Here is a 72,089-nt window from a genome sequence, read left to right on the forward strand (position 1 = left end):
GCTTCATCTGCAGACAACCTAAGACGGTTGCTCAAATTGTCTCCCAGCTCGTTCATTTAGATAAGGAATGGCAGAGGGCCCATGACACCACCTTGGGGACGCTAGAAATCACTTCTGTTTTACTCGATTACATTCCTTCAGTTACTACTAACTGTGACCTCTCTGATAAGAAATCATGAATCCAGTCGAATAACTGAAAATATATTCCATAAGCATGCAATATGATTACAAGCCGCTTGTGAGGTTCGGTGTCAAAAGCGTTCTGGAAATCTAGAAATACGGAATCAATTTGAAATACCTTGTCGATGGCACTAAACACTTCGTGTGAGTAAAGAGCTAGCTGTGTTGCACAAGAATCATATTTTTTAAATCCATGTCGACTATGTCTCAATGCATCGTTCTCTTCGAGGTAATTCAGAATGTTCGAACACAACTTATGTCCCAAAATCCTGCTACAAATCGACGTTAATGTTATGGACCTGGTAGATTACGCGTTCTGTCTTTTTTAAATATTAGTATGCCCTGTGCAGCTTTCCAGTCTTTGGGTACGGATCTTTCTTCGATCGAAAGATTGTATATGACTGAAGTATGGAGCGATTGCATGAGCACCCTCTAAAAGGAACCTAACTGGTATACAATCTTGACCGAAGTCTTGCTATTACTAAGTGATTTAAGTTGCTTCACTACTCTAAGGACATCTAGTTCTAAGGTATTCATGCTGGTAGCTGTTCGTTATTCAATCCTGGAATATTTCACTGAAATCCTGGAATATTTACTTCGTCTGAGTTTAGTTACCCTGCTTTAGCAGAACTGTCATCGACAGTACCTCCTTTATTATCGTGCAGCGAAGGTACTGATTGCGTCTTGTCGATAGCATACCCTACATACGACTTGAATCTCTCTAGATTTTCTGTCAGGTTTCGAGAAAAAGTTTCGTTGTGGAAACTTTATAAGCATTTTTCTGTTCGTTTAAATTAGGCATGCTTTTTCCCTTGTTTCTGTAACAGTGTTGGGGGGATGAGCTAAGTTGTTTCATAATTTATTTTATATAAATCTCTCAATTGTCTTTACTATCTCTTTGAATTCAAGCCACATCTGGTCTACACTTACCCTGTTAATTTGGAAGGAGTGAAGATTGTCTCTCAGTAAGGCGTCAAGCGAACTTTTATCTACTTTCTTGAATACATGTATTTTTCGTTTGTTTTTGGTGGCTTTAAGAGTTACGGTAGTCAGCCTGGCTATGACAACGCAGTGTTCACTAATCTCTGTACCGTTTTGATGCTTGTTAGTTGCTCAGGGTTATTTGTTGCTAAGAGATGAAGTGTGTTTTCATAATCAGATGGCTCTGAGCACTATGGGACTTAACTGCTGAGGTCATCAGTCCACTAGAACATAGAACTACTTAAACCTAACTAACCTAAGGACATCACACACATCCATACCCGAGGCAGGATTCGAACCTGCGACCGTAGCGGTCGCGCGGTTCGAGACTATAGCGCCTAGAACCGCTCGGCCACTCCGGCCGGCGTTTTCACAATAGTTTACTATTCGAATGAGGTCATGAACTAGTTGTTCAAAATAATTTTCAGAGAATTGGAATTGCCCAATTTAGGATGATGTTTTATGCCTACCTCCGGATTTAAACGTGTAAATTTCCCACATATAGAGGGTAAATGGAGGTCACCACCAACTATAACTGCATGAGTTGGGCCAATGTTTGAAACACACTCAAGTGTTCTTTGAACCTTTCAGCAATTGTATCATCTGATTTGGGAGGTCGATAAAAGGGTCCAATTATTATTTTATTCCGGTTGCCAAGAATGATCTTTACCCACACTAACTCACAGGAACTATTTACTTCAATTTCGGTACAAGACACACTACTTCTAACAGCAATAAAAAGGCCACCATCACCTGTGTGTAACCTATCGTAGCTGAACTTACCCGGCTTTGAACGTCTGTGGTTTCTATTAGCGCTTGGACCTCTGGTACTATTTACAGCTGTTATGGCAATGGTTCAAAACTGTTCAGATGTATGGGAAATCTTATGGGACTTAACTGCTTAGATCATCAGTCTCTAAGCTTACACGCTACTTAACCTAAATTATCCTAAGGACAAACACACACACCCATGCCCGAGGGAGGACTCGAACCTCCGCCGGCGATGGTTCCTAGATATACATTCTTCCTGGGTTTGACCTGCACCCTTTGAGACGGAAGCGTTATCTATGTTTCCCTAAGGCTCTCCGATTAAGAAGCTGCCCAGTCCACTCCATACAGCCCTCGAAGCGCCGCTACCCGCGTAGCCGCTTTCTGCGTGTCATGGTCTCCTAACCTGTTTAACAGAACCTGAAACCTCAACACACTATGGCGCAAGTCTGGGAATCTGCAGCCCGCACGGTCGCAGAACCGTCTGAGCCTCTGATTCAGACCATCATCTCGTCTCTGTACCATAGGTCCGCAATCGGTCCTGTCGGCAACGCTGCAAATGGTGAGCTCTGCCTTCACCACCCAAGCAAGCCCTTACCACTTCTGAGAGCCGCTTGAAACCAAACAGAATATCTTCCGATCCAAAGTGAAACACATCATTGGTACCGACGTGGGCATCACCTGCAGCTGGCTTGACCCTGTGCTCTTCATGGCATCCAGGAGGACCCGTTCACGTCTGGAACAACTCCACCAGGTATGGACACGGAGTGCACATTGTCTTTCTTCCCTCCTCGGCACCCACGTCCCTATGGGGCACCGTAAGGCGCCTAACACTGGAGCTTTCAGCTACCCACTCTGGCCGGCCGCCGCGGCCGAGCGGTTCTGGGCGCTTCCGTCCGGTACCTCGCTGCTGCTACAGTCGCAGGTTCGAATCCTGCCTCGGGCATGGATGTGTGTGATGTCCTTAGGTTAGTTAGGTTTAAGTAGTTCAAAGTCTAGGGGACTCATGACCTCAGATGTTAAGTCCCTTAGTGCTTACAGCCATTTTTGAATCCCCACTATGTTACTGCCCGGATCTTGCAGGCTGAGAGGTTTCCTCTGAAACAGGACAGGCGACTGCATCTGGCTGAAGGACATTGTCAGCCACAGATAGCACCTGGAATTTGTTCTTCAGACTAATAGTCTTACGTTTGGCGCCCGGGAAGTTTTTCGCAGCCTGTCGTGCCTCGAGGCTACCTCCATCTCGACCACGGGTGTGGGATCAACGCCAGTGAGAGCAGTGACTGGGCTGGCCATCGGTGCGGACCGATGGGCGGACTCGTGGGTCGTACTGGACGTCCGTTGTATCCCCGCGACCAGTCCGCAACAGTGACGCCCATCCACTGCCGCTTCAAACTGTGTACGTGAAGCCTGTAGCTGAGAGCGAAGTGTCACCCTCTCAGCTCTTATTCTCACACAGCAATATTCGTTAAGAGCACAGAGATTTTTAGAGAAAATTTTGCAAGCCTTTCACTCGAAGACCGGGGTTGTCTAAGAAATAGAAGTCATAACTGAGGCTTTTTTCCTTGAGTTTAATTTTGGTGTTCTCTTGCAAAAATTTCAAAGGAATAAGAAATTATTTTTGTTGACTACAAATACTTAAAATGGTACAGCTGCAGTTCTGTACTTGTAATATCACAGATAAAACGTGCCGCCTCCGTGTTAATGGCACTTGAAACAAAAACGTTTTTATTGGCACTTAGCAGCAGTTAGCTTCTTTATGGCATTAGAATATTCTTAATAAATTATTAATTATCTACACTGAAGAGCTGGTACACCTGCCTAATATCATGTAGGGCCTCCTCGAGCGCGCAGAAGTGCCGCAACACGACGGGGCATGGACTTGGCTAATGTCTGAAGTAGCGCTGGAGGGAACTGACAGCATGAATCCTGCAGAGCTGTCCATAAATACGTAAGAGTACGAAGAGGTGGAGATCTCTTCTGAAAAGCACCTTGCAAGGCATCGCAGATATGCTCAATAATGTTCATGTCTGTGGAGTCTGGTGGCCAGCAGAAGTATTTAAACTCAGAAGAGGGTTCCTGGAGACACTCTGTAGCTATTCTGGATGTGTGGGATGCCGCATTGTCCTGCTGGAATTGTCCAAGTCCGACGGAATGCACAATGGACATGACTGGATGCAGGCGATCAGCAGGGTGTTTACAAAAGTGTCACCAGTCAGAGTCGTATCTAGACGTATCAGCGGTTCCACGTCACTCCACTGTCACACGTCCTACACTATTACACAGCCTCCACCAGTTTGAACAGTTCCCTGCTGACATGCAGGGTCCATGGATTCATGAGGTTGTCTCCACACATGTACACGTCCATCCACTCGATACAATTTGAAAGGAGACTCGTCCGACCAGGCAGCATGTTTCGAGTCATCAACAGTCCAATGGGGTATGACGGCCCTGGCGAGACGTACATCTTTGTGTCGTGCAGTCATCAATGGTACACGATTGGGCCTTCGGCTCCGAAAGCCCATATCGATAATGTTTCGTTGAATGGTTCGCACGCTGACGCTTATCGATGGCCCAGGATTGAAATCTGCACCAACTTACGGAAGTGTTGTACTTCTGTCACGTTGAACGATCCTCTTCAGTCGTCGTTCGTCCTATTCTTGCAGGATCTTTTTCCAGCCTCATCGATGTCGGAGATTTGATGTTTTACCGGATTCCTGATATTCCCGTACACTAGTGAAATGGTTGTACAGGAAAATCCCCACTTCATCGCTACCTCGTAGGTGCTTTGTCTCACCGTTCGTGCGCCGAGTGTAACACCACTTACAAACTCACTGAAACCTTGATAATCTGCTATTTTACCAACATTAACCGATCCAACAACTGCGCCAGACACTTATTGTCTTATATAGGTGTCGCCGACCACAGCGCCGTAGGCTGCCTGTAGACGTATCTCTGTACTTCAAAACGCATGCCTATACCAGTTCGTTTGGCTCTTCAGTGTATATACGAGACAGGAACGCATACAGGACGCTTTTGATTTTGACGACTTCCACGAAAAGTGTTATAGTCAAGCGTTAGCATCATGAAACATTAAATGACTTCTTGCTGCCCAGTTCAAGCAGATACGATCTCTGAATATTTCCTATAAGCAAGCTCAATTGTTCTCTCCTAAATACAAAGCGCATCCTCCTATCTATAAAATATAGCCCATAAGAATTTTTTGAGAATTTTTGTTCATGGTTTATGTGAGATCCTTCAAAAATTCCTATGCCCCGTGGCATCGGTCTTAAGGACTGGGCGCAGCTTCCTCATTTGAATGGTCATGCGCAATTCCACTAATAATTTGCCCCCGACCACATTTGAGACTAGTTAATCTGCAACTGTGAAACAAAAAAATAGAAATAAACACGAATAACTCAAAAACTATTACTCTCATAGCAAGTTGAATATACTGTATAACTATAGTCTCATTACAGATTTCAGATTTGTTGTGTTAATGTTTAGAGGATCTCAATTTCAAACACCTATGAAATGCTCATAACTCTCCAACTATTGCTCACAAGAGCATGTATTTCTGGCCCTTGAGGTGTTTATACAATGTGAACACAAATCCTTCATCGAAATAATGGCTCGTCATAGAAAGCAGCTTCAGTAATTGGAATATTTTTAACAGTGGGGTCGTGAGTACCTGCTAGCTGCTCGGGGGTGGCTGCCAGACAGTCTGTACTAATGGTCAAAATAATCTCATATCCCCACAAGCAGCTGGACTATATGTGGTGGTTGGGAGTAGCTGGGGCATGTATTTACATCTATCTACATGTGGCGCAGTAGTGTAGTGCTCTGTAATAGCTCTCATAGCTTTCTGCATAATTTCCTATGGGCGAAACCGACCATATAATTTTCACTCAGGTTTTTTTCTCTTTAATCGAAGTATTTGTTAGCACCTTTCACTGCAGTTGAATGATCCACCCTCAACCTGAATAATTAATTACAATTGGCAGAATGAATTGATATTACATGCATTGTCAGTTTCCGTAGTAATCTAGAATGGACTTGCAGTAAACTGAAAATAAGGGAATGTTTTGAAAGCACACTGGACGACACGGGTGTAGAGGCAATTGAAGCAACAGTCAGGGACGCTGCTGAGTCCCTTTTAGGCCAGTGAGAGGAGGTGGTCGCTGCCACAGCCTGGTCCAGCAAACACTTTGTGACACTCCACAGCACCACCGTCCAGATGATCAACAGTTAGGATATCCCGTAGCGATCACTCACTCAAATATTTTATGAGGTGGTGGAGTGAGTAGGAATTTTTAGCAGAAGATGCTGTTGTGAGCACAAACACAGAAAGCCGACTTCTGCTGGAGACTGCTGTCCACAAGGTACCCTCTGAAAAGCACAGGATGCCACAGAGCACGTAGCTATTATAAAAATCTTTCTTTAAGGACGTAAGACCTACAGGAATTGGTTCATCTAAACTTTTTATAGAGTAACAGAGAGGGACGACGTTGCCTGAGGGAAACTGTCTCATTGGCTGAGGAGAGAGATAGGACTCACCAGGACTGACTTTTTTCAGAGGAGAATGGTAGAAAGGAAATTTTTCGTTAACCAAGTAAAACATAGACTGAAGAAAGGGATCCGCACTCTCTGAAGAGCATTTTGATCGGTCAGAGCCCGGGAGATTCGGAGTCAAACCAATCAAATTCATGTATCGAGAAACACGGCAAGGCGAGGCTTCCTTTTCATATGCTCTCACACTGGAATCGCATCCCCTTGTAAGTCAGTTCTTAGCTTCAGATCGCTCTGCATCGCAGTGTAGATTGCTCGCCAGGTTTCGTGAGGGTGCGTTTCTGGATGAGGTATCGAATATATTGCTTACCCTGCTTATACCTCCCGAGGAGATCACGAATGTAAAATTAGAGAGATTAGAGCGCGCAAGGAGGCTTTCAGACAGTCGTTCTTCCGCGAACCATACGCGACTGGAACAGGAAAGGGAGGTAATGATAGTGGCACGTAAAGTGCCCTCCGCCACACAACGTTGAGTGGCTTGCGGAGTATAAATGTAGATGTAAATGTAGATGTAGATCCTGTCATCTCACCTCTCATCGTGCGGCACTGTTGGCAGTCCGCAGTCTTCATCATCTTCAGTCACCAGCTGATGCATTTGGGGGACTTAGAAAAATTTCATGCCATCCAACACTTAACCATAGGAGAGGTCCATCGGCACGGTCACAGATTGAGGTTGCAGTACATCAGTTATCGCCACCTACACCATGGTGAGACCGAGCCGCTACACCATGACATGTTGGGAATTTCAAATCAAGTGATAAATTTACAATCTCAGCGCTTCACTCTGAAGATCTACCTTGCAAAGTCGTTAGCAGTTTGCTTCCATCCACATCAGGTGTGCTGTATTACCTTCAATAATTCTATGTAATATCTTCAATAATTCTCTGTATTACCTTCCGTAGCTCTGCTTATAAATTTTTGTAGGTCATTTATATGCTAACCGGTCACACAACAATCAGTCAGAACGTGCACGATTTACTCTCAGTTTTCTCCCTGATCCTCATGTTCGAGTCGTGAGATTTGTGTTCACACAGGTTGCCATATTACATGTTATTAAGAAGTTGTCACAGGTTCCCATTAGTATGTATGAAGAATTAAATATCAGTGGGAGTAGTGAATATCATGTTGTCTTAACTGTTAATTGTCTAACTCTTTATCTGCAGATAAATGCAAATAATTAAAATATGCGTATCAATTAATATTTTTGTTGTTTCCCAACAAGGACCTTACAAGAGTGCTTTTTATTTTCTCTCATATCTGCAGACTCCAGTGTTTTCCATGTCCTTTCAATGGTCTACAGTGATGGGCTGTAACCTCTTAACCTTCAGACAACAACATGCTGTAGATGGCCACACCTTCCATCCTACACGCAAGAGCTCGGGACTAATGACGAGAGTGCCTGCATACGGCATTATACAGGAACTTTCCCTTTCTTTCTGTCTGTTGCTTCAGGCAGCTTAGTGACCCTTGAAAAAAATGTTACAACGTGTAATTATTGTAACTGTAATTCATTGCAGTCTTCCAACGTAGAATATATGAGAGCACAATACATCGTAAAGGCCAATTACTTTTTTTTCCATCTCCGCTCGGTTATTGCTGTCAGGAATTTTCAACTGCTAGACAACGATAGTGACACAGAAGTGGAATCTGCAGCCGCTCAGTTGATGATGTCATCAGTACATCAACGCAGTGACAAAAAGTGTCGGCCGTGGCTTGTGACGGAGGTCATGCTACTAGAGTAGTCCAGCAGGTAACTCGGTGGCCTCATTTTGATGCTACACTAATTACGCCATGCACCGAATCTCGTTTTGGCGCACTATACTTAACATGAGTTTATTTTTTGACCTCTTCTGGCTACTCTGTCGTTCGCTGGTGATGTCTGTTCACTGCTGCACTGGACTAATTATCGCTGCCTCTCACTTCAGTGAAGTATAGCAGAGTTTACATACGAAAGTATATAATAGCGTAAGCTGCTGTGTAAATGGATCTTTATTAAGAGATCGGTTTTGGTCAACAACTGTTATCCAGAACCAGTTCAACAATTATCATGAGTCCAGAAAATTTTCTGATGATAAGGAGAGTTCAAAACTTTAGTAAAAATACAACAATGCTGGCAGTTCGTGTTCACAGCAAGAGATACATAGACAGGGGGTGTTTCAACATCTTTGCGGATAACTTATGGGGGCGATGGATCACGTCATGGGAAACAACTTCTCTTAGAGGCAAAATGTCCTCTGATGCTTCCCAGGGGCGCTAGAAGTCCTTTAGTATTCACCCCAAGAGACGATGAGATTTCACAGAACTAGCAAGTTCTACTAACAACGTGCTTAGCGTACTACCTACCCGCGCAGTAAACTGACAGGGCGATTATCAACAACAAAACAACAAGAATGATTGTCTCTAAGCGGAGAAAAATATTTTAGAAGCGACTCAATTTTGCTGGGCCTACCGTCATTCACACAGAGCAGATGCCTGGATGGTGGGCAACATGTATTGCATATAAACACTGCAGAAAGCCTACAGCCTCCCATCTCTCAGCAGCATAACGAGTCTTAAACGACACCTAGCATCACGGAAAATTTTCAGCGATCATTTTCTCTCTGAGAAAAATTGTTCGCAATGAGATGATCCATCACCCCTAGAAGTTTGTCGCAAAGACTTTCAGTCGCTCTCTACACGTCATAAAAATAATTTTTTATAGATTGTATTTAGCCATGTAGAGCTAGATGCATGGAGTGCCAACAATCCAAGAAACACAAATAACTGAAGGCGAAAGAAAAATGAATAGACGTTAGCTCAGAACAATAACTTGTAACGCTGTAGACCTAGTTTCAATAAAGTGAACCTCGTGACTAGCATTACTTCTGTAACAGTATATCCTGAAAATTTTCATTGTATTTCTTAGTTCAGTTTGTTTATGCAGAATGTAAAATGTTCAAATGTGTGTGAAATCTTATGGGACTTAACTGCTAAGGTCATCAGTCTCTAAGCTGACACACTACTTAACCTAAATTATCATAAGAACAAACACTTACACCCATACCCGAGGGAGGACTCGAACCTCCGCCGCAACCAGCCGCACAGTCCATGACTGCAGCGCCTTACACCGCTGCAGAATGTAAATTGGTTGTTCGACATATTTTCCTTTTTCTGCCTAACGTAAAACAGTAATACTATTTTCAGTTCCTTCCCATACATGCTTTTCACCCTGTAAATGCGTATAAAAATCAGCATTTTGCTTCTTTCGGTGTGACAATGTTCTTTGTACCGTTTCCACATTTCTCTACCGGGTAGTTCAATGCAATATTCGATGCTAGCATTGCTCTACACTTTATATGTGATCGGTTGGTTGTAGTATGCTGTATATAGGACTGAAGTGTATTTTCATCAACAGAAGAAATTTTCATTCATGTTTTATGAAATGTATAGCTAATATTGTCGGATATTTGTCCAATATGTGGTAAGAAGGCCTATTTTGTTTCTTTTTTCCTTTTCGTTTATTTACTTTATTTCCCTCTTAATTATCTTACAGTTCTTATTTTTCTTAACTCCATAGATCTCACTATTTCAAGACTGTATGCACCTTCCGTGGTTATTTCTCTTAATGTATTCAGTTCTATTTCCGTGTTCTTACCGTACAGTGATAAAAGGATTAACTTACCTGTCATGGCACGGAAGAAGGACTTTTCATGTGTCGTCGTATGACGTGAGGTATAGTGAATTATACCATCAGACGTGATCGAGGTTCAGGGAAACATTAAATAGGAGTGTTCCAGTCTAATTACGGATGGCAACGTCTTTACAGTTTATACTTTTCTCATGTTTATAGCATTCTTATCCGAACTCTGGAAATTCAGTTCCTTCTGTATTTATACTATGGACAACTGACTATTTGTGTTCAGTAGGCAGCTAGGCATTTACAGAATTAACAACAAAGTAATTGTATACGTAGAGCTCGAGATATTTCACAATGGTTGAATAATTGTTGTTCAGACATTTCGGTTTCATATAAGATACCCATTGGTTTCCCCAGTTTCTCTTCCGTAAACCAAACTCCATGATGACCATCCGAGGATCAACGTCGATAAGAAGAGTCAAAAAAGGCTCCAACACGAACAAAATTCTCCAGACTGCGACCGCACAAGATTCTGGAAAGAAGCCGCTTACCCTATTTGGATCTGTGGAATTATTACGTAATAGGATTGGCAAATTCTCTTCACAAGGACAGGTGTCAGCAAGTAATGGAGGTCGACTAAACTCTACGAAATGTGTGTGCGTCACCGACGACTTACAAAAAATATGGGGTCAGTGAGGGGACGATGCTTTAAAACCGGTATGGGCTGCATCCAGGATAGGCTGTAGTAAAAATCCACTACAGCTAACGGCCGCCGCATGACATCCAAAGTAAATCACCGGCCTGCCTACCGTGGTCGTACTTATCTCTTATTAAATTCAAGGCTAACAGAAACATTTCTCCTTCAAGGCGAGAGTAATGTAGATCAGTGCTCGGCACAACGGAAAATTTTCTCCTGTACGTCGTGATGTATGAAACACAGTGCGAGGTTCTCGTCCTTCATATTTACGGTCTAGTAACGTATGCATTTTACCGTTAGGGAACTTCAAAGCAAACTGATGATCTCCGTTAAACTCGCATTGTGGGTTTGTGACTGTATGCTGCTATTATCCGTAACGAACTGATAGAAGTAACTAGTGTTCCTGGTATGTTACTTTCCCAATGAAACAGGCGACAATTCTGCTGGTTGTTGTAGGAACGGTCGAATAGACTTTTGTTTTCACAGATAAACAGTCAAACTGCAATTGCTTAAAAATAACTAAAGTTCGTGATTTTCCTATTTCCTTGTATTTTATTGACACTCTCTTGCAAAAAAGGGCAAAGTATTAACTCAAGCCGAAGAAAAGGAAAGCGCGAGTATTAAGCAATGTTCTGGTAACCGTTACAATTGTTTATTGGAAACAATGAACAGATAAGCTGTCTGGTTGTTGGGATTATAGCACACAATCAGCTGCTAACGGGCGTAGACTTATATCAACGGGGACAGATGAAAACGTGTACCCAGACCGGGACTCGAACCCGGGATCTCCTGCTTACATGGCAGACGCTCTATCCATTCTTTTTTATCGTTGTGTTTGGTCGTTGCGGACATCACATGACATCCGTTCAAGTTCGTTGTTGATCCTGTCACTCAGTTTTTTATTACAGAGGCCAACCAGCTCTATCACCGAACACGCTGAGCTGCCATGCCGGCATCCATCTGAGCCACCAAGGGCACAGAGGATAGGGCGACTGCAGGGACTACCTCGCGCACGCCTCCCGCGAGCCCCACGTTCTCACTTTGTCTAGGGGTAGCGTCTTTGTTTCACAATCAAAAACGTCTTAGGTCCCGGGTTCGATCCCCGCCACAGCCCAAATTTTGATAAATAATCAGCATTGGCGGCCGAAGACTTCCGGCATAAGAAGTCAGCCTCATTCTGCCAACGGCCTTGTCAAAGAGGGCGGAGGAGCGGATAGAGGTTCAGGGCACTCTCTTGTCCTAGGGGTGGGAAATTGCCCCTAAAGGCGGAAGAATCAGCAATGGTCAACGACATGAGGATGCAGAAGGCAATGGAAACCACGGCATTAAAGACACGTAACGTGTATCCACAGGACATGTGGCCTGTAATTGAAGAAGTGTCATGATGATCTCTCCATTGGCAAAAGATTCCGGAATAGTCCCCCATTCGGATATCCGGGAGGGGACTACCAAGGGGGAGGTTACCATGAGAAAAAGATTGAATAATCAACGAAAGGATAACGTTCTAGGAGTCGGGGCGTGGAATGTCAGAAGCTTGAACGTGGTAGGGAAACTAGAAAATCTGAAAAGGGAAATGCAAAGGCTCAATCTAGATATTGTAGTGGTCAGTGAAGTGAAGTGGAAGGAAGACAAGGATTTCTGGTCAGATGAGTATCGGGTAATATCAACAGCAGCAGAAAATGGTTTAACAGGTGTAGGATTCGTTATGAATAGGAAGGTAGGGCAGAGGGTGTGTTACTGTGAACAGTTCAGTGACCGGGTTGTTGTAATCAGAATCGACAGCAGACCAACACCGACAACGATAGTTCAGGTATACATGCCGACGTCGCAAGCTAAAGATGAACAGATAGAGAAAGTGTATGAGGATATTGAAAGGGTAATGCAGTATGTAAAGGGGGACGAAAATCTAATAGTCATGAGCGACTGGAATGCAGTTGTAGGGGAAGGAGTAGAAGAAAAGGTTACAGGAGAATATGGGCTTGGGACAAGGAATGAAAGAGGAGAAAGACTAATTGAGTTCTGTAACAAGTTTCAGCTAGTAATAGCGAATACCCTGTTCAAGAATCACAAGAGGAGGAGGTATACTTGGAAAAGGCCGGGAGATACGGGAAGATTACAATTAGATTACATCATGGTCAGACAGAGATTCGGAAATCAGATACTAGATTGTAAGGCGTACCCAAGAGCAGATATAGACTCAGATCACAATATAGTAGTGATGAAGAGTAGGCTGAAGTTCAAGACATTAGTCAGGAAGAATCAATACGCAAAGAAGTAGGATACGGAAGTACTAAGCAATGACGAGATACGTTTGTAGTTCTCTAACGTTATAGATACAGCAATAAGGAATAGCGCATTAGACAGTACGGTTGAAGAGGAATGGACATCTCTAAAAAGGGCCATCACAGAAGTTGGGAAGGAAAACATAGGTACAAAGAAGGTAGCTGCGAAGAAACTATGGGTAACAGAAGAAATACTTCAGTTGATTGATGAAAGGAGGAAGTACAAACATGTTCCGGGAAAATCAGGAATACAGAAATACAAGTCGCTGAGGAATGAAATAAATAGGAAGTGCAGGGAAGCTAAGACGAAATGGCTGCAGGAAAAATGTGAAGACATCGAAAAAGATTTGATTGTCGGAAGGACAGACTCAGCATACAGGAAAGTTGAAACAACCTTTGGTGACATTAAAAGCAACGGTGGTAACATTAAGAGTGCAACGGGAATACCACTGTTAAATGCAGAGGAGAGAGCAGATAGATGGAAAGAATACATTGAAATCCTCTATGAGGGTGAGGATTTGTCTGATGTGATAGCAGAAGAAACAGGAGTCGATTTAGAAGAGATAGGGGATCCAGTATTAGAATCGTAATTTAAAAGAGCTTTGGATGACTTACGGTCAAATAAGGCAGAAGGGGTAGATAACATTCCATCATAATTTCTAAAATCATGGGGGGAAGTGGCAACAAAACAACTATTCACGTTGGTGTGTAGAATATATGAGTCTGGCGATATACCATCTGACTTTCGGAAAAGCATCATCCACACAATTCCGAAGACGGTAAGAGCTGACAAGTGCGAGAATTATCGCACAATCAGCTTAACAGCTTATGCATCGAAGCTGCTTACAAGAATAATATACAGAAGAATGGAAAAGAAAATTGAGAATGCGCTAGGTGACGATGAGTTTGGCTTTAGGAAAAGTAAAGGGACGAGAGAGGCAATTCTGACGTTACGGCTAATAATGGAAGCAAGGCTAAAGAAAAATCAAGACACTTTCATAGTATCTGTCGACCTGGAAAAAGCGTTCGACAATATAAAATGGTGCAAGCTGTTCGAGATTCTGAAAAAAGTAGGGGTTAGCTATAAGGAGAGACGGGTCATATACAATATGTACAACAACCAAGAGGGAATAATAAGAGTGGACAATCAAGAACGAAGTGCTCGTATTAAGAAGGGTGTAAGACAAGGCTGTAGCCTTTCGCCCCTACTCTTCAATCTGTACATCGAGGAAGCAATGATGGAAATAAAAGAAAGGTTCAGGAGTGGAATTAAGGATATCAATGATACGATTCGCTGATGACATTGCTATCCTGAGTTAAAGTGAAGAAGATTTATTAAATGATCTGCTGAACGGAATGAACAGTCTAATGAGTACGCAGTATGGTTTGAGAGTAAATCGGAGAAAGATGAAGGTAATGAGAAGTACTAGAAATGAGAACAGCGAGAAACTTAACATCAGGATTGATGGTCACGAAGTCAATGAAGTTAAGGAATTCTGCTACCTAGGCAGTAAAATAACCAATGACGGACGAAGCAAGGAGGACATCAAAAGCAGACTCGCTATGGCAAAAAAGGCATTTCTGGGCAAGAGAAGTCTACTAATATCAAATATCGGCCTTAATTTGAGGAAGAAATTTCTGAGGATGTACGTCTGGAGTACAGCATTGTATGGTAGTGAAACATGGACTGTGGGAAAACCGGAACAGAAGAGAATCGAAGCATTTGAGATGTGTTGCTATAGACGAATGTTGAAAATTAGGTGGATTGATAAGGTAAAGAAAGAGGAGGTTCTACGCAGAATCGGAGAGGAAAGGAATATGTGGAAAACACTGATAAGGAGAAGGGACAGGATGATAAGACATCTGCTAAGACATGAGGGAATGACTTCCATGGTACTAGAGGGAGCTGTAGAGGGCAAAAACTGTAGAGGAAGGCAGAGATTGGAATACGTCAAGCAAATAATTGAGGACGTATGTTGCAAGTACTACTCTGAGATGAAGAGGTTAGCACAGGAAAGGAATTCGTGGCGGGCCGCATCAAACCAGTCAGTAGACTGATGACCAAAAAATAAATAAATAAATAAATAAATAAATAAATAAATAAAATAAAATAAACTAAAAAATCCACACACTACGTTCATCGAGTCCCACCCCAACACACTCTTTACTCGTGGAAGACATTCTTACCAAGTCCCGTAAGAGTTCGGGTATATGTGTGCATCCGCACAGAAGAAGAAGGTCATGGCCGGTGTTGCCAGAGCTATATACTTATATGGATATAATACCAACAATACACAATGTCGTGCTCATCAACGTCCTGTGAACATAGAAGTAAAATCATCTTATTCGACAGGTTGTATGAAATGGAAGAGTTACCGTACTAGTAACCGCACGTTATTTCTTGTTTACATCGAATAGACAAACTGTTTTATGAAATGAAAGCTTATTGCTGGATTTTAAGTTTTAATATTTAATTTTGTTTTGCCTTGGATAAAGTATCTGTCCCATAGTTCACAGCGCTAAGTTGTTACGGAAAAATGTTTAATACTGATGACAAGCCATTACAGATTACAGTTAAAAAGTAATAGTAGACTTTAAGCCTAGTTGTATGTAGTGACGTTGCAATATTAAAAACATTTACTCTGATGTAAAGCCTAATGAGCCGACCAACTTTATCTACAGGACATATGTGCATTTAATTACACCATAGCGGTGTTCCAGAGAGCAAGTGACCGCAGATACCAACAGCTTACACAGTTGTTGAGTCACTAACTCTTACAAGAAATGCACAGAATATTGTCAAGCAGTAGGTTCATAGGCCGCATGATGCACGAAGTTTTAATCACTACTAAGACCTTCCTCCAGTCAGGTCCACTTAAGGCAACCCATGACACCTGGCACCGCTGTCGACAGCTTTGAACTACGAACCGCAAACGGCTATAAGCTAAAACTATATATATATATATATATATATATATATATATATATATATATATATATATATAATATGGTTCATTTATGCTCACTCTGAATAGTCCATATCTGTAGTAAAAATGTAATTTTATAAATATAGATTATAACTGAAACGTTAAAGAAACTGCTACAGACACGCGTACTCAAATACGTAGAGATGTAAACGGACAGAATACAGCGCTGCGATCGGCAACGCCCATATGAGACAACAAGTGTCGAGGGCAAATTGTTAGATCGATTACTGCTGGTGCAATGTCAGGTTATCAAGATTTCAGCGAGTTTGAACGTGGTGTCATAGTTGGCGCACGAGCGATGGGACACTGCATCTCAGAGGTAGCGATGAAGTGGGGATTTTCCCGTAGGATCATTTCACGAGTGTACCGTGAATATCAGGAATCCGGTAAAATATCAAATCTTCGACATCGTTGAGGCCGGAAAAAGACCCGGGATGGACGGGACCAACGACGACAGAAGAGAATCGTTCAGTGTGACAGAAGTGCAAACTTTCCGCAAATTGCTGCAGATTTCTATTCTGGGCCATCAACAAGCGTCAGCGTGCGAACCATTTAACGAAACATCATCGATACGGCTTTCGGAGCCGAATGCCCACTCGTGTACCCTTGATGACTGCATGACAGAAAGCATTACGCCCCGTCTGGTCCCGTCAACATCGTCATTGGACTGTTGATGACTGGAAACATGTTGCGTGGTCGGACGAGTCTCGTTTCAAATTGTACCGAGCGGATGGACGTGTACGGGTGTGGAGACGACCTCGTGAATCCATGGACCCTTCATGTCAGCAGGGAACTGTTGAAGCTGGTGGAGGCTCTGTAATGCTGTGGGGTGTGTGCAGTTGTAGTGATATGGGACCCCATAGGTCGAGATACGACTCTGACAGATGACGTATACGTAAAGCATCCTCTGACAGATGACACGTACGTAAAGCATCATGTCTGACCACCTGGATCCTTTCATGTCTATTGTGCATTCCGAGAGACTTAGGCAATTCCAGCAGGACAATGCGACAGAATGACTCCGGGAACAATCTCCTGAGTTTAAACACTTCTGCTGGCAACCAAACCCGCAGCCATGAGCATTATTGATCATATCTGGGATGCCTTGCAACGTGCTGTTCAGAAGAGATCTCCACCCCTCGTACTCTTACGGATTTATGGACGGCCCTGCAGGATTCGTGGTGTCAATGCCCTCCAGCAGTCCCAGACATTAACCGAGTCCATGCCACGTCGTGCTGCGGCACTTTTTCGTGTTCGTTGGGGCCCTACACGATATTAGGCAGGTGTACCAGTTTTTTTGGGTCTTCAGTGTCATAAAGGCAAACACTTACCTCGACAAAACTTTTTATTTATTAACTAATTTTATGAATAGACTGAACCACAGCCTAGACTGAAGACCCGCCGCGTTCGACGGATCGCGCCGAGAAGCAGCGGGGAAGGCGGAAGTCGGAGCGATTGCCGCGGAAGACGGCACACACTTAGTGAGTGAATCCTGTCGCAGAGAACGCGGGCCGCCCGTCGTTTTCTTGGTGTCCGATGACTCTGTTCCAGTGGCGGTGTCATGTATTGTGTGTCTCATATACAGGGTTTCCCAAAGACCTGTGCGTGTTTTGTAAACTAGACTCCATCTTGGGATCACAGAAGTGCGACAGCGATTCGTCAGTGAAATTTAATAATACTGTACCAACAGCCGTTATTTTGATATTGCTGTCACATGTGTGAAGAGCACATATGCTCGTGAAGTTCGGATGTCTACGGAACAAGATATGAATATTGGTGGCTTGTCTTTTACATGCACGTGTGATACTTGGTGTCATTCACGGTGTGAGGACGGGGCGTGAGTCGTGCTTGGGTAGCTCAGTTGGTAGAGCACTTGCCCGCGAAAGGCACTTGCCCCCGTCCGGAGTTCGAGTATCGGTCCGTCACACAGTTTTAATCTGCCAGGAAGTTTCACATTCAGACATAATTTAGTAGTTCATTTGATTTGTGGTTTTTATTAGTTTTGTTTTGGCGTATTTTGAGATGTTGAAAAATATCCACTACGACGTCAGGCAACACGCCAAATACACCACTGTTCAGTCGACAGCACAATACAGGGCTTAAGTAATCACATTTATCAGTAATTAGTTTCGTGCACTTACACTGTACACTACACAATACGCGCACACACACACACTCACACTCATTCACACACACACACACACACACACACACACACACACACACACACACAGAGAGAGAGAGAGAGAGAGAGAGAGAGAGAGAGAGAGAGAGAGACAGACAGACAGAGACAGACAGACAGAGAGAGAGAATTGTGATGAAGCAAAGTTGCTAACTGTTCCAGTCGTGGTAACACAACTGGCACTGCTAAGAGTATCCTACGACGCCCACATCTCTGGAAACAGGTTAACACAACACCATTTTTAAAGTTCCAACCCTCGTCCATTGCAACAAATTTCCCCATCTCCGCTGCTTACTAGCCATCAAATACTAAAAAAACAATTAAATCTCAGGTCACAGTTTCCTTTAAACTATCACTTACCTGACGGTTGGTTTTTTTTCCCTATCGACCCTTTCATTTCTTGGAAACGATGCAGAAAATGCCTATACAGTACGCAGTCTACTTTGCAGAGAATCTGGATCTCAGCTGCCTCTACGAGTGAGTGTGGACAGAGCCGCACCTGCTGCCGGCGACGCAGAGGAGGCGGTCTTCACGCATCCAGGAGCCCCTTCGCCCCCGCCTCCGCCGCCGTTGCATCACCACAGTCACCGCCAGCGATGGTCGAGGCCGCCGGGGAAGACGTGCAGAAGGACGCGCTGACCAGTCCATCCGCGTCCCATCCCGCCTATATAAGCCGGCAGCTGCTCCACCAGGGCAGGCAGACGCCAAAGCAGCAGACCAGCGCCGACATGAAGCTCCTGGTGAGTACCGCCGCTTCTGCTCTGGATGCGCTCCCGCCTCCACTGTCTCGCTCTGCGTTTCTACTTGTCCACTACAGTTTCAAAGTTCTACTTTGCTGTCAGCATGTATTTTGAACTAAAGTGACTAGACAATCTCTAAGGTAGAAGTGGTAGAGGTCCTGAAACTGTGCTACATGTAAGAGAGCTATTTGGAAATCAACAAAGGAGGTGGCTTACAAAACACTCGTTCGAGCTATACTTGAGTATTGCTCATCAGTGTGGGATCTGTACCAGGTCGGGTTGACAGAGGAGATAGAGAAGATCCAAAGAAGAGCGGCGCGTTTCGTCACAGGCTTGTATGGTAAGCGTGATAGCGTTATGGAGATGTTTAGCAAACTCAAGTGGCAGACTCTGCAAGAGAGGCGCTCTGCATCGCGGTGTAGCTTGCTGTCCAGGTTTCGAGAGGGTGCGTTTCTGGATGAGGTATCGAATATATTGCTTCCCCCTACTTGTACCTCCCGAGGAGATCACGAATGTAAAATTAGAGAGATTCGAGCGCGCTAGGAGGATTTCCGGCAGTCGTTCTTCCCGTGAACCATACGCGAGTGGACCAGGAAAGGGAAGTAACGACAGTGGCACGTAAAGTGCCCTCCGCTACACACTGTTGAGTGACTTGCGGAGTATAAATGTAGATGTAGACGATTTGTTACTCCGAGTCTTCGCTGCCTACCATTCCACCACACATCCGACATTTTAACAAGTACCCCCTAACGTTAGCACTGTGGATTTACTGACTCCAAGTTTTCAACGTTTTATTCTTAGACGTATAAACTTTTCGCTGTGACCGTCACTATCGTGTAGGTTGTCGTACCTCTGAAGCACACGCATTTACTCCACAACATAACTGCGTCGAGAAACACGTGCGCTTCAGGTATTAGGTTCATCGAAGGGCTCTTGAATGTTTTCCTGAACATATTATGCTTTAGGAAGTACTTGCACACTACATACAAGGGCCCACAATCTGTTCTTCCTTATGTAGGAACCTATGATGATTCAGGAACATCTCGCGTGGTACTATCACATTCCAGAAAATCCTATAAGGGAATTTCTTTGATGTAACCGAATTAGACTTTTCAGCTCCTGATCGCCTAGCCACTGTTTACTATGCCTATGGTTTGGCGAAGCGTGTCAGACGCAATATATCTCTTTTTCCGATTCAACCGCTTTTCTATAGGTCCCACTACCTTTTTTGCTTGAAGATTCTAGGAATGATTGCGGCAAATCAAACGTGCTTCTATAGTTAACTGTACCACTCCCTTAAATGTGGCCATGAGGCTCCCTGTGACTTTATTGTTACACGGTTAAATGAATCAGTGGATTTTTGCTATACGGCTCAAGTCGCTGAGATACTATATGTCCATCAGTGCGAAACTTCATGTAATATCTTAGCCCACAGTTTTAATCTGCCACCAAGTTTCATACACTCCGCTGCAGAGTGAAAACCTCATTCAGGTTTTCACTTGTTCCTTTTCCTTTTCGAATCCCGTTTTCTCGGTAACATTTTCCTGTCTTTCGTCGACCATTCTAAGCACCACTTAATAATCCATTCCACTGCCTTCGCCGAACACGGTAGTACGGTGGAAGGTCGATACGATTCGGGTTTACATCATATTTTCATCGATTTGTTTATGGGAATGACATGAGATGTATTCAGCGAGTCGATATTGATCAGTTGAAGTCCCTAACGACTTCCGAAATGGAATGTCCCATACATTTAGCTCGAGCTACCATTTTGCGTTCCAAAATCTGTTAACTTCCGTCGTGTTAGTATTATCGGGTCGAAAATCATTTTGCATGAATCACCTGAGTACAAATGACAACTCGCTGATGCATCTCAGTGTAATACGTATGGGTATACTATCTTGGTGTCATATTTCAGACTTTCCATTTGACTTGCAGCAGGTCTGTACGTATTCCGTAATTTATCAAGCTGTATGGCAGTGTTGGGAGGAAACGGAGCTTCTAATACAATAAAAGAGCTGCTAAGGTGAAAAATATGATAAATAAACTCGAAATTTACCGTAAGCGCATAGCGGATAACCACGATTTGACAGTGAGACTTCGCATACGGGGACTTCTCGAACATAGTTGATAGTAATTACAAGTCTCTGTATGCCCATCTTTTCAGAGACGGTTGCGACACCTCGGCTGTTCAGTACAGAATGTCAAATCAAGCGCCTTTCAGCTGTCCAAATTTGCAAACTGTCATTTTATTGGCCTGCGAGTTTCGGCGATATGTTACACCATCTTCAAGTCCCTCGACGGACTTGTAGGAAAATTCGAACCTCGGTTCCGATCAAAATAGGGGTCAGTACTCGATCTACAGATTTCAGATACAGCGATCACTTCAAACATCACCTGCTGATTGTTAGATAAACAGTCAAAGACTGCTCTTTTTATGTTGTCTCTGTGGAGCTGTACCATGAGAAGCAAGATGTGATCGTGAATTTACTCTTTGCCCCCTGATGTCTTAAGTCTTCAGAAAAAAAAAAAATTTCAAATGTGTGTGAAATCTTATGGGACATAACTGCTGAGGTCATCAGGAAGAGGAGGAGATTAGTGTTTAACGTCCCGTCGACAACGAGGTCATTAGAGACGCAGCGCAAGCTCGGGTGAGGGAAGGATGGGGAAGGAAATCGGCCGTGCCCTTTCAAAGGAACCATCCCGGCATTTGCCTGAAGCGATTTAGGGAAATCACGGAAAACCTAAATCAGGATGGCCGGAGACGGGATTGAACCGTCGTCCCACCTCGCTCGGTCTGAGGTCATCAGTCCCTAAGCTTGCACACTACTTAACCTAAATTATCCTAAGGACAAACACACACACCCATGCCCGAGGGAGGACTCGAACCTCCGCCGGGATCAGGCGCACAGTCCATGACTGCAGCGCCTTAGACCGCTCGTCTAATCCAGCGTGGCTTAAGTCTTCCATTTTCAATTTAAAAAGTAACAGTCTATATTCAGAATTAAACATATTAGTTTAGTGTTAATGCTGAACTGTCAAGGTATATCACAAATAATTTTCCTAAGTTATAAACAGAATCCCAACACCAAAACAAGATGCTCTTTGCTGAACTATGTTTCCATAGCAGACGATCTGCCCATGATCCATACCCGAAACCGAATATCATTAACAGATTTTTCGCTACATGTTTTGAAACCTTTAGAATAAATACTAAATGTAGACGTCGGGTACAGGCTGGATTAACGCGTTTAAGTTCCACAATATGATCGCCCTTTTAGTTTTTGAACTGAGTACAGGTTTTGATTTAAAGTACCATCATCAGATGACGCGTCGCGCACAGTCGTCGAACTCGCTTAACCTAGTAGATGTGTCATCATGCTACTAATACGTTTACAGCGTACTTGGTGTGCATTTACAACAAGATCGCAAACATCTGGTAGCCTAAAAACCCAAAAACATTCTAAAAGAAGTTCTGTGCTGTGTAAAGATCAGTATGTAGGATTCATAAGAGATAACGTCAGCTGAAGGTAATTACAGGGCTTTCATAATATTTTTTCGTATTCATTCAGTCGTTAAATAAGAGTACTTTTACTGGACGTTGGAGCGAGAAATAAGAGCGGTTTTACAGCTGACAGCAGGATTGGAAGTTATAAATTACATGAGATAGCTGTTAACCAGATCCTCATAGGGACCGGTATGATTCGTTTCTCGAATGTATGCAAGCGGCCATCGGATTATCGCAGCTGGCCTCGCTCCAGTAACCACTGAGGAATGATGACAGGTTCAGGGTGCTTTGAACTCTTACTGGTAGCGTTAGCGGACAGGCAAAGCAGAAGAAAGTGCCTCCCTCTTGGCAGTGCAGCCAATTTCCATAATTGCTACATTCCAGTTGTTGAGAGAAATTAGTTTACTATTCACTTAACTTAATGCATTCTTGTTATCACTTTTCATTCCATTTTGGCTACTTAAGTCATCTCTGCTGTTTACTACACCTTAGATCTACGAAAGAATACTAGACTTAACCAAATCAATACTAAACATTACTGTGTGTGTTTTCACTCTATGTCGGATAAGACAGTAGTTGTTTAACATAGCAAATCAATGTTCAAACCGAATGACTAACAGTACAACTACCGTATGTTTCGTTGTTGGATTAGTTCATTTCCTAAACTGTAGAGAAATAGAGAAGCTTTAACACAAGAAACGTACAGGTGGCGAACGCCAGTTAACAAATATGGGACAAACAAGCTGCTGACATGTATCAGCTGTCCACTATTTTTTATCAACTCACAGCATCAGAATTTTTATGGAAAAGAGTGTGGTAACATTTCCTAACAGCAGGTTATTAACAGGAAATTACAGGTAATTAGCCTATTGGAGATTCTTAGTTTCTTACAGAACCTGGACAGATCTTTAAACTAGTTTGCCTATGACAGTCATGTCTTTTGTTCTGCTGTGATATTCCAGTAGAAAACAGTACTAATGATGGATATTGACGGAAGAACAGCCCATTTACTGCGGTTAGTTTTTAAAAAAACTTCATGTGCTGACATGCCTGTCTACTAGAGATACCTATGCTGCCATATTCCGGCAGTGACTGGCGATTCGTTTAAGGTCTACGATTTTAAACACGAGGTATTTAGAACTGTAGCAGTAGCTCAGATAGTTAACGACGCTGGGATGAATTGGCCATCATATTAACTGCTTCGTAATTCTCTTAGGTACTTCAGGGATACCTATCAAAATCCAGCCCGTAAACCACATAGAAGATGAGAACCCTATTCCTTCCATATGCAAATCCGTGTCGTCACCACAACTGCAGTGAATTCGGTTTTGGTCTCGAAACGGAACTCATAATCGCTGACGGGTGTGATACTTTGTCGTTCGTTCGAATGGTCTAGTGACGTCCAGGAAACGTAAACCAAGCGAATAGCCGAGCTAGTAAAGTGTAGGCCGTTCCTGTAGCTTCAACGGCGGTGCCATTGGACCTACTCTATGGATGTGGTCGACATTAGTTAGTCAAAGAAGAGAAAAAATGTTTTTTTCGGAATTGAATACATTTCTGAGTCCCCTATCTGCTAACTGCCACTCACTGGAAAATGCTATTCACTATACCAGTGGAGATGACTAATGGTTTCCATTCTCCTGCAGTGAGCCGACCGGGGTGGCCGAGCGGTTCTAGGAGCTACAGACCGGCAGTGTCGCAGATTCGAATCCTGCCTCGGGCATGGACGTGTGTGACGTCCTTAGGCTAGTTAGGTTTAAGTAGTTCTAAGTTCTAGGGGACTAATGACCTTAGAAGTTAAGTCCCATAGTGCTCAGAGCCATTTGAACCATTTTTCTTCTGCGGTGAATGCGGCAAGGAGACAATTCGAAAATTTTATCCGAATGACAGACATGCCCCATGACATTTTATCAAGTATACTGACTTATAGGTCGATTCGTAATTGTACAGAGAGAAACCAAAAAAATTCTGGAACTTCGAAAGTATGTTAACCTCTTTTATGCCTACGAAAGAGATTGCAGATTGAGAATAACAGCGTAAATTTAACTTCGATGTCCACGGACAGTAACTCGAAAACGACCCAATAAGATGCTTTTAATCCTTTACATATGTATTTGACGTAGCTTATAAACAGACTGACTTACATCTTCTGCAAGTTTCTAACACGTGATTAATAAACGGGGATAAATTCCAATAACGTAGGAGCCTCTTGATACACGCAGAAAGATTAAAGTTCCCATTAGAGTAACAAATTGACTCATTATTGGTTGACTTTAAGAAATATACTCTTGCTTTGTATAGAACAAGAAAGAAAACTGAATGAGAATTTCGTTCCAGTCTGCCGCTATGTATCAATCTAATCGCCAAGTCACGGTCAGATGCCGAGTTGCCGTACCGTCGTTGTTGTTCCACACACGAGAGAGGGCCAAGGTCAAGATCAACTTGTGCAAAACGTGACTCATGATATGAGTTGTTTTGTGGCATGCAGCAAGAAAGAGTGCCAAGATCGTTAACTAGCAGTCTCGGAAGTACGGGAGAAACAAAAGCAGTCCGTTTCATAACGAGCTGCTCTTTAGAATGACATTTCTCATGTGTACACCACATGCGGATACACGTTTATACCTACTCCTATCTTCCGAACAGAGACACACTACCTGCTTAATTTCATACAAATTAACATTGTGGCACCTTTTACCATTCTGTTAGATATGTTAGATACCCACAGAAGAAAACTGAAAATATTACGCCAAGCTCGTGAGGAAGAGCCATTTGGAACGTATCATACCGATGCCTTATCTCGAAGAACCTTCAGCAAGTCATAAATGTGGAAAGATTGACATACTAAACTGTTTCTGTGCTCAAGTACATGTTATCCTGAAATGCATATGCTCAAAACATCAACAAAATTTAGCATTCGTCTAATTAAGCATAAATCAATTTTTAGACCATAATAATTGAGTGGAGACAATCCTAATCTTATTCCACTCTGTCATCTTGCACAAAATAAAACAGGTTGACAACATATTAAACTCCATAGAAAACTTAGAAAATGGTTTAGCTATTCTAAAATCATCAAAATTCCTAACAGTACCAAGAAATGGAATACTATTTACAAAATTAATCAGAGTACATGGTCATAAAAACAGGTAGATCAAAATACGCAAATTAATAATTAATTACATAGAATACACATTTTATATAACCTTTTCATAATTAATACTGTCGCCATGAGAGTCCACTTAACGCTAAACAAGAAAATAATATACAGCAGATCGACAAAAACGTAAATATTGACAGCAGAATTCTTTCACATCAGCTGTCCGGGAAGAAAAACAACTCCGCCTTCCGTACCCGCAAGTGCAAAGAATGCCGATAGCGGCACAAAAGCCGACAGCGGCTCCGCCTCGCCAGTATTGTTGCGCCCGCCTGTGCGGCACGCTTGATCTCACTCGCCTGTGTAGCGGCATTACCAGAACGTCCGTTTCACTGAATACTTTCGGAAAAACTCACTCCCGAGTAATCTCAAGGAGTTCATTAACACTATCACAGTGGATAACTCGAAACTGTCCATCATCACACGCATGTAGCCTGAAACTTAAAACAGCGTCTCAGTACATCGGCAATGACTAGTAAATCACATATTTATGAAATCTTAGAGCTAATTACAAAATCATATTTACATTCCTTAATCTACTGTGACTCAGCTGAAAACTTAAACTAGCAGCTTGGATTTTTCAATTGATAAATAATCACTCTCAGTTAAATCATTTAGTACAAAATTAATTACTTATTAATTACAACTTCTTTAATGTCCTCTTGGTTAGGCAAAAGCATGGCAATCTAGCAAACCTTAAATCTTACACTCTATATTTACATACTGTACAAATTACCCATTGTGTGGTATTAATCGATCCTAGGTTGGTACAATTTCAATTCTACAATGTTCCGTATACCTAATAATTTTCCAGAGCTTGGATACTCTAAGCAATAAGCATTTGTGTGAGGTATACCAATGACTTTATATGGTCCATTATAAACAAACTTAAATTTAGAGATTTCATTGTCTATCTCGCTCGATTTCTCATGAGCTTTTACAAGTACTAAGTCTCAGATTGTGAAGGGAGACGAAAATTTAATAGTCATGGGTGACTGGAATTCGAGTGTAGGAAAAGGGAGAGAAGGAAACATAGTAGGTGAATATGGATTGGGGGACAGAAATGAAAGAGGAAGCCGCCTGGTAGAATTTTGCACAGAGCACAACATAATCATAACTAACACTTGGTTTAAGAATCATGAAAGAAGGTTGTATACATGGAAGAACCCTGGAGATACTAAAAGGTTTCAGATAGATTATATAATGGTAAGACAGAGATTTAGGAACCAGGTTTTAAATTGTAAGACATTTCCAGGGGCAGATGTGGACTCTGACCACAATCTATTGGTTATGACCTGTAGATTAAAACTGAAGAAACTGCAAAAAGGTGGGAATTTAAGGAGATGGGACCTGGATAAACTAAAAGAACCAGACATTGTACAGAGATTCAGGGAGAGCATAAGGGAGCAATTGACAGGAATGGGGGAAATAAATACAGTAGAAGAAGAATGGGTAGCTTTGAGGGATGAAGTAGTGAAGGCAGCAGAGGATCAAGTAGGTAAAAAGACGAGGGCTAGTAGAAATCCTTGGGTAACAGAAGAAATATTGAATTTAATTGATGAAAGGAGAAAATATAAAAATGCAGTAAGTGAAACAGGCAAAAAGGAATACAAACGTCTCAAAAATGAGATCGACAGGAAGTGCAAAATGGCTAAGCAGGGATGGCTAGAGGACAAATGTAAGGATGTAGAGGCCTATCTCACTAGGGGTAAGATAGATACCGCCTACAGGAAAATTAAAGAGACCTTTGGAGATCAGACAACGACTTGTATGAATATCAAGAGCTCAGATGGAAACCCAGTTCTAAGCAAAGAAGGGAAAGCAGAAAGGTGGAAGGAGTATATAGAGGGTCTATACAAGGGCGATGTACTTGAGGACAATATTATGGAAATGGAAGAGGATGTAGATGAAGATGAAATGGGAGATACGATACTGCGTGAAGAGTTTGACAGAGCACTGAAAGACCTGAGTCGAAACAAGGCCCCCGGAGTAGACAATATTCCATTGGAACTACTGACGGCCGTGGGAGAGCCAGTCCTGACAAAACTCTACCATCTGGTGAGCAAGATGTATGAAACAGGCGAAATACCCTCAGACTTCAAGAAGCATATAATAATTCCAATCCCAAAGAAAGCAGGTGTTGACAGATGTGAAAATTACCGAACTATCAGCTTAATAAGTCACAGCTGCAAAATACTAACACGAATTCTTTACAGACGAATGGAAAAACTAGTAGAAGCCAACCTCGGGGAAGATCAGTTTGGATTCCGTAGAAACACTGGAACACGTGAGGCAATACTGACCTTACGACTTATCTTAGAAGAAAGATTCAGGAAAGGCAAACCTACGTTTCTAGCATTTGTAGACTTAGAGAAAGCTTTTGACAATGTTAACTGGAATACTCTCTTTCAAATTCTAAAGGTGGCAGGGGTAAAATACAGGGAGCGAAAGGCTATTTACAATTTGTACAGAAACCAAATGGCAGTTATAAGAGTCGAGGGACATGAAAGGGAAGCAGTGGTTGGGAAGGGAGTGAGACAGGGTTGTAGCCTCTCCCCGTTGTTGTTCAATCTGTATATTGAGCAAGCAGTAAAGGAAACAAAAGAAAAATTCGGAGTAGGTATTAAAATTCATGGAGAAGAAATAAAAACTTTGAGGTTCGCCGATGACATTGTAATTCTGTCAGATACGGCAAAGGCTTTGGAAGAGCAGTTGAATGGAATGGACAGTGTCTTGAAAGGAGGATATAAGATGAACATCAACAAAAGCAAAACAAGGATAATGGAATGTAGTCTAATTAAGTCGGGTGATGCTGAGGGAATTAGATTAGGAAATGAGGCACTTAAAGTAGTAAAGGAGTTATGCTATTTGGGGAGCAAAATAACTGATGATGGTCGAAGTAGAGAGGATATAAAATGTAGGCTGGCAATGGCAAGGAAAGCGTTTCTGAAGAAGAGAAATTTGTTAACATCCAGTATTGATTTAAGTGTCAGGAAGTCATTTCTGAAAGTATTCGTATGGAGTGTAGCCATGTATGGAAGTGAAACATGGACGATAAATAGTTTGGACAAGAAGAGAATAGAAGCTTTCGAAATGTGGTGCTACAGAAGAATGCTGAAGATTAGATGGGTAGATCACATAACTAATGTGGAGGTATTGAATAGAATTGGGGAGAAGAGGAGTTTGTGGCACAACTTGACCAGAAGAAGGGATCGGTTGGTAGGACATGTTCTGAGGCATCAAGGGATCACCAATTTAGTATTGGAGGGCAGCGTGGAGGGTAAAAATCGTAGAGGGAGACCAAGAGATGAATACACTAAGCAGATTCAGAAGGATGTAGGTTGCAGTAGGTACTGGGAGATGAAAAAGCTTGCAGAGGATAGAGTAGCATGGAGAGCTGCATCAAACCAGTCTCAGGACTGAAGATCACAACAACAACAACAACAAGTCTCCGATTGCAAACTTAGCAAAACGCGCTTTGGCGTCATGACGACGTATGCGACCATCGGTTTTTAGCTTCATTATTTCTGGCAAACGATCTTTTTTCACACCAATACTAGGTTTGTCTGGAAACACACTTTTATTCCTCATTATTACCTCATACAGGCCTCGTCTTAGTTCGTGTGTTACGTCTGACACACCGTCTACAATTTCTTCCAATTCACTTTCTACACCATTGTCAATGCCGAGATTCCTCACGTTACAGAACTTCAAATTCATACCTACATCAATGGCATCCGGCCAGTTAACAATGTGTATAGGCTGGTATTGCCTATGCACACCATCTCCTGCCTCGTCAAAGCTTACTACTATTGTTTTATCTTGTGACGTACATGTCAAAGTTTTGCTTTCGCAATTAATCACTGCACAGTACTTTAATAGCCAATCTAACCCGATAATTACTTCCGTAGTTAAGTCTGGCACGACGACAAACTCTTGCTCAAATCGTGCCCCACATATCTCGAAGTTGACAAAAATCTGTTTTGTGACCGGTTTACTGGCCTTCCCAGTAGCACCGATAATTTTCACTCCTGTTACTGGCATAACTATGATGCCGGGTCTGTCTTTCAGCAACTCAAATATTTTCCCAGATACAGCACTCAATTCTGCACAGGTGTCAATCAACACGTTTAGTTGTAGGTCGTGCATATTAACAGACACTACTATCTGTCTACACTTGTCCTCGACTGTTCCTTTATTTTCCCACAATAAATCCTCGTCTGTATCCAGGTCATTCCAAAAAAAACCATCCGGCTTTGATCCTAAATTCGGCTTATCTGGCGGCTTTTTCAGCCTCTGTACACATACAGTTTTAATTTCAACACGTTTGTCCTGAGGCTTAGTCTGTAGCTTCGCCTCCAATACCGAAACCTTTTCCTGTAACTCGTCATCTAGTGAGTGTTGCTTTGCTATCAGTTCACTAATTGTCACCTTCGTTGATTCCTCTTTGGCTAGATTGATCTCATCTGCCAACCTACCTGGAGGAATGTGCCCAGTAGCATCTGAAATTACTTCCTCTGGATCTGCGCAACCCACACTGCTACCGTCCGACCGTATAACGTCAGCTCTAACCTCATACACGCTGTAATCTACGTGCTTTTCTGCCAATCCTGTCCGGCTATCACTAAAATTTTCGTAATCTTTCTCCTTAATACTCTCGCAATGTTTAAACTGGAGGTTTGCGTCGGATGGGTCGGCTACTTCTACCACTATAACTTTCGGTAAAGTCTGCCGGTTAGGGCCAGAACTTTCCGTAACTACTACAACATCCAACTCCTGCGGGACGAAACACGACGAATCTTGCTCGTGCTCCCCATTAACATCAACTATTTCTAGTAAAGTCTGCCGGTTAGGGCCAGAACTTTCTATCACTTCACAAATACTATCTTCCTGTGGGACGAGACGCGGCAAATTCTGCCCGCGCTCCCCATAAACACTTCTCCCGTACAGGCCCCTATAATCTCTTAGTTCGTCGTATAAGCGACCGAACTGCCTTAACCAGACCTCATCCCTCTCTGCATCCCCTCGCTCGATGACGGATGTGTTATCCGACATCTGATCTTCTCTCAACAATTGCGAATCATTCTTAAACTCAATCTCCAGTTCTGCTGTGGGTGTTACAGCTGCCACTTTATATTCGATTTCCGGAACACTACTTACATTGTTCTCACTGACAGTGAATGTATTTTCTACTGCCGTGTCTACAGCTGATCTACTACTTGTGGGCGCACTCCTTTCTCCTAATACTGGCACACTCTCCCGCCGTTGATTATTCCATACGGAATTTTCATAACGACGACACCTCGGTTTTCTACTGCTATTGGGCCGCCAAAATTTCTCCACGCCCGGTCGGCCCCTCACCGGCGCGGCTAATGGTTTCCCTGTCTCGTCCCAGCAGATACGATCCCCGGATGCTGCTGAGGCGGCTGATCACAGCCTCTGGCGTTATTACTATTCTGCGAAGCCCGTATCAAACTAATATGATACTGGTTTCCGTCATTCCTGTTATTATTTGCATTGTATCGATTGTCATTACGGCACGAACCACTATTGTTATTGCTGCCAAGATTGCGGTATGCATTATTCCCATAGTTGTCGTTGTTGTGGTTGCTGTGGTACCCGTTGTTGTTACCACGGTCTCTACCACTGTCGCGATTATTGCGCCAATTGTCCTCGTCCTCAACTCTTTCCAGGAAATCATTGATTATCCTGTAATTGCTGCCTACGTAGCGTTTTGTATCATCTGGAAGCTTCTTGTAGAGTTCCCAGACTATTTCGGATTCCGTGCGGAGATCACGCAAATATTCCAACTTGCGGATCCAGCCCTCACAAAACTCCTTCATCGAGGCGCGCGAATTCGCATCGAAAGGCCTCGATACGACAAATTCGCGCCAGGCACTTTGCTGTTTTTACTCTGACCAGTATTTAGCCAGAAACAAATTTTCAAACTCGTCAAAAGTCAGGTTCGTAACGTTGAGGTTTGAGTCCCAACGCTTGGCATCACCAGCCAACACATCAATAACCGCATTAATTTTTCTCTCATTAGTCCATGATCTGGGTAAAACTCTTTCACAATTTTTAATGAAATCCGTCGGGTGTATCCCGCCTTTTCTGAAGGGGTCGAACCGCTCCTCTTTCGTCAACAATTCCGAATTATGCGCACAGATTGGCACATAGCTCTGCTTTTCGTCAAGTTTCTTTTCTAATTCCGACACTCTCGTAATTACTTGTCAAGTGGTTGGCGCAAGCGTTTCTACTTCTCTGTTTTTCTCTTCGCAGGTATTAGCCTGCTTCGTCACTTTGGTATCTACTTCGGATACTAAAGCCTTTAAAGTTTCCATCTCATTTTGATCCTCTTTTTTCACTAATTGAATTTGTTCCGTCACCTTATTCTCGATGATCGGAGCAACTGCTACTCCTACACTTTTCTCGATTCCGCTAATTTCGGAATCAAAACGAGTATTTATGCTCGCAATTTCCGCCTGAACTATCATTTCCTGTTTAAGCTTACCGATTTCGGTATTAATCATAACAATATCTTCTTTGATTTTATCAACTTTTGTGTTAACAGCTCCAACATTGTTGTTAACAACATTAATAGCATTGTTCTGATCGTCTAGCTTTCGTTCAATTTTTTTTAGACTGAGCTTCTTGCTTGGCAGCCTGAGCTTCTTGCTTGGCAGCCTGAGCTTCTTACTTGGCAGCCTGAGCTTGTTGCTTGGCAGCCTGATCGTCTTGCTTGGCAGACAGAGCTTTAATTTCTGCCGATTGACTCTTGATTTCGTTAGTCAAAACATTCAATAAATCAGTTAAATTCTCGGAAACTACCGGTTTTACTTCTGTCGCGGCTTCCTCTTTAATTGTCCCCCCGTATTCGTCATCAAGGGATTCCGATTTGATTTTCACTTCTGATACCGAAACAATTTCTAAAGTTTGGAATTCCATTTCTGCTCTTTGTTGCGTTTCGGCGGTCGCTTCTTTCATGCTAGCCGCCTGCCCCTGAACAATGTGTACCGCGGTGCGCGTTTCCCACCGTTCGACCGATTGATCCGTATCCAAGTCTACCAAATTTTGGCAATTGTTGCCTTCACTCATTTTAATAATTTTCAATATAAATGACAAATCTCAAATCTAATTAGGATTCCTCACACTAATATTCTCGCTGACTTATCAACCATTTCGTAACCAGTACTTTGTTACGAGATTTGCACAATGCAAAATTCGTGTCCAGAACAACCTCAAATCCGACGATTGTCCTGTCACCAGGTCGCCACGTGTAACCTCCCCCTCACTTATCGACCTTAATGACAGTGAAAAATTAAACCGCGTGTACCTAATGGAAATTTGGAAAAAGTAATCGTCACCGAAGTTAATCTGTCGGTAAAGAGGGAGGAAAGGGTTACATCTAAATGAAAGAAAAAATGCAAATAAAACTGGTGGAAATTAATTTTGAAAAGGGGTAAAATTAATAAAGAAAGTAAATGTGCGGCCGTTACGTTAACAATTAACTAGCGGTAATTAGATATTCGAGATTTGGGGAAAATTACGGTCGCCAGTCCTAAGGACAATTACTGTAGTAACTGAAAAAGAAAGGTTATTACACATATAATTAGCACTAGAAGCGTGGCAACTGAAGGTTGACATGTGTAGTGTGAAAACTGAAAGTTTGTCAGAAGTAATAAATTTCGCTACACTCTGACTTAATTTAGTAAAAGAATTAATAAAACCGGAAAATCGAAAGTTAATTTAGTGACTGAAGTTAATAGTGAGCTTTCTTTCTGAAGCACATCGAAATTCAGTAAAATACGGTTAGTCTTGGACTACCTCAACAATCATTTCAAAAGCAACTTGAATCTACGCAATTTAGAAATAAGAGATTTAACTTTGAACTTGAATTAAATGATTCTGAACAATTAACAATAGTAAAATTTAGTATGTACCAAGCTGAGCTGCAGTCATAGGTAAGCTAAAATACGGTAACAAAACTCGCACTCTTAATTTGTGCTTGTGTAATCTAAATATTGTAGCCAGCTATGAATACTTAAACTGAACTTTGAAATTAAAGCAGTGAAATCGAATTTTAATGCTGGCGTTTGAATTTCAACGACACTCGGGTTCATTTCGGAAAAGGAAGGAAGCCTGCTTGGTAATGCAATTGGGACAATGAGCAACAAAGGGTCATGCTAAATTGCTGTAATTTTTGCGAGGCAAATGGAACAGTTTGAAAAGCTGAGGTCTGCCATACAGTTCTGAAACTGTAAGTGCTTTTAGTCTTCCTTGTTGGTTGATTGAAGGTTTGAAGTCGTCGATCGAGGAGGTGGCGACAGTCACTCATTGTCGGCCGTCGTTGTTGCAGAAGCTGGATGCTGGCGCGCCTTCTTCTCGACACGGTCACCAGGCGAAACGGGCTCTTGATGTGTGCCCGCTAATGCTTCCCGTCCGCGACACCGTGCTAGAATCTATTATAGCCAGTCGAGCGCAATTACACGCTGCCAAACCCCAAAAGCGCGGCAACTCGCGGGAGCGTCACACAGCACACCTGCTCAACCGCACTACACCAGCCAGACTCTATCTCTGCTCTGCCCGCGCTCCACGCGACAGTGTTAACACTACCAAAGATCATAAACACTTAGGTTCTCCACACGACCTATCGATGTATTCGTTCGATAGCATAGTTTTCCCTAGGCCAGACCCAGCGTATAAATACATATAATATTCACAAAATAAACCAATTATAAATCGACATAAATGCATATATATACAAACAGTAAAACAACTACAATATACAAAGACATAGAAATGTTATATCTTCAGGTAACAAAATAAGAAAAAAATTACAGTACAATAGATGGAAATAGGAGGATATGCATTTCCGGCGTTACAAGTTGTGTGAAGCAATTATTATAGGGTCCGATCATGACATTTTAGTATGTAAGTAATCAAGTTACTCATTAAATTTAATGCAGCTTGTCATCATAGTAGGCGGCAGGTAATACTATGGTCGGCGCCTCTCTTACGTTTGTCTTCAGATGATGTCCTTGTTGTAGAACTACTCTAGTTTTCATGCTGTAGCAGCAGTCGTAGATGCAGAACAGGTTTTGGTAATTATTTTCCATCTGTTTATGTCAACCAAATAATCTTCAAATGGTTCAAATGGCTCTGAGCACTATGCGACTTAGCTTCTGAGGTCATCAGTCGCCTAGAACTTAGAACTAATTAAACCTAACTAACCTAAGGACATCACAAACATCCATGCCCGAGGCAGGATTCGAACCTGCGACAGTAGCGGTCGCTCGGCTCTAGACTGTAGCGCCTAAAACCGCACGGTCACTACGGCCGGCAAATAATCTTCTTATACTACTTTTCTTGCCCCAGTCATGTGGCATATTTGTGCCAACGTCAACAGGGTCTTATTTTATTGCAGTCTGAATTCCTACTTAGTTAGCCCCCCAAGTATTTTTGTTAACTGGCTGGAGAGCCTCTCATAATGTGTTTCGATGTTCTTGCCATCGTCCACATGTCTCTTCGTACTCTTCAATACGAACATTGTCTTTAGAATTTCAGTGGTTTAAGTTGCGGCTACTGTTACGAAAAATAACACGTGCAGTTTATTTGCGCTTACATGGGCAAGGGATACGTTTAGAAACGTGTTTGTAAAGAAACGTTATGAGAGAAGATTTTGGTGCTTGTGTAAACAGATATAAGCTAATTCCATTGAGTAGAACTATACTAATTTCTTTCACTCTTTTAAACTGAGACACTGTTCGCATCAAATTTCGTTCTACAACGAAATACATTGCCCTTCATTTTCATACAGATGACAATTATTAATTCTGTAATGTCTTGTATTACGTATGGATTACATCACTAAGTGCAAAATCATTATTTTCGAAGATCAGTTGACCATTATTCATACATACGTACTTATAGTTTCACTTACCAACTACTGGTAATTAAATTGGTATTCTAAATGGAAGCATCTCGTTCATGTGATTGCACTCTGTTAATATAAGCATTCAGTGGACAGTACGTGATTAGAAGCGTTGCGGTGAACTGTGCCACTTGTAGCTGTCCTCCAAATTGCAGGTTACCTTAATGTTGTAAAGGAGAATATGACATATATATGTTACTCCGTACACATTTCCTCATTAATTCGATGCCGCGGCGTGGTCACAGCTAAATATGAAACAAAAACGAACGTTAGCACTAACGGTATATAACTCAACACAAAAATTACACGTCTAGAAGTGTACTGGGATTCTTTATTTCTGTTGTTATGTGATTTATGCAGCTCTGTTCGTTGTTCCATGACGAAGAGTGATTGCGACGAAATGGATCTAGGTATGAAGACATAGAACTTAATATTAAAAATCTTACAAGAAATGATTCATATGAAAGAGCATGATAATTTCCACATGTGCCATACTTTTCAGTAGATGGGAAGAAACGTAATGTGTTTCACTAAACACTCTAATGCATCATTAGAAGTGGTAATGACTGACAGAAAATGGAAAAAGGAAAATTCACAGGTGTATAATGTACTACAATGGAGCTCTGCTTGCTGCTTTATTAGATTGTGTACGTTTATTAAATTTCTCGTTTCAGTGAGGACGGTTATTGAAGCTAACAGTTGAAAATCAAAACCTATGTGTGAACAGGGTAACTGTACTGTATTTTCGGAAAAAAATTTGTCATGTTCGTGGATACGGAACTGGGTCTTTGTCAAGACCATTCAACTTCGTTTAAGACAATGTCACGTTCATTGCTCAACACATTAAAGCATTGAAGTAAAATCTTCTATGTTGTTAGGCCGCATCAAGTTTCTCTTCTGATTTGTTCCTCACATTTGACGCTTCAACGCCTCTGGTGGGACCTTCTTCAGGTGGCCTGGTTAACTGAACGCTGGTGGACGCCAGTGCTCTGTTTACATATAAAACGAAGTGTCCCGCCCTTATTCTGAAGAAGTGTGAAGAGGTAGTGCTGTAATTGAGTGAATATTTTCGGCTACTGTCGGTGGGCCATTGTCATTGGATTGGTAACGATAATCCGTAGAGAAAGAGAGGGGGAAAGTTTTACCATACAGATGGCTTCCTCGTAGCTGTTATTCCTTGTGCATAGTGCCTGGTATTCACATGTACTTCGTTGTGGCGGGAAACCATGAAGCTGGAAGCCGAGGGCTGTCATTGCTATTGGTACTACGTTATTTATTAGATAACTATTTCTCGCTTCGCGCTTCGTGGCTTCCCAAATGCAATAAATAAATATCCAGGCGTGGTACTCAAGGAATACAAACGACGACCAGGAAGGCACTTACGCAGTTCGGCAGTGGTATTTTAGTACATACTCTGTTTTTCTGCCTGTTATCACTGCCTATTCAACGATGATGGCCAACTGTTAGTATCGAACCTTATTCAATAACCCTAATTCTACAGCACAAGTGCTAAAAACTCCCTTTCATAAGTGAAATGGTTCATATGGCTCTGAGCACTACAGGACTTAACATCTGAGGATATCCGTCCCCTAGGAATTAGAACTACTTAAACCTAATTAACCTAAAGGACGTCACACACATCCATGCCCGTGTAGGATTCGAACGTGCGACTGTAGCGGTCGCGCGGTCCCAGACTGAAGTACCCAGAACCGCTCGGCCACAGCGGCGGGCTTTCATAAGTGAAAACGACACTATTCTGACGGTATAGAGTTAACTAGGGACACGTGAAGATCCTAAAGGATGTTCAGCAATGCAACAAGGGGTTCGAAACGTCGATTATAAAGAAGATATTGGAAGAGGGATGTGACGTAGAAGATTTTGCCTTCACTGCCGACGGCCATGAATTCTTGCTGACATACACTACTGGCCATTAAAATTGCTACACCAAGAAGAAATGCAGATGATAAACGGGTATTCATTGGACAAATATATTATACTAGAACTGATATGTGATTACATTTTCACGCAATTTGAGTGCATAGATCCTGAGAAAACAGCACCCAGATCAACCACCTCTGGCCGTAATAACGGCCTTGATGCGGCTGGGCATTGAGTCAAACAGAGCTTGGATGGCGCGTACAGGTACAGATGCCCATGCAGCTTCAACACGATACCACAGTTCATCAAGAGTAGTGACTGGCTTATTATGACGAGCCAGTTGCTCGGCCACCATTGGCCAGACGTTTTCAATTGGTGAGAGATCTGGAGAATGTGCTGGCCAGGGCAGCAGTCGACTATTTTCTGCATCCAGAAAGGCCCGTACAGGACCTGCAATATGCGGTCGGGTATTATCCTGCTGAAATGTAGGGTTTCGCAAGGATCGAATGAAGGGTAGAGGCGCGGGTCGTAACACATCTGAAATATAACGTCCACTCTTAAAAGTGCCGTCAATGCGAACAAGAGGTGACTGAGACGTGTAACTAATGGCACCCCATATCATCACGCAGGGTGATACGCCAGTATTGCTATGACAAATACACGCTTCCAATGTGAGTTCACCGCGATGTCGCCAAACACGGATGCGACCATCATGATGCTGTAAACAGAACTTGGATTCATCCGAAAAAATGACGTTTTGCCGTTCGTGCGCCCAGGTTCGTCGTTGAGTACACGATGGCAGGCGTTCCTGTCTGTGATACAGCGTCAAGGGTTACCGCATCCATGGTCTCCGAGCTGATAGTCCATGCTGCTGCAAACGTCGTCGAACTGTTCGAGCAGATGGTTATTCTCTAGAAAACGTCTTCATCTGTTGACTCAGGGATCGAGACGTGGCTGCATGATCCGTTAAAGCCATGTGGATAAGATGCCTGTCATCTCGACTGCTAGTGATACAAGGCCGTTGGGATCCAGCACGGCGTTCCATATTACCCTCCTGAATCCACAAATTCCATATTCTCCTAACAGTTATTAGATCTCGATCAACGCGAGCAGCAATGTCGCGATACGATAAACCGCAGTGGCGCTAGGCTACAATCCGAACTTTATCAAAGTCGGAGACGTGATGGTACGCATTTCTCCTCCTTACACGAGGTATGACAACAACGTTTCACTAGGCAAGGCTGGTCAACTGCTGTTTGTGTATGAGAAATCGGTTGGAAACTTTCCTCATGTCAGCACATTGTAGGTGTCGCCACCGGCGCCAACCTTGTGTGAATGCTCTGAAAAGCTGATCGTTTGCATATCACAGCATCTTCTTCTAGTCGGTCAAATTTCGCGTCTGTAGCACATCATCTTCGTGGTGTAGCAATTTTTATGGCCAGTAGTGCATATATTAAACCAATCGATGACAGGATTACCCTGGTTGATTCGAATGCTTTTGTTTGACAGGTGATACTGAGCGCTGTGGTGGCGACAGCACTGGCTCGTCCCGGATACCTGGGAGCAGCGGGCATTGCAGGTCTTCTGGGCAACGGCATCGGCGCCTCAGCACCAGGTCTCGGGACAGCGGGTATCATCGGAGCTGGCAGAGCTAGCTATCTGGGAGCTGGTACAAACTATCTGGGAGCAGGTGGTGCCCCTGTAGGAGGTCCAGCCAACATCGTCATTGGTCCTGACGGAGTGCCTGCAGACACACCTGACGTGGCCGCTGCCAAGGCCGGCCACGCGAAGGCAGTCGCTGAGACACAGGCGCGCGACGCCGCCCAAGCCGCCGCCGATGCTGCAGCAGGCGTCTACGGTGGAGTCGGCGCCGGTGTCGGTGCTGGACTTGGTGCTGGGTACGGCGCCGGGGCTGGACTTGGTGCTGGATACGGGGCTGGACTTGGTGCTGGACTTGGTGCTGGATATGGCGCCGGGGCTGGACTTGGTGCTGGACTTGGTGCTGGGTACGGGGCCGGTGTGGGAGCGGGATTGGGCGCTGGAGCCGGCGCTCCAGGCGCAGGTCTGGCCCTTTACGGCCCAGCCAACATCGTGATCGGCCCCGACGGCGTGCCACAGGACACCCCTGAAGTGGCCAGCGCCAAGGCAGCCCACGCTAATGTCGTGGCGCAGACGCAGGCCCGCGACGCCGCCCAGGCCGCCGCCGACGCCGCCGCCGGAGGTGCGGCAGGAGCTTACGCCTCTGGAGGTGTGGCAGGTGCTTACGCCGGAGGTGCGGCAGGAGCTTACGCCTCTGGAGGTGTGGCAGGTGCTTACACCGGCATCGGCTACGGGGGGTTGGGCCTGGGAGCGGCCGCGGCTCCGTCTCAGGGGCTGGCGCGCTACGGCCCGGCCAACATCCAGATCGGGCCTGGCGGAGTGCCCCTGGACACCCCTGAGGTGGCTGCAGGCAAGGTTGCCGACGCAGTCGCGCACCTGCACGCCAAGGCCCGTCTGGGACTCATCGCTGGATGAAGTCTTCGCGAACTTCCGGCCTTACTGTGACGACACGACTGACTACTTCCTGCCCACTGCTCAAGACAACTGGACAAGCTACTCTTGTTGTATATAATAATTTATTAAGTTTAAAAAAAAATGATGTAGATGTCTTCTTGCAATAAACAGAGAATACTCTGGGAAACAACAAATATTATTCATCAGAACCTATAAGAATTACTTTACTGTTCTCTCTTTCCATAACTGAAGTGACAGAACTGCAATCTTATAGCTAATTCCTTGCAGAAAAACTCCTATTTACATTTATGAAGCTGTTTAGCGGAACACATAACCTTCACAAATAAAGAATGTTTGATTGTCTTAATATCAGGTTACAACATTTGTGTTGATAACCTAGCTTGCTCACCATGGTACCATATGTCATTGGAGGAGCTCTTCAAATTTGTGTCCAAGGCACTCTATTTTTGTGCATACAGCCAGTAAGTTAATCAATAATCGCTGTCCATCTCACAGAAATAGAAAGAAACAGAGAGAGAGAGAGAGAGAGAGAGAGAGAGAGAGAGAGAGAGAGAAAGAGAGTAAAGTTTATACACTACATTTTCACTATCGATCATATGATGACGATGAACTGTTATTTCCCACTAATGATATGATATGGCTACATTTCGATTAGCTACAGCCACAATACCGGTGTTTCTGACCGTGGATAAGAAGGTATTTATGCTGAATAGTGCCATGCTCTGGCCCTTTTTCATCAACTTAGGTCTCAAGATGCATTGCTAGGTTACAAGCAGTAGTGTCATTTCCGTTTTCTTTAACGGCAACATCATATCCAATTAATTCTTACCACCAATTTCGTGTTCCAGCTGCCTTTAGGTTTGTTACCAGCTTGTGATATGAATGAAAAGTCACTTCTCTTTCACTTTTCGGCGGAGTGTACACTTTTTGGAAATTTACTGACATATTAAAAGAGCTTAAGCTTATCCATTACGTATGTTGAAGAACGCAAAACTGTTTATTCAGTATAAATACGGAACCCTGCGATAACAGATATCTAATCCATGCTACAGAATTAAATTAACCAATTGCTGAACAACGACCCACACGCAAGAAGACCACATTTCTAAGCTTCCCTTTCCTAGGGAGAATTGCTCACCAAAATGCCAACCTCTTCTAGACATATGTCATAGCGATAAGCTTTTTCACCGACCACAAAACACGGAATAAAATCATACACAGTACGAAAATCACTACACAACTGTATCAAAAGTCAAGTGTATTCGAACTCATTTGCAGCTTATGTCCAAGCTTCTACATCGGACAAACTGGTAGAAGCTTCACAATAAGACTTAAAGAGCACTGAACGCACTAGGTCTTGACAACTTTAATAATATGAGCTTTGCCACTATATTGCCGAACACAATCATTCTGCAAACAGCAGAGAAAAGAACGTCCAAATACTTTATCTTGTCGATAAAGGCATGATATTGACCTTCTTGAAGAAAATTCGCTGCAAATATTTTAAAAAATGGTTCAAATGGCTCTGAGCACTATGGGAGTTAACATCTGTGGTCATCAGTCCCCTAGAACTTGACACTACTTAAACCTAACTAACCTAAGGACATCACATACATCCATGCCCGAGGCAGGATTCGAACCAGCGACCGTAGCAGTAGCGCGGTTCCGGACTGAAGCTCCTAGAACCGTTCGGCCACCGCGGCCGGCTGTAAATATTTAACTTTATTTTATTTTACTTCCTGAGCATTCATGTTAACTCCTGTTTTGATTAAAATATTTCTCCATAAACTGACAGTATTATATGTTAATATAAGAATAGAAATAAACTACGAGGACATTTGAAGTTTGCTCTTGTAGTAATTTATTTATTTTATTTTTGGACATTGACGTTATCCCCAGTATCGATTAACGTATTGCCCATACATCGCATTTCTTACATGCAAACAAAAACAAATAATGTCTCTGAGCCAAGTAGGCTTATGTTGTATATATCTTTTAAGATATTTGCACTTGTACAACATATGCTGGATGCTGTGTATAAATATACATACATATCTGTGAAAAGTGAGTGATTTGTCACCAACTGTCCATCACAATGGAAGCCGACAGACGGATATTAACAACAAAGCCGTCCATACTGTAGTAGTAAGTATAGAACCGATTTTAGGATCCAAATGGCCATATAAACAGTACTCGTGTGCGATCCATTAAAACATGTTCCATCTTCTTGCCATAGGGCCAGCACCCGGCATTATGCTTTTATCAATGCACCATCCTGAGCCTGAAAAGCTTCGAAACCCGATTTATGGAATAAATAACTACTTTAAAAGGGACTCGAAGCTAGATGCTACCTCCCACGATCAAAGCTATTACTGGTTTTTCAGAGTCTATACAACCTCTTCTAGAAATCTTGAGAGGAAGGTGGGGAACATCTTAGATATAGCTGACAATTTGTTTCCAGAACTGTCTGCTCCTCTCGAGCTTATTAGTACGATATAGAATGCAGGAAATATTGTGTGAAGTTTGCACTGTGGGGTAAAGGTATCGTCAGGATGGAATCTGTAATGATGGTATGTGAGCAGTGCTTAGCTCTGTCAGTATCTGTAGAGTTGTACTGTGTATGTAGATATATGTACACAAATGTCAACAAATTATAGAAATAGGACGCTATGATTCGGACTGCTTCTAGGCGTGGTATAGTATGAGGTGGTTAGGAACATTATCCACATAGGAGAGAACCAGCCTCCAAAAGCGAAAAACATTAGCTAGTAGACACAACTCGACGTAGATTTCATTGTGGTGAAAAATGTGAAACGAAGAAGTTGGTATGAAAGACACTCAGCACTATGTCACGTGTCCGCCCCCAATAGGGCATTCCGGCTTTCGCTGTCGCCGCTGTCGGACGTGCTGGCTGGTTGCTCCGCGCCGTCGGTGTCCTTGCCAGTGTTTACTGTTTGCCGTTGTGTGTTTCTGTGGTGCGAGTGATTCACGTGTGTTGTACTTTTTTGCGGTCGTCCTTTTCGTCAGCGACTTGCCGATCTTGTACGGGATTCGGGCTTGACCCGATTCCCTACAGCTGCAGCGCCATGTCTACCACCATCCGGAAAAACACCCTGGTTTTTGGCTTTGACAAGGATACCCGCCGAGTTCAACCGACCGCCCTCGAGATTCATGACTGGCTAACCGAGGTAATAGGCATCACTTCTGATTCTGTGCACACCACCCAGCTAGATTCTGATCGTTATTGCGTGTTTGTCAAGTTCCTCAGTCCAGTAGCAGTTGATCGACTTCTTGAAAAAATCGGCAAACAAGTCCCTTTTTTCATCGCGACGGCACCACTAGTATGGTTACTGTAACACGTGCCGATACTTCGATTCAGACAGTTCGAGTACTTAACTTGCCCATAGAGATTGACAATGCTAAAATTAAAGATGCACTTTCTAAGTTTGGTGAGGTTAAAGAAATTGTCAACGATAAGTGGTCGTCTCGCTACAAATTACAATGTTTCAATGGGATTAGATCTGTGGACATTGAAGTAAAAATGAACATTCCTTCTCACATCACGATCGATAGTTATAAGGCTCACATTATATATTCTGGTCAAGCCCCCACCTGCCAAATGTGCAATGAACAAGGCCATCTTCGCCAGGACTGCCCCAGCCGAGTTTTTGTCTTAAAAAATAATCTCCAGCCGCGGCGTAGATTAACACTTAACGAGGTAATGGCAGCAGATACTTCTGGTTCTTCTGCACACACTGATGTTGATGCTCCCCAGGCAACTACCTCCGAGACCCCTCACATAACCGCTGATGCGTTTCCACCACTCGTAGGACGGCAAACTGCTGCGCCAGTTTGTCTTGAAAGTGAATCTCAGCAAAAGAAAATGCCGCTGGAACGTAGTGATGAGCATTCAGAGGAGGAAGTATCTCACACGACTCCTACAGCCCGGAAACCAAAACCATCAATCGCGGAGGATTTAGTACCAGATGATGTTATGCGGGTCGATTTTGAAGCCAGTGCGGATGGACTTGAGGGGATGCCGAATTCTGAGACGCCGGGTCATGAACAGGAACCTCCAATTTTGAGTGCCGCGCCCGAAGGACAACAGCCGCTACAACGCGCACACAGTGAGGAAGTGTTGTGTCAACAACGCGCTACAGCTGACGCCCGACAACAAAGTTCCGGGCGGAAGTTCTCAAGCGAAAGTGTTTACCAACCTGCCAGCTGCCGGCGGCAGTGCTGCGACAACAGCAACACCGCGTCTCAAGGAATCCACAAAAACTCCGGGACCTCAAAACGCCCCACGACGAAGGTTCAACCCGCAGCCAAATCTCTCCGTTCCTCGCAACAAGGGCAATTCCACTTCGTCGCAAGCGGATGTAGTACTCCGAAATATTAGTTATGAAATTGTGAGGGAACGATTCGGTGATGACATCAGCAAAGAACTCGGCGAAGCTCATCCTCCACACAGTAATTCAGTTGGTACAAGGTTTGTTCCATGCTGTCGCCTAAGGTTGCAAAGCTTCTTCGTGTGTCGTCTGTCCTTTTATCCGGTTATGGTTCGCAGCATTCACTGTGTCGTTTTTGCTACAACCGGCCTATGATTCGTGGTGTATCACTTGTTATGCTCTTTATTTAGCTTCTTGATCCAATAAGCCTCTCATGGCTGCTCACATAATACCTTTTTTAATTCTGCAGCCGGCATTCTTGAGCTCGATGCCTTCCTTTTGTTATACTTTTACATCTCATTACCTATATGTTAGAGCCTATACTATCACGTCCCTTAATATCAATAGGATTACGTCAGAGTTAAAACTTGCTTTATTAAAACAATTTTTGTTTGACTCGTTTACAAGAGGTTGCAACGTGGCAAATTAACATTCCTGGCTATGTTGCAATAATCAATTTCGCTCCCGAATTGAATGCTGGCACAGCGATTTTAGTCAGGGAAGGAATACCTCTAACCGATGTCGAAAAGTTAGACTCTGGACGGGGCATAGGCGTGAATATCATGGGCGTCAGTGTAATCAATCTGTGTGCACCATCTGGAAGTGCACGGCGCGCTGACAGATCGAAGTTTTTTAAGGAGGATATCATTTACTTATTGCGGAGAGTCTCTCCAAACTTGATCATTGCAGGCGATTTTAATTGTGTATTGCACGATAAAGATCAATCCCCCAATTTTAATTATTCCCCTGAATTAAACTTTCTTGTCTCCCAAATCAAGTTGAGGGACGCGTGGGAAGTTAAGTATCCCACGCTTGTGAAATACACGCACATTTCACATAATTCCAGTAGCAGGATTGATAGAATCTATATGTCGAGTCACATTGTGAGGAATTTGCTACAAGTGGAAATCACTCCAGTCAGCTTCTCTGATCAATGTAGTGTGAGTGCCTGCATAAACTTAGACCGGCAACCAACTCACTGGTTTAGGAATCAGTGGAGCATGAATGTCGGCTTTTTAACAGACGACGAGCTCGAGGCCGAATTAATGACAGCTTGGGAATTTTGCTTGCGCTCTGCACACAACTTTCCGAGTGTTTTGGAGTGGTGGACCCGCAAGGCGAAGCCCAAATTACGGAAAGTAATTATATCTTATAGTGTAGAGAAATCTCGGGCAGTTCACCGTACAATGGAATTTTACTACACGGTTTTAAGGGACTTGTATGATCAGGCAGATGGCTCAGACAGGCGCTTGTCCGACATCAAGAAAATTAAAGCAACATTATTATACTTAAAGAGAAAACAACTGGATGGTCTTAAAATTAAGTCAAAAGCCAGATCTGTTAGCGAGGACGAAACGGCTGCGTTTTATCATCTGATTAAACATCGCAAGAACTGACAACGGATATTCATGGACCAACTTAGATTAGAAAACGGTACTGTCCTCACTGTGCAAAACGAGATAATCAGAGAAATCCACAGGTATTACAGTGCTCTGTATGAGGCAGAAGCAACGCAAGAGGACGATTCGGATGAGTTATTTGCGTTTACAACCTCCACATTTACGGCCGATGACAACGCCAGCTTATTTTGGGCTTTTAGTCCAGATGATGTCCTTGAAATAATTTGCGGCTCCCCCAAAAGGAAATTGCCGGGCCCTCATGGCCTTCCGGTCGAATTGTATCAACGATGTTGGAGTATCATAGGTGATAAGTTGACACAAGCCGTCAACGACGTCCTGCGGGGAAAGTTTGTACTATCAGAACTTAAAGAATGTAAAATCGTGTTGATTCCTAAAAATAAGGGATGTAAAAAGATTAACAACTTCCGGCCGATTTCTCTTGTTAATTCAGATTATAAGATTATTGCGAGAGCTTTAAACAAACGAATGATGCCGTTGACCGCAAACATAATTGGGCAACAGCAAACTTGTGCTTATAGGCGATCAATATTTCAGACTACAGCACAATATAGAGATATCGTCGCTCTGTCGTCTGACAGCACCATTAATTGCGGCGTCCTTTTTGTCGACTTTTATAATGCATTTGATCGTGTCAGCCATAAATACCTCTTCGAAACGATGCGGAGGATGGGCTTCCGGCATGACTCCATTGCTGTCGTGCGCAATATGATCACTGGTCCGGCCGCCACAATCTCCGTCAACTGCCAGCTCACAAGACCCATTAGCATCGCAAGGGGTGTCCCCCAAGGAAGCCCCCTTTCATGTTGCTCTTTGTCATCTCACTAGAACCATTGCTGCGGCTAGTACAAGAGCACATGACGGGCATAACGATCGCCGGGAAGAAAACTGCAGTTGGGGCATATTTAGATGATGTCAGCATCGTCGTGAGGAACAGGGAAGACGCGATTCAACTGGAGGCAGACCTCAGAAGCTATTGTTCCGCTTCTGGCGCAAAAATGAATGAAACTAAAAGCTAATTTCTACGTATAAGGGGACTTGACGATGTCGGCCTAGAATGGGCTAACCATGTTACGGAACACAAATCTCTTGGGACGATACTGACGGTCCCCCCACAAAGGATGATAACGGCGAATTGGCGGGATGTCTCGCTCAAAGTCAAGGGTGCTTTAATAGATAACGTTTATCGCAGCATGGACCAAATTCAGAGTGTTAAATTTATAAAGTACATGTATCATGTCGCGAGCATATTATGTAGCACAGGTCTTACCAATTCCCACTGTCATAACCAAACAGATAATGAGCAAGTTGACCAATTTTCTGTGGCGGGGGGAAATATTTCGAGTTGACGTGAAGACTGTGACCCTCGACCCTCTGCATGGCGGTATGGGTCTGACCGATCTGAACGCAATGGCTTTGTACATTAAACGGGTGACATCCTTAATCCAAAACTACTCTGACACCCTTACGGCAAAGTTGTTTGAGGCAGTCGCGCCGAAAAGCGTAGAACCGCCGATCAACGTGCAGACGATCGACCACCAGCTCTCCCACATCCGCACATATTATCTGGAAAAGAGCTACTTGAGCGAGGTCCAACATCGCCCCTTAACTGCCAAGGACATTCTGGAGCACAGGAAACAATATGAGGGCAAGAACAAAATCGAACAAAAGCACACTGGAGTCAATTGGGATGTCCTGTGGGCGAACATCAGCAGCAATGTACTTCCGTCCTTGGTCAGGTCGACATGGTACAAAACGGTTAACAACATTATCAGCACAAATGAGCGCCTGCATGCGATTGGGCTAAGCGACACAGCCCATTATCCAGATTGTCACCAAGTGGATACTGTTCCCCACAGATATACTTGCAGTCACCGCATGCGCAATTGGCAATGGGTTCGTCAAAAAGTCGCCCCTATAACTAGGACTTCTGAAAATAACATAGACACGAACTTACTGCACAGACCAGACGTCAAATATTTTTCGCCAACTAAAAATAATGCCGTCGTGTGGCTGTTGGGCCAATATACAAGTCATGTCTTCAGTCGGCTGACGGGCGACGATTACAGCGAGTTTCTGTTGCACATGGAAACTGAATATATTAAAATTAGCCACTACGTGGATCACCGTCGCAAGTACGGTAATATGCTCCATAATGTATTCAATAGGACAGGTATTGGATAGCTGTTCGAGCTCTTTTACAATCAATGTGAGTGGTGACGGGTGTGAGGGCGGCACCGTGGCCAGGCCTCGGACTAATTGACCGCTGCCCTCCTTGCCGCCATCTGCCTGCCCCGCTCGCTATCAAAAAATTTAAAAAAAGGTGGTCTGTTAGATTGCTGAAAGATTCCTATGAGGATGGTGTGCGTTCGATTCCAGCTTCTGCCGATGATTTTTAATAGGGAGAGACAGATTCTATTCTCTTCTGGCTACGCCAAATGAAGACGGTGTAATGGTATTGTGGTCTATACTATAAAAAAAAAAGATAGCTGAGTGGTCAGCGCGATGGACTGTTGATCCTAAGAGCCCGGGTTCGATTCCGGCTGGGTCGGAGATTTTCTCCGCGCAGGGACTAGGTGTTGTATTGTCCTAATCATCATCATTTCATCACCATCGACGCGCAAGTCGCCGAAGTGGCGTCAAATCGAAAGACTTGCACCAGGCGAGCGGTCTACCCGGCGGGAGGCCCTCGTCACACGACATTGTTATTACTATGACACGTACTGGATTCGACATCAGCCTGTGAGAATTTAAAGCTTTATACGACTTCTAACCCCCCCCCCCATGAACCATGAACCCCCTCTAACCCCCCCATGAACCATGGACCTTGCCGTTGGTGGGGAGGCTTGCGTGCCTCAGCGATACAGATGGCCGTACCGTAGGTGCAACCACAACGGAGGGGTATCTGTTGAGAGGCCAGACAAACATGTGGTTCCTGAAGAGGGGCAGCAGCCTTTTCAGTAGTTGCAGGGGCAACAGTCTGGATGATTGACTGATCTGGCCTTGTAACATTAACCAAAGCGGCCTTGCTGTGCTGGTACTGCGAACGGCTGAAAGCAAGGGGAAACTACAACCGTAATTTTTCCCGTGGACATGCAGCTTTACAGTATGATTAAATGATGATGGCGTCCTCTTGGGTAAAATATTCCGGAGGTAAAATAGTCCCCCAGTCGGATCTACGGGCGGGGACTACTCAAGAGGACGTCGTTATCAGGAGAAAGAAAACTGGCATTCTACGGATCGGAGCGTGGAATGTCAGATCCCTTAATCGGGCAGGTAGGTTAGAAAATTTTAAAAGGGAAATGGATAGGTTAAAGTTAGATATAGTGGGAATTAGTGAAGTTCGGTGGCAGGAGGAACAAGACTTTTGGTCAGGTGATTACAGGGTTATAAATACAAAATCAAATAGGGGTAATGCAGGAGTAGGTTTAATAATGAATAAAAAAATAGGAGTGCGGGTTAGCTACTACAAACAGCATAGTGAACGCATTATTGTGGCCAAGATAGACACAAAGCCCATGCCTACTATAGTAGTACGTTTATATCCCAACTAGCTCTGCAGATGATGAAGAAATTGATGAAATGTATGACGAGATAAAAGAAATTATTCAGGTAGTGAAGGGAGACGAAAATTTAATAGTCATGGGTGACTGGAATTCGTCAGTAGGAAAATGGAGAGAAGGAAACATAGTAGGTGAATATGGATTGGGGGGAAGAAATGAAAGAGGAAGCCGCCTTGTAGAGTTTTGCACAGAGCATAACTTAATCATAGCTAACACTTGGTTCAAGAATCATGAAAGAAGGTTGTATACCTGGAAGAACCCTGGAAATACTAAAAGGTATCAGATAGATTATATAATGGTAAGACAGAGATTTAGGAACCAGGTTTTAAATTGTAAGACATTTCCAGGGGCAGATGTGGATTCTGACCACAATCTATTGGTTATGAACTGCAGATTGAAACTGAAGAAACTGCAAAAAAGTGGGAATTTAAGGAGATGGGACCTGGATAAACTGAAAGAACCAGAGGTAGTAGAGAGTTTCAGGGAGAGCATAAGGGAACAATTGACAGGAATGGGGGAAAGAAATACAGTAGAAGAAGAATGAGTAGCTCTGAGGGATGAAGTAGTGAAGGCAGCAGAGGATCAAGTAGGAAAAAAGACGAGGGCTAATAGAAATCCTTGGGTAACAGAAGAAATATTGAATTTAATTGATGAAAGGAGAAAATATAAAAATGCAGTAAATGAAGCAGGCAAAAAGGAATACAAACGTCTCAAAAATGAGATCGACAGGAAGTGCAAAATGGCTAAGCAGGGATGGCTAGAGAACAAATGTAAGGATGTAGAGGCTTGTCTCACTAGGGGTAAGAGAGATACTGCCTACAGGAAAATTAAAGAGACCTTTGGAGAGAAGAGAACCACTTGTATGAATATCAAGAGCTCAAATGGCAACCCAGTTCTAAGCAAAGAAGGGAAGGCAGAAAGGTGGAAGGAGCATATAGAGGGTTTATACAAGGGCGATGTACTTGAGGGCAATATTATGGAAATGGAAGAGGATGTAGATGAAGATGAAATGAGAGATATGATACTGCGTGTAGAGTTTGACAGAGCACTGAAAGACCTGAGTGGAAACAAGGCCCCGGGAGTAAACAACATTCCATTAGAACTACTGATGGCCTTGGGAGAGCCAGTCATGACAAAACTCTACCATCTGGTGAGCAAGATGTATGAGACAGGCGAAATACCCACAGACTTCAAGAAGAATATAATAATTCCAATCCCAAAGAAAGCAGGTGTTGACAGATGTGAAAATTACTGAACTAGCAGTTTAATAAGTCACAGCTGTAAAATACTAACGCGAATTCTTTACAGACGATGGAAAAACTGGTAGAAGCGGACATCGGGGAAGATCAGTTTGGATTCCGTAGAAATGTTGGAACACGTGAGGCAATACTAACCTTACTACTTACCTTAGAAGAAAGATTAAGAAAAGGCAAACCTACGTTTTTAGCATTTGTAGACTTAGAGAAAGCTTTTGACAACGTTAACTGGAATACTCTCTTTCAAATTCTGCAGGTGGCAGGGGTGAAATTCAGGGAGCGAAAGGCTATTTACAATTTGTACAGAAACCAGATGGCAGTTATAAGAGTCGAGGGGCATGAAAGGGAAGCAGTGGTTGGGAAAGGAGTGAGACAGGGTTGTAGCCTCTCCCCAATGTTATTCAATCTGTATATTGAGCAAGCAGTAAAGGAAACAAAAGAAAATTTCGGAGTAGGTATTAAAATTCATGGAGAAGAAGTAAAAACTTTGAGGTTCGCCGATAACATTGTAATTCTGTCAGAGACAGCAAAGGACTTGGAAGAGCAGTTGAACGGAATGGACAGTGTCTTGAAAGGAGGATATAAGATGAACATCAACAAAAGCAAAACGAGGATAATGGAATGTAGTCAGATTAAATCGGGTTATGCTGAGGGGATTAGATTAGGAAATGAGACACTTAAAGTAGTAAAGGAGTTTTGCTATTTAGGGAGAAAAATAACTGATGATGGTCGAAGTAGAGAGGATATAAAATGTAGACTGGCAATGGCAAGGAAAGCGTTTCTGAAGAAGAGAAATTTGTTAGCATCGAGTATAGATTTAAGTGTCAGGAAGTCGTTTCTGAAAGTATTCGTATGGAGTGTAACCATGTATGGAAGTGAAACATGGACGATAACTAGTTTGGACAAGAAGAGACTAGAAGCTTTCGAAATGTGGTGCTACAGAAGAATGCTGAAGATAAGGTGGGTAGATCACGTAACTAATGAGGAGGTATTGAACAGGATTGGGGAGAAGAGAAGTTTGTGGCACAACTTGACTAGAAGAAGGGATCGGTTGGTAGGACATGTTTTGAGGCATCAAGGGATCACAAATTTAGCATTGGAGGGCAGCGTGGAGGTTAAAAATCGTAGAGGGAGACCAAGAGATCAATACACTAAGCAGATTCAGAAGGATGTAGGTTGCAGTAGGTACTGGGAGATGAAGAAGCTTGCACAGGATAGAGTAGCATGGAGAGCTGCATCAAACCAGTCTCAGGACTGAAGACCACAACAACAACAACAACGACTTCTATGGCAACATTTTCCTTATGAGGTGGGCTACAACAATCCTTTCCTGTTGAATTTAAAACAGGCCCACTCACACACCTACATCCCCTCCCCATCTCCCCCCCTCCCCCCCCCCCCCCCCCCCCCACACACGCACACAAAAGTGCGCGTTACACATAACTCACAGTTTTAATTCCAACTTTTAAAACAAATTCAGCTAGTTCTTTATAAATCTTCTTAACAATAGGATTAACTCATGAGAAGGAAGTGGTTGATGTGTACGGCCCAGCTCTGTAATCAGTCAGTCATAATCCATTCTATGCTGGGGTTCAGTAGAAGGAAATGTGATTAATATCCTGGGCAGAATATGGCGATGGTACCAAGTGGGGACCATAAAGGTGCTGTCGGTAGTAGCCGTGGTTAAATTTCAACCTGGCGATGATCCTCACAGATTATGCTAGTACAGTTGCATTTCAAAACGCACTTTCCGGCATACCATTGGACCAACTGGTGAGGGTGGATTTGTTTGTACCAGGTGCCCTTGTGCAAATTTTTGGTCTCTCATACCTTGTTCCACATGTTTTTGAACATGTCTTCAATTACATCTATGAGATCATCCGCTGGATGCATTGCTCTTGTATGCCGAGCATTGCTGCGCCTTAGCCAACTGATCAGCTTTCACAATACCCAAAATCCCAGCATGACCTATGATCCACACAAATGATACCTTTGTACCTGTGTTGTGCATCTCTGATAAAGTAGCAGTTACATGATACGGTAAATAACAACACCGTTTGTCCTTATTGAGCACAGCGTTTGCACTATGTAGAGCGAGTTAATTTTAAAGATCATCAGTGACACTGGTTCACTGTTTTTCACAGTTCATGACCTTAGTCCAAATTTGAAGTCCTCCAGTCGCGAAAACATCCAACACTCTAAAGCAGCGTAGAAATGTCTAAGTCTCCACGCACTGCAAAAGATTTCTATCAGCCGTAAAATTTTGAAGTGTTGAAACGGTGAGGCTGCACTGGTGCTCCTAAACTAAATTCAACTCCTGTCGAAAGCTATACTGTCTCAGCACCAACTATCCGCCACACGGACTGCAAAGACTGACAGAAATACTGTCTCCTAAGACTGACAGAGAGCAAAAGATCACTAGGCACATTAGTGCCGCCTAATTAAAACCTCGGGAAACAAGATCACACTAGTCATGTTCAGAACTCCTACAAACATACGTCAAAATGCCATCACCGAGCATACATTTTTTAAAAAAATCTAGACATATGAGCGTCTCCTCGCGCTGCACACTTTCCAACCGTACAAAAGTCCAGATATGCGTATTGCACTAAATATTAATGAAAAACGTATACTCTACCTTCGTGCACTATTGGAAAAATAAGAAAATGCAAGTAAATATATCCGTATAAACAACTGTGTAAAATCAAAACAGAGACAGTTTACTGCTCTTTTTTTGGTTCTCGCAGGTTTTATATACGACACAGTAAAAATTCCAGTTATGGGCGATTGAAGTGACAGCTGACTTAATGAAACTACATAATACTTAAACTGGCATATAAATATCTTACTTATATAAAGTCAAATACATAAAGCACAACGATAAATGTGTAGGGTAACACATACCGACGACAATATATGTGTGACTGTGAAGAACATGTAGTTCTGATCAATTGGTATTGAGTGGTTTTTATCACATCGTCGGTAATTTGGATCGAGTTCACTTCCAGACAAACTATGATAGTATGTGTTCATTGTAGAGTTCAGTTTGAATGTGACATATTGTTTAAAGATTGTGATGATTTTGGTTTACCAGTAGTATAATTGAAGTTTTTTTGCAATCATTGTTTACAGAATTACGGCGACATACTCTGCTGCGTTGAATTCGTGACATGAAGAAACACAGTTTGATATCCTCGTTTATTATGTGGGTTCAGATGATTCTATTTTAGTATTTTTCTGTAATATTGGCGAGTAATATTCCGTAGATCACCTTAGCAGGCGGCCATGCACCATCATTCCGCTCAGGCACGAGAACCATTCTCAGAAATTCTGGCCATATCTTGCATTATTGTGCCTACTAACTCGGTGCTGTGATATCGTAAAGCTCATAAAAATCCACCTCACCACTGTCCTATGCTGCCAGGTCAAGCCAGGAGCCAGCCTGGCTTGTAAATTCACAGCTCGATGAGCTATCCTGTCATGCACTCTTGTAAAAAGTACATCGGCAGGGGAGAGATTCGAGCTCCCAGCTGGAATCGCGTAACCTACCCTAAGGCTGCAGTTTCTATCATGTGTGACGTGACAGCTTTTCGATAACAGTCTCGCCACACATCACTAATGAAACTCCCATTTAATCAAAATACTTAATTTGCGTCCTAATCTGCAAATGAACACAGACAATAACTGAATATAATTGGTTACAATGCTCTAAAACACTGTGGGCGGATGCGCGGGACACACATGTGGCTCTGTCTGAACCAGATAGGAATAGAGGAGGTACAGGATGCAGTAACATCTAGCAATAACAGGAAGACTCCAGGATGTGACAAAATCAATATAGTACAAATAAAATATGCACCAAATATTGCAACAATAAGACCACTCGATTTTTTTAATACTTATGGGACTTAACTGCTAAGGTGATCAGTCCTTAAGCTTACACACTACTTAAACTAAATTATCCGAAGGACAAACACACACACCCATGCCCGAGGGAGCACTCGAACCTCCGCCGGGATCAGCCGCACAGCACTCGATTTTATGAATACGTGTTGGCGAAGTGGTCATATGCCTGAAGAGAGGAATATAGCCCAGATATGCCCCATTTATAGGAGACACGAATGCCAGAACTACAGAGGTATTAGCCTTCTGAATTCTTGTTGTAAATTAAATGCTAGAATTTTAACAAAGCCAGTGTCGTCAAGCGCTGAAACTATACTATGTGATTCTCAAAATACACTCCTGGAAATTGAAATAAGAACACCGTGAATTCATTGTCCCAGGAAGGGGAAACTTTATTGACACATTCCTGGGGTCAGATACATCACATGATCACACTGACAGAAACACAGGCACATAGACACAGGCAACAGAGCATGCACAATGTCGGCACTAGTACAGTGTATATCCACCTTTCGCAGCAATGCAGGCTGCTATTCTCCCATGGAGACGATCGTAGAGATGCTGGATGTAGTCCTGTGGAACGGCTTTCCATGCCATTTCCACCTGGCGCCTCAGTTGGACCAGCGTTCGTGCTGGACGTGCAGACCGCGTGAGACGACGCTTCATCCAGTCCCAAACATGCTCAATGGGGGACAGATCCGGAGATCTTGCTGGCCAGGGTAGTAGACTTACACCTTCTAGAGCACGTTGGGTGGCACGGGATACATGCGGACGTGCATTGTCCTGTTGGAACAGCAAGTTCCCTTGCCGGTCTAGGAATGGTAGAACGATGGGTTCGATGACGGTTTGGATGTACCGTGCACTATTCAGTGTCCCCTCGACGATCACCAGTGGTGTACGGCCAGTGTAGGAGATCGCTCCCCACACCATGATGCCGGGTGTTGGCCCTGTGTCCCTCGGTCGTATGCAGTCCTGATTGTGGCGCTCACCTGCACGGCGCCAAACACGCATACGACCATCATTGGCACCAAGGCAGAAGCGACTCTCATCGCTGAAGACGACACGTCTCCATTCGTCCCTCCATTCACGCCTGTCGCGACACCACTGGAGGCGGGCTGCACGATGTTGGGGCGTGAGCGGAAGACGGCCTAACGGTGTGCGGGACCGTAGCCCAGCTTCATGGAGACGGTTGCGAATGGTCCTCGCCGATACCCCAGGAGCAACAGTGTCCCTAATTTGCTGGGAAGTGGCGGTGCGGTCCCCTACGGCACTGCGTAGGATCCTACGGTCTTGGCGTGCATCCGCGCGTCGCTGCGGTCCGGTCCCAGGTCGACGGGCACGTGCACCTTCCGCCGACCACTGGCGACAACATCGATGTACTGTGGAGACCTCACGCCCCACGTGTTGAGCAATTCGGCGGTACGTCCACCCGGCCTCCCGCATGCCCACTATACGCCCTCGCTCAAAGTCCGTCAACTGCACATACGGTTCACGTCCACGCTGTCGCGGCATGCTACCAGTGTTAAAGACTGCGATGGAGCTCTGTATGTCACGGCAAACTGGCTGACACTAACGGCGGCGGTGCACAAATGCTGCGCAGCTATTGCCATTCGACGGCCAACACCGCGGTTCCTGGTGTGTCCGCTGTGCCGTGCGTGTGATCATTGCTTGTACAGCCCTCTCGCAGTGTCCGGAGCAAGTATGGTGGGTCTGACACACCGGTGTCAATGTGTTCTCTTTTCCATTTCCAGGAGTGTAGTTTGCGAAAAGGCAGATCATGTTCGGACTGTATCTTCACCATGACACAACAAATAGAAAACCATGGTGAATTCAGTTTAACAACTTTTCTTCAATTAACTGACAACGAAAAGACGATTCATAAAGTAAATCGAAACAAACTGTGTGGAATGTTAAGAAACAAAGGGATTCCGTCTCTTCTTATAAGATCCATACAGGGCTTAGATATGAATACTAAAATACAAACAAAACTACAGGTAGCAGACGAAATGCCCCGGAAATAAACCAAGGGGTTGGACAAGGTTGTCCCCTCTTACCCACGCTTTTTAATATGCATATCGACGATGTAACCAGAAACTGGTTGCATGCAATAAAACATTTTAAAATTAACGATGTGGATTTTAGTGTAGTACTTGTTGCTGATGACCAACTAATTATGAGCCAGAATGTAAACTACTTACAACAAGCTGTCTTTAATTCGTTTAAAGAGCCAGAAAATACAATCTGAACGTCTCCATCACTAAGACAAAATCAGTGGCACTTTTAGGAAACCAGAGAAATGGTTCAAATGGCTCTGAGCACTATGGGACTCAACTGCTGAGGTCATTAGTCCCCTAGAACTTAGAACTAGTTAAACCTAACTAACCTAAGGACATCACAAACATCCATGCCCGAGGCAGGATTCGAACCTGCGACCGTAGCGGTCTTGCGGTTCCAGACTGCAGCGCCTTTAACCGCACGGCCACTTCGGCCGGCAGGAAACCAGAGATTGTGAGTTAAGACTGAAACTGACAAGCAGATCATAATGCAAGTTAATACCTAGAATATTTAGGGTACAGTATTACATACAGGGCAAACAATGAAATACAAAATAAATTAGCCGTATTTAACTATTTCTGCGGAACTTCATGCAGACAAGTGGGAAAGAAATTCCATAGAGACTCTACTAAATTTCTATAAGGCTATGGCCGTACCAGCTCTGCTCTATGGATGTGAAAACTGGACTGTTAAGAAGAGAGACGAAATGAGAATACAAGCATGTGAAATGAATTACCTTAGATACGTGGCTGGACATACTCTGATGGATAAAAGAAGGAATAATGACGTCCGAGGGGAAATGAAAATGCTAAACGAAACTGAGATAAGAAAACAATATCAGTTAAGATGGAAAGAACATATAGACTTATGCCAAATGCAAGAATCACAAAAAACATTAAAGAATATAATCCAAGAGGAAAAGGTCTTTGGGGAGACGAGAGAAGAGATGGGTTGGCCAGTTTTGCAGAAGACGGAACGGACGAGAATGTCCAGTTGTTGATATAAATGTATGTGCTTAATTTACATCGACAAAATGGATGTACCAAAGTACTAGTATTGTCAGTATATAATTGATGCAGTTGTAATGTCCCTACAGAAAATACCCTCTACCACGCACCAATTAATCATTTTCAATCAAACCATCCACATTCATTCACTTTGGAAAACTTATCTGATCTGATTTTCTCGTAATATATGCGGCGACAGCTCGACGACGCCAAAGTATTTTCTAGTGCCTTTATTGTTTGAAATAACAGAGATGCATATATGCATTCTCCATGGTTGCAAAGAGTGGTAACTAGGACAGCTTCTGGAGTATCTGTTGAGGGATTGACGCGTTTCTGAGAGATACATATTCTGCTTTTCTTCTCCCTAAAGCGAGCCAATTAACATTTGTGCCGCTAGCGATTTGTTTGAAGAGAAAGAGACTGTAAAAGGAAAATAATTAAGGCGTGGAATCACCGGAGATCTGGATATGTAATGGAGATGGATTTAATACACAATTTCCTCCATAAATAAGGTTTGTGACTTTTTTGTTCTGGAGTGAATGAACGAATGAGTTTTTTCTGAATCATTTGATGATCACGTTGGCCCTGTAATTAGTGGGGAAGTTTCAGCTGTGTCGAAGAGAGCCTGCAATCACTGAGTCTGTGTTAAATCGTCCAAAAAGGCTTCGTACACATCTGGAATTCGCAATCTTTCGTAAAAGGAAAAAATTGTCCAAACGATTGATTCTCCCGACTGACTGCAGTGTTTAACAGTAATAATAAATGTAAAGATCTCTTACAACAAGCCAGCCGCTGATTACCAAGACGAAGGACTTCACCAAAGATCCTATTTGGCTGATTTCACGTAATGAAATATTATATTAAAAACTGTACATAGGTAAAGGAGAGAAAGAGAGGAGCGAATGAAAATAGAGATAAAACTATAATCCTCCATTAGTCTAATTTTTCGTCTGTCTTATCACGGGATCAGCCAAGAACTGGGAGGGTCTTTCTTTACTGTATAGATTTATGTGTGAAGGTGAAGTGATCTTAAAGGCAACAGATACACGTCTATACAAACAAGACATTACCCAGAGATGGCGGCTAGCTGCATTCGTCATCTATTCTTAGATAAAGAGACGGCAACTTTTTATCCGAACATTTAAAATGTTAAAATGGCCAATCCGTGACAGGACACGTTTTTGGACGTTGCTAAAATAATTTTGTTCTCTGTTTCATGTCAACTACGACGAGCTAACCTAACTGACGCTTGGAAAAAGAGGGAAGACTCGCAGGTAATATAATTGGATCTACAAATAAAGCCGAAAGACAGCAGGTTAAAAAAAAAAAAAAAAAAAAAAAAAGCTGGGCGCAGAGATAAGGCCAGATGTATGTTTTCAGTATTAAAGCATGCTAGTACAGTTGAAGTTTGAGTATTGATGAATTGTGTTCATGTGACCAGATGTATATTTTCAGTATTAAAGCTTGCTAGTACAGTTGAAGTATACGCTTTCTTCTTTAGTGCTGTTTGATATTTGAGTATTGATGAATTGTGTTCATGTGAGATACAGGAAGTGTTTTGATTGACCCGTCCGAGTTGCATTTATCTGTATATGTACATTAAGAAAGTAGACACAGAAGTACTCTTGTGTGAAGGGAGTTATATATAGTGACAGTAGACCATTTATATGGTTTTAACCAGGGCTATGTTTAGGATGAGTCAAGCAAAGCAAAGCAAAGCAGCACGCATCAGCCTTCAGTTGTTAGCACTGATAATAATGAAGCAGTAAGAAGCGTTGTAGGACCGATGGCTACAGACAGCGCAACAGAACGCCCTGTAGACACGGCTGGAGGTGTAACAGCAAGTACGCAGCAGGGATTAGATCCACTGGTAATTATCATGAGACAGATGCAGATGATAACCGAGAGCATGAATACTTTGAAAACCGACATTAATGCGAAATTTGCCTCAGTTACTGAAGGGCAAATGAAAGGCAGGAAAATCTGAAAACCGACATTAACGCGAAATTAGCCTCAGTTACTGAAGGGCAGGAAAATCTGAAAACCGATATTAAAGCACAATTAGTGACAGCCACTCAAACTCAAGAAGAGATTAAATTAGTCCAGACTGAGATTAAGCAGCAGTTACAAGACAGTTTTTCCGAATTAGAGCAGCGGATAGAGGCGAAGACCAAAGAACTAAAAGATCAGGCCGAAGAGACGAAACGAAAATTAACTGCACAAATAGAATTGGTGAAAGCACAATGTGAGGAATCTACTCACCGCGTACGTGTCGAAATGAAGGAGTATGTGGCTATTAAGATAGATACTGTACGGAAACAAGTGGAAATGGTTCCGCAATTAGTACAAAAGCAAGACGCCATGTCATGTGCAATTACGCAACTTCCTGCATTGACACGTACACAGACGAACCTAAAGGAAAGCGTTGAACACCTTACAGAGCGTCAAGACGTTATAGACCACCAAATTAACGTATTAACTGGTAGATTATCCGAAATCACATTAGAAAACAAAAGGCTAATGTGTGAAAACGTTGAGCAAAATGTTAAGGCATCATTCCAGAGTTTATTTGGCAAACAGGAAGAGAATTTCTTTGCGAAAGGACTTGAGGAGGTGAGACAGCAGTTAGGCGCTGATTTGGAGCATTGGAAACAAACGATAGAAGAGTCGATGCGCGCTTCACAACAAAGCTCAGAACAAATAAAGACAGGGCAGCAACAGAAGTTGGCAACGACTATAAAGCCAGTTACTGCCCATTCGCACACAATACCGACTTGTGCAAGTAATTCAAACATTAAATTGCCACAAGCTGGTTGTTCGCCTGAATTCTTATCTAACGGAGGTTACGAAAGCCTTTGCCATGCCGAAGAAAAAATGATAAAGCATCGGCAATTCCAGATTTTTAACCCTGATAAAAGGGGGGTTCATCCAATTGTTTTTATTCGAAGTTTCAGAGGAGTGCTACCCAGAAATTGGTCGGAGTGGCAGAAGATCAGTTTTGTTACAGGATGTGTGTAAGGTTCGGGGGCGATCTGGGCCTCGGACATGACTTCTGTTTGCCCGACATATGACGATTTTGAGAAGGCGTTTTTAGCAAAGTTCTGTCAAAGGGTACAGGAACGCCTAAGATGGAGGTGCTCTACCAAGAGCCTTCCTCCTTTTCGAAAGGAAGCCTTAGAAGGTATTTCGAAAAATATATAAATAAAACGAGATACTGGGACAGACCTATGCCCTTGCCAGACATAATAAACATACTTAAGGCAAGACTACCAATTAGCATCCGGAATCAATTGATTTACGGCAACGACAAAGACTTGAAGTCGTTCCTCACGACGTTAGACCATATAGACATTATCGAAGAGAACAACCAGAAAGCCCGTGATAACAGATTCCAATTTAGGGCGATAGAACCTCCGCCAAACGGTAGGCAAGGTGGAAGGATGGGTTATACCAATAGCGATCAATCGACACTTAGAAGGAATGAACAGTGATCGTTAAATAATGGAGAAACCCCTCAATATCTCAATAGTAATCCCGGCAATGGTCTTGCGAGGGGCTATTCAAGGAACAACAGGAACGGGAAAAGATACAACCCCGTGTGGGGGAACGAAAGAAATTTCAGACCCCAAGCCTGGGACAATAACAATAACAGAAAGTGGAATCAACCGGGAGGAATGAATTCAAATAGCCAACATCAGTGGGGACGGACATCTACGAATCAACCAGAAATTACCGAAGTGACGGATGATGTCAACCAGCAGACAAATAAAAATCCAACAAACTTGTAAGGGCCCACTCGTGCTCCGGAGGAGCGGTCAACAATTGGTTGAGGGGCAACAGGATATATGTACCCATGCTAACGTATAATGATGGACGATTACTGGCAGATGAACGGACCGAGCACTTAGAACCACAAGATGAGGATAAGGAACAGGTGGCAGTAACCGAAGTGCAAGTCATTATGGAGACCGTACCTATAGTGGCGGTTTTAGACACAGCTGCAACCACAAATGTTATTTCGGAGGCACTATTTAACAGGATCAGAAATATAAGACGAGTACCAATTTTTCCAGGTCAAAATTGCAGAATAATAGGCGCCGTTGGGGCTCGATCGGCTAATGTAAAGGTGCAGTCACTACTTGGTGTGGAATTCGGAAATGTAGCAATATTAAGCACATTCCTTGTCGTGAAAAATTTGGTGGTAGATTGCATTATCGGAGTCGACAGCCTACGTCAATACGGATGCAGAATAGATTTTAAAACAGGAAAAATTTGGTTGAATGTTAATAAACAAGAAATTGAGTTGGAGTTGTTAAAAAAAAGCCTTACGAGAAAATATAATTGTGGGATCAGTGTGCAAGTAATCAGGACGGCCCAAAATTCTAAAGAGCACGTAATTAATGAGTTACAAGTCAAAGAAGATTTCGGTCAATTAGTGTTTGAAAAGTTAAATGAATCCGACTGCATTATCGAAGATCAGAAAGAGCAGCTCAATGAATTATTATTAACGTATGAAAAAGTTTTTGATGAAAGGTCAGGAGTTATTAAGGGATACATATGCCATCTCTACGTTAAGCCGCGCGAAACGTATTGTAGAACTTTCTATCCTGTTCCCTGGAGGTTAAAGGCTCAAGTTCAAAAGGAAATAGATCGCATGTTGAAATTGGGGTTTGATCGAACCCTCTACAAGCCCATACTGCTCCCCATTGTTAGTCGTGCCAAAAGCAAATGGGACTGTTAGACTGGTACTGGTACTCAACGCCAGAGAAATAAATAAAATCATAATTCCAGTGAGAACACATCCGGAAAACATAGACGAACTTATACAACGGTTCCAGGATGTCCAATATTTGATGAGCAATGATTTGCGGAGCTCTTATTGGCAAGTCAAGCTGGATGAGTCATCAAGGAAGTATACGGCTTTCATTTATTCTGGGAGAAGTTACCAATTTACCGTAGTTCCTTTCGGACTCAACATTAGTGCTGGAATCTTTGTAGCAGCTCTAGATTATGCACTAGGCCCAGAACTCAGAAGCAGGATAACAGTGTTTGTTGATGATTTGCTTACTGCATCGAAAACTTGGGAGGAGCATATTACCTTACTGAACCGAGTGTTGGACGTGTTCAAAACCACGGGAATAACTGCTAACCTACAGAAATCCCATTTTGTAGTAAACAGAATCAAGTTCCTGGGGCATATAATTACGCAAAGGGAATTTTACCAACCAAGGAGAAGCTAATTGCGATTAGTAAGTTTCCAACACCCAGGAATAGGAGGCAATTAAAAGGGTTTATGGGCCTTGCCTCATTTTTAGAAGATTCATAACAAATCAGGCGATGAACGCAGCAGCTCTAAATAGTCTGTTGAAGAAGGATGTACCCTGGCTATGGACATTAGAGTGTCAAGAAGCATTCGAAGAGATAAAAAAGCAATTAGTAAATGCACCGCTTTTGTACCATCCGGACATGCAAGAAGAATTTTACTTGTCAACAGATTCTTCGAATGTGGGTATTGGAGCGTGCCTTTTCCAAGTACGCAAGATAAATGGACAACTCACCTTCTGTCCTATTGCGTTTGCTAGTCGTGTTTTATCCAACTGTGAACGAACTTACACGACGACAGAATTAGAGGCTCTTGCAGTCATCTGGGGATTTAAAAAATTTCATTATTATATATATGTGTCAAAGACTATAGTATATTGCGATCATCAATCATTAACGTTTTTACAAACGTGTAAACTGTTACACCCCAGACTGGCTAGATGGACTCTCGCTCTGCCACAATACCAATTTAAGATCGTGCATGTCTCAGGACAGCAAAACATTATTGCTGACGCTCTATCAAGGTCACCACAGGGTTTGACCAAAGAGATTGAAGTAAATAATAACTCAGAATTCCCTGTATTGCTGCTGCAGGAAAATCCATATAAGATGTACTACGTCAATTTGTGTGCGCATGTGGCACAGTTACAGAAAAGAGATGCTCAATGGGGAAGTGTCATTCAAAGGTTACAACAGTAACCTTCGGATCAGATGGCAAATTATTACAAGCTGGTAAATGGCGTATTATTTTTCCGCTGTGGAAGGCCCAACAAAGTCCGTTGGTGTGTTTGTATACCTGAGGCGCAAATAGAGAAACTCGTATGGTTCACCCATTTAACCTGGGGACATATCGGTGTGACAAAATGTGCAGACAAGATAAGTGTGTACTGTTATTTTCCCAACATAAAGCGCAGAATGCATGAGGTCTGGAAGAAATGCATAATCTGTCAAAAAGCAAAGCCGGATTCAAAAGGGAGTAAGCACCCATTATGCTCTATATTAGTCCGAGAACCAAAAGAATTAATTTCGTGCGATGTGTGTGGACCGTTACCGACTTCACGAGGAGGTGTTAGATATGTGTTGGCATTTCTCGATGTGTGTACGAAATACGTAAAGCTATACCCGATAAAGGCGGCTACAGCCAAAGTAATTGTATTAAGATTGACAGGGGATTATCTTCCACATGTTGATATACCTAAGGCGATAATAACAGACAATGCTAAGATATTCACGGGATTCCGATGGAAACAGGCTTTGTCTCAACTCGGTGTGAAACCCATACCAACATCATTTTACCACCCACAAGGCAATTTGGTTGAGAGAATTTTTAGAGAGTTCAATCGATTTATGAGGGCCTATTGCCATAATAAGCAGACTGCATGGGCAAATTACGTGGAAGAATTTGAGCAGATATACAACAACATGCCCCACTCCTCTACTGGATATACACCTCATGAATTGATGTTCGAGGCAAAAGAAGAAAACTTCTGGACTGAACATATGCCCAAAACTCAGGAAACGGAGATGCCCTGGGAAGAAAAAATAAGACAAGCCATCATAAATATGACGCAAAAGGCTGATCAGAGAAAACAACAATATGACAAATTAATCAAGAGGGTACAGGCGTACCACGTCGGAGAGAAGGTACTAGTCAAAAGACGTACCAAATCATCCTTAATAAAGAAGAGTATAAAGAAATGGGAGTTATTATATACTGGCCCATACATAATTTTACAAATTCGGAACTCTGGGGCTTATCTGTTAGCATACCCGGGATCTAACAAAATTAAAGGGTTATTTTCCCATAACGACTTGAAAAAATTTAATGAAGATTAGAAGATAGGGAGGAATGGTGTTGCGAGTGACAGAGATGAACGCTCGTGAAAACATAACAATAAACTGTGTGTGTTTAGTGTTAGAAAACTTTAAACTGAAATAATTAATCAGTGACACAGATTGTAGAAATAGTGACTAACTATTACTATCGAGTGCTGCAAAGAAGATAGTGGAGATAGGCTTCACCTGAGTTTGGGTAAACATAGAACTTTGGCATTGCTAATGTCATCAAGAATTATAAAGGATCTGAATGACCTTCAAGAAGAAAGAAATATTTCCCTAAAATGACGCTGCATAATCAAAAGAGGTTCCCAGTGAATGTTCATATATAATTTCAAGTGCACGCTTAGATGTGTAAACGTGTGAAGTTTTGTGGTTAAGTAGTGAATCATGAGTGACGGTTAACGCTGCAAAGATAATTTCCCGCGCAAAACAATTGACGTCGGCACGAGAGTTAGAATCGATATAGACGACACAGATATCCTCTGTAAGAGACTCGCATCAAACGCGAGGGGAAACTGATTGATGTTGAACTTAAAAAAAAGTGTCATAATTAGAGGTTAAAACTTCTTGATTTATTGTTGAATGTCAAAAGAAGTTAATATTCATAGAATTAGTAGTTATTTAATGGGTCTTGCTCACTTTGGAATTTTGTTTGAAAATCCATTTCCATATATGTGCATGTATGAATGCCGGATGAATCGGAGAATAAATGAAAGAAGTGAATCCACATTCCTCACTACTAATAACTTTTACATTACAGCAATCAGGCGGAGAAATATATGTATTTAGGATAAAAATTTTATGAGTATAGGTGTAGATAAATGATGTGACTTTTCAAGGAAATGATGGATTATGTCTTTGTAAAAAATGTACCACACTTTACATTATTCGGTGATTTGAATCCAAAATTTACTGCAAGTTGTATGAATCCTTTAAATTACGAAGAATAAATCATTGACAGAAAATGTGTCAGAATTTTTGGACTTATAAGCACAAGTGGTGATGCGAAGTCCAAAAGAAAATTCAAATTAGAGTAAATATTCTGATGTTTTTGGCAACAGAATTAGTCAATGGATAAATGGAAACCTTAAGTCAATGGCTAAATTCCTTGCAGTACATCGTAAGAAAAAGGATGCATGAAGCCATAGGGATTTTATTTTCAAAAAGGAGAATCTTGGACGGTGATACCTAACCAGTTATTTTACAGGAAGAGTTTCCCTTTCGGTCATTGCTAATTCTTTTGGAATGAATGTTGCATGTAAAATCTGGTATCATGTCCCTTCTACTCTTCCCATTGTGGACCGCGTAGAAGACCGACTACAAATGTGGACGTCGGGGACATGCAAGATCCGGGGGAGTTTCAGCACCGCAAGATATTGTCCTGGGAACAAGATTGTAAAAAAAAAAAACCTCGAGTTATTGATTGTAAAATTTTTTTTAGCTAGAGGCACAAATCACTCTTCTCCAAATCGTTATATAAATCGATCCCTATCTTTCCTTTAGAGATCAATTTCAAAATTATTTTTCCTCTTCTGTAGGCTATCCTATCTTCTATGTACCGTACGCTGGGGGTCTAGGCTTAAGAGGTTTTCCAAGGTTTCTCTGCTTAAGAAAGTTCCCGAATGGGTAGACCCTGATAACAGTTTCATGAAAGATCATCTTCCTTGGTTGTGCACAGCAGACATAACACCTTGATGCACGTAAAAGCAATACAGCCGCGGTACCTGTCTCTTCATTTCTTCTGTTTTCAATGTTTCTTTTCTTCGTCTGTCTTAAACATAATTTTTTTTTCGGTCGGAGGCCTCACACTCATCACTTCCGGGTTACCCACACTAATAGATAGCTCGCGAAGTGTGTTCGGTAAATCAAAATTAGGCTCACAAACTTCGCTCGCTGCGAGGGCCATTGTAATGTCCCCACAGAAAATACTCTCTACCATGCACCAATTAATCATTTTCAATCAAATCATCCACATTCATTCACTTTGGAAAAGTTATCTGATCTGATTTTCTCGTAATATATGCGGCGACAGCTCGACGACGCCAAAGTATTTTCTAGTGCCTTTATTGTTTGAAATAACAGAGATGCATATATGCATTCTCCATGGTTGCAAAGAGTGGTAACTAGGACAGCTTCTGGAGTATCTGTTGAGGGATTGACGCGTTTCTGAGAGATACATATTCTGCTTTTCTTCTCCCTAAAGCGAGCCAATTAACATTTGTGCCGCTAGCGATTTGTTTGAAGAGAAAGAGACTGTAAAAGGAAAATAATTAAGGCGTGGAATCACCGGAGATCTGGATATGTAATGGAGATGGATTTAATACACAATTTCCTCCATAAATAAGGTTTGTGACTTTTTTGTTCTGGAGTGAATGAACGAATGAGTTTTTTCTGAATCATTTGATGATCACGTTGGCCCTGTAATTAGTGGGGAAGTTTCAGCTGTGTCGAAGAGAGCCTGCAATCACTGAGTCTGTGTTAAATCGTCCAAAAAGGCTTCGTACACATCTGGAATTCGCAATCTTTCGTAAAAGGAAAAAATTGTCCAAACGATTGATTCTCCCGACTGACTGCAGTGTTTAACAGTAATAATAAATGTAAAGATCTCTTACAACAAGCCAGCCGCTGATTACCAAGACGAAGGACTTCACCAAAGATCCTATTTGGCTGATTTCACGTAATGAAATATTATATTAAAAACTGTACATAGATAAAGGAGAGAAAGAGAGGAGCGAATGAAAATAGAGATAATACTATAATCCTCCATTAGTCTAATTTTTCGTCTGTCTTATCACGGGATCAGCCAAGAACTGGGAGGGCCTTTCTTTACTGTATATATTTATGTGTGAAGGTGAAGTGATCGTAAAGGCAACAGATACAGGTCTATTCAGACAAGACATTACCCAGAGATAGCGGCTAGCTGCATTCGTAATCTATTCTTAGATAAAGAGACGGCAACTTATTATCCGAACATTTAAAAATGTTAAAATCATACTGTTCTCTTTCTTAATTCATTTTTGCGTGCAACGTAGCCGTATGAAATATTGAAAGCACCACGAAACAACGCGCAGAGACACGTGCCGGTTGAAGCCGTAAGAGAGTTTCACGCCAGGCACAGGTATTTGAAAGGCCACTTGGGGTGGTCCGATGGTTCACTGACCACCATACAGAGGCCGCCGCCGTGCAGAAGCGCTTCAGGAAGCCCAGCCATCGTGTAGAAGGGCAGAGAGCCTCTCCCATAGAGAAAGGTTGCGTGAAAATATTTGGACTTCAACTTCCGCTAACTACCAGGAAAAAGTAGTGGACATCAGGACATACAAAAAAGAGGAATAAACGTCAATCACACTGAGGAAGCTTTGTGCATAGAAGGGAATGCATTCAGAGTAAACACTCTTAAATGCAGTTAGCCTACAAGAGAAATATCCATTAGCAATTGATAACCTGTGAATGCTTATTTCCCAAATTTCAAGAAACAACTGTAATACACTGCCTGACAATTCTTACGGAACAATTGACACCCGCTAAGGAACAACTGCCAGTTCCTACGGAATAACCGAGTATTGCTACGGAGTACCCGACGAGTGACAGTAAAAGGAAATGTAGAGGTCGGGACATGTTAACTGCAGAGAAGCTTATGCACGGACGCTCTGTATGTAGTACGGTGGTTGACGAAGATTCTTGTGGAACCGATTACTGCGACATTACGTGTGGTACGGCAAGACATGATCTAAGTGCTTACGATCGTGGACGAGTAATTGGACAGCCCGAAACCGGCCGGAATGTCACTACTGAGGGATACAGTAATGGGAGTGTCTAAAAGTGTCATTTCCTGATTAAAAAAGGCCACTGAAGGTGAAAATGTTATGCGAAATTACACAGATTGTCGTAGACGGCCCACTACACCGCAAGAGGATCGGTAAGTAGCTCCAGCAGAGAAAATAAACAGGAAGATCGCTGCAAACCTTGCAACCGCTGCCGGTACCGGCCAGAACCACTTCGTGGCAGTTAAATAAGGCTGATTGTACGCTCGGAAGCCTGTTAAGTTGAACCACCCAATCGCCGAGAAAGAGTTCTTTGGTGCAGGATCATGTTGACTGGGTGCCGCAACACTGGTCCAGAGTGATGTTCTCCGACGAATTCGGTTTCACTGTGGCCAGTTCGTGTGGAGAGAGACACGAGTGCATTACATAACACAAGATGGTCATGAACGTTATTGGTATGGCCTAGACGTTATTGTTTGGGCAGACATATGCACAGTGGTAGAACACCGCTGCATATCTTTGCAGGAGGCACCGTAACAGCCCAGCGGTATTGCAGGGAGATTGTTCCAGATCGTGTCAGACTATATAGGGGTGCGGTAGATACCAACTTTCTATTCACAAAGGACGATGCCCACCCACACAGTACCACTTATGTGTCGGACACACCAGAAAGCGAAGATGTTGAATGTATGGAATGGCCTGTGTACTCGCCGAACGTAAGCCCTACGGAGCAAGCCTGGAGAGCTCTTTGCAGACGTGTTTCTCAACGAAAACCCTGTCCTTGACCCGTGCAATCAATGAAAATCGTCTTGTGAAAGGAGTTGGAATAGCCCCTGAGGACACCTCAACAGTTTGGCAGCCAGCATGAAGAACAGGTGCAAAATCTGCGTTAGTGGCCGAGGAGGGTATATTCCTTAATTAGAATCCTATATCGACCTTTATGTTCAGAGTCTGACCCAAGCCGAAGATACACGTTATTTACGTCTGATATCCTGCTTTCCTGTGTGGTAAAGTCTGTACCATTTCTCGATATAAATATACCACTTGATCACTGTTACGTATGCACTACGTTACACGTCGTTCACCATTGCCTGTGATTATTCCTGTCCACCAATGTCTCTGTTCCTTAGTAATTGTCAAGGAGTGCACACTCGAGAGTATTGCATAGCAGAGATATCATCCACGGATAGGAAAAACGTGTTGGCATCGCGCCCCGCGGGTACTTTGCAAGACAAGAATGTGGAATATCTTCCTCGTTATCATGATCACTCATGAGTAAAACAATTTCGCGAATCATAACTATAAGATTAATGTAGGCTGATTCTACAAAGAAGAAGACTGCAACCAGCCACTATTAAACTGCTATTTATTTAAGTAAACAGCGTCGTAACCGGTTTCGAACTGACAAGTTCATCATCAGACGGCTGTTCGCAAGATTTACAAGATGCACTTTACATAATCCTCAGTTTTCCATTTTTCTTCTTCCATTGTAGCGAAATATTCTTGGTGTGTTGGTGCCATCGAAAATTCCGCGCAATTTTGTTGCGAAGTTGTAGGATTGTATTTTTCAAATACTGCAAAATATATGCACCACTTATTTGATTTGCACATCTCATATTGTGCAAAGCACCACACACACACACACACCAGAAAGTATTTGCTACATGTAAGAATCAACCTACATTAATTGTACACAGCTACGGTCTCACCATGTCAGTTTTAGACAAAACAGAACTGTAAGAAATTTGCAGACTTTACTGGACTCCAGCAACGCAACGAACAAACAATACGTAAATTATTACGTAAAAGCGATTCTGAATATCGACTCACACAAGCCTGATTATGTAAAAATCGAATTTTTTGGATGAATTTACTAAACCGAGCACTAGCAGCTCTATTGAAGTCCAAATTTCATATACAGAATTCTGATACCGTTAGTGTGGCCAAAGTCATGCACTGGCAGTAGTAAACACAGAGATTGTGGGAAGCTCTACTATATCACAGCCATTCTGGAGGGGCAGAGGTTCTGAGAGCGGTGCGATGGGAAACAATAAGGTCAAGCCAAATTATAAGTCGTGTTTTTTTTTCTCTCTGTTGACGGAGGCGCTCTAATTCAAATCTCAAACGCCACGGAACAGGATAAGTCAGTCAGGTACCACCTGCAAAGTGCGTCTTGTAGATACACTTTCGTTGTGCAGCCAAACACTTTGCATTTCTCTTAGACGAAAACGGCGAAGAGAGAGAGAGTATTTGCGCCTCGCCAGAAGAAAAAAAAAATTGCATTCTGTAGGTAAGTAGGAAGGTACGAAAATTCTAAAAGAGAAATTGACAGGATGGTGTTAGATATGATGGGTGTATTCTCTTGGATAAAACATTCTGTAGATAAAATAGTTCCACATTCTGATGCCCGGGTGGTGACTACTCAAGAGAATGTCGATATTAGGAAAAAAAAACTAGCATTCTTTGGGCTGGAGCCTGGAATTTTAGATCTTGCAGTCAGGTAGGTAGGCAGGTACGAAAATTCTAAAAGACAGGATAATGTTAGATATAGTGGAAATTAGTAAGTGCAGTGACAGGATGAACAGGAATTCCGATCATGTGAGTGTAGTTTAATAAATACAAAATCAGTCATGGTAATGCAGAAGTAGGTCTGATAAGGAATGCGGAGCAGCATGTTGAACACATTCGCAACTAAGACAGACTCACCGGAGTGGTACAAGTTTATATGAGAAATAATTCCCCAGATGATGAAGAGGTAGAAAAAAATGTGTGATGAGATAAAAGAAGGTGTTCAGAGAGTTAAATGCGAGGACAAATATCTGTGACGCGAGGCGAATTTGAGTGTAGGGAAGGGGAGGGAAGGAAAAAGAGTAAGAGACTGTGGGAAAGGAATAAAAGAAGAACGCGTTTGATACAGTTTTGAACAGAATGTAATGTAGTCATATCTAACACTTGGTTTCACAATCATATCAACTGTTGAACGTAGAAAAACATGGAGACACTGGAAGGTTTCAAGACCCATTATAAAAGCCAATATTAAGCAAAGAACGGAAATCTGGAACGTAAAAGTAACATATAGATGCACTATACAAGTGAAACGGACTTTAAATCAGTATTATAGTAACAGAAGATCACGTAGATAAAGATGAGATAGGGGATATGATACTGTGAAAAGGATTTGACAAAGTATTTATGTCGAAAGAAGAGCCCTGGAGTAGAAGACATTCCCTCAGAATTACTGATGTCCTTGGTAGAGCCAACCATAACGTGGCACCTGATGTGCAAGCTGTTTGGGACAGGGGACATGACTTTATGCTTCAATTAGAGTGCAACAGGAAGCAGATGCCGACAGGTGTGAATAGTACCGAACTGTCACGTTAAAGAGTCAAGGAAGCTAAACACTGGGACGAATTACTAACAAAATAATGGGAAATCTGGTAGTAGCTGACCTCACTGCAAATCAGTTTGGGTCACAGTGAAATACCGAAATGACCGCGGCAGTACTGATCCTGTCATTTATCTTATAAAAT

At 42.8% G+C, this 72,089-nt stretch overlaps 1 protein-coding gene across 1 annotated transcript; it reads left to right on the forward strand.

Moving 5' to 3' along the window:
* The first annotated feature begins 18,902 nt into the window (after positions 1-18,902).
* LOC124605453 (glycine-rich cell wall structural protein 1-like) lies at positions 18,903-40,165 on the forward strand. Its single transcript, XM_047137136.1, has 2 exons — positions 18,903-19,002; positions 38,983-40,165. Exons 1-2 carry the CDS (start codon positions 18,991-18,993, stop codon positions 39,985-39,987), a joined length of 1,017 nt encoding a protein of 338 aa, XP_046993092.1. The 5' UTR covers positions 18,903-18,990; the 3' UTR covers positions 39,988-40,165.
* Positions 40,166-72,089: the final 31,924 nt, after the last annotated feature.

This window comes from Schistocerca americana, chromosome 3, assembly GCF_021461395.2.
Source record: "Schistocerca americana isolate TAMUIC-IGC-003095 chromosome 3, iqSchAmer2.1, whole genome shotgun sequence".
Lineage (NCBI taxonomy): Eukaryota > Metazoa > Arthropoda > Insecta > Orthoptera > Acrididae > Schistocerca > Schistocerca americana.